Raw genomic sequence first — 71,281 nt, 5'->3', positions numbered from 1 at the left:
CATTTATTTTGAACATTATAATGTATAACATATTAAGGTAAACCTTGTGGAATTTTGGTACCAGGTCCTTCACGCGGATAAAATATTTACATCACGACCTGAAAATTTAGATTTTGACATCTGTTGAAATTTAAACAAATCTTGAATTGTTAAAGGCATAAGATTATAAGATAATTTTGTTCTGGGTGAAATCCGTCTGTGTGGCATCTTGAACAGTACACTGAAAGAAAAAAGGCTTCAAGTTTTCTTTAAAGGTGCTTTGTCTCAAAGAGTACACAAAATGGTCTTTAGATATATTTTCATTGTACTACTTGAAGTCAAAAGTAGGGCTTTGACAATAAAGGATGTTAGGGGAGCTTGGTGCTTACCCTGTAGTGCAAACCTATGGCAGTAAGTGTAAATCACCTGGCCTGTTCATTGTTGATTATTATTTTTGAATAATGGACCATAGAGATTACTCTCTCTTGATGTTGGTGAGCAGAGGGTCCGTGCTCTGTGAAGGCTGCCCAGACCGGCTCTTCCTGGTCTGGTGGGTCTTGACGTGTTTGGAAAGGTGATCACTCCTCATGAACCTCTTGCCGCACTGTTGGCACCCAAAGCGTTTCTCTCCGGTGTGCGTGCGGAGGTGCCTCTGTAGCTCGTCTGAACGGGTGAAGCTTTTACCGCAGAAGAGCCAGTTACAGATGAAGGGCCTCTCCCCGGCATGCCAGCGCAGATGGGCCTTGAGGTGAGAAGTCTTCTTGTACACTTTGCCACACTCTGGGATGTGGCAAATGTGCAGTCTCTTCTTTCCAAACTCTAACCCTCCGCCGTTAGCCTGGCAGTTGGGACACTTGCAGCGTCGGCAGCGGCGTGTGGAGCTCAGCAGGCCTTTGGAGGTCCCCTGGAGAAGAGCAGCTATCTGGGGCTGGTGGCCCAAAACCAGCTGTCTGCCCAGGGAGAAGGGATGGTTGGAGGGGGTGGCGTTGGTTTGGGGTAGGCTCCACCACTGCTGCCCTTCCTCCACGTGGCTTCCAGGCAGGTGATGCCTCGCTGAGGAGTTCTGGAGGAAGCTGGGGAAGTTTTGTCCCACACTGTTGTGTTGAGGATAATAGGTGCTGTTGGCCTGCGGCTGCGAGGACAGAACTTTGACAGGGGAGAGTTCGAAGGAGTAGGATGAGGGAGGTTCAGCTGGAGGGGTGAGAGGCAGCTCATGGTGGTGATGATGGGGGTGATGATGATGGTGCCCCAGGCCAGACTGCATGTGTCCAGGGAACTGCACCTTGGGCACTGTGAAGGTCATCTGGTGTGTGCTGAGAGCTGAGGTGGGTGCCATCTCGTTGCTCCACAGTTGAAACATTCCAGACGTGGAGCTGACGGTGCTCTCGTAGGGGAACTGGGTGCTTTCTGAGGCCGCTGAGCCTCCCACCTGCCAAGCCTGGCTACAGGTGGTGGCCAAGAAGGAGAGGGTATTAGGGGTTCCCTCAGGAGAGGAGCTGGGCGTCCGATCCTGTGTGAAAACACCAACACACATCAGATTACATGGGTAACCAATAGGACAAAAAAAGTTTAAAATCTTGGATAATATAAGCATTTTCTTTTAAACTATACTATCAAAAATGTTAACAAACTGAGTCATTATGTTATCCAAGGAGTTACAATTAATGATAAATTTCCCAAATAATTTATTATGTATTTATTTTTACATTTTTACACTTTTTCTTGATATTTTTCACGAATTAGGCCTTTTTTGTATTAAACCGGTGATTGAAATGTTTTTACAATTACAATTAGTTGAATTATTTACATAGAGATCAGACATTTCAGGCATGTTAATTCATTACGCACAGCTGTGGAGCGGTGCGCTTCCACCACCACAAAACATGTCATAAACCGGGGCATTGCGTCAAAAAGATGATCATACAACAAACCTGTAAAAAGGTGTGTAAAAAGTTGTCAGTCCTTTGTATCGTCAGCGCAGCCATCTGTCCGTGTGCTCCTTCCGCACCTGCAACACAAACTGCGCCGAGAGGCGACGACGCACAAAGTCTAAACTACAGCCCAGAAGAAAAAGATGCTCTCACATTCGGCAGTTGGATGACTCCGACACTTTGGTAGTGTAGACAGGGAAATCCCGCGTCATTCAAATGTCTCTCAGTCCACTAGGTAAATATTTAAGTGTGCTAGCAGTCCAGAACATTTAGTGTTGAAGTCGAAGATCTGAAGTTAGACGTTGAGAGGCGCGGAGTAAATCCTTGCGATCATCTCAAAAGCGCCTGAGCTGCATCTTCTCTTTATAGAGAGAAAAGATCCTCTCAACGGGGTCTCCAGTATGATGCAGTATAGCCAGTCAATAGAGAGGAGATGTGAGGGAGGGAGGAGGGGGGATTGTTAGGTGAAGGGGTGGGCTACTCATAATTTCACTCAATTTCAACCAAACGCTGACCCCAAGAACTGACTCCTCCTCCAATTGTTATGGGAAAAAAGACTTAAGGAATGATAAGAACCTTCCTGTAATATCTAGTTTTCAGGGTGTCATATCATTATTTTTTTTATTTTGTTTTCAAATAAACCTTGCACAGCTATCATCTTAAATGATTCAAAATAACATTTCAAAGAGTTTGTGTTTCAGCAATTTTCAGTTCTTCATTTAGGACCAAATTTTGCACAAGAACAAAATGCTTAGTCTGTTAAAAGATCTAAGATTAATATAGCCAGCTTAGTCAAGACATTTTTCACTCAGGGAGTGTTTGTATTCTGTTTCATCTTCACTGTGGGAATTCATGTAAAGATAGTAAATACATGGATTTTTTTTTTATGGCTACATTCATTGATGCAGGGTTAAATTAAAAGGTGGGAAAACTTTCCAGTCAACAAATATAAAGATAAATAACCATCAATGTAACCTGAGTCATATTTGCATGATTTCACAAAAGTGTGATTTTGAAAACTTACACAATTTAATGCAACAAAGTAGGATAAATACTATTTGATGTGAAAAACGTGAGTTAATAAAATATTTAGATAAATTAAGCATTTTTTCAATGGGAAGCTGAAGTTAATGTGCATAACTCTGCGACAGTGATGGTTGACATTACGTACTATAAATCTTTCACTCTTGAAAATGTTTCACCCTGTGAGGGATGAACATAAAACATCTCACTGACAAGAAGCTTACTAAACAGACAATAGTTTGGAGGTGTTTTTATTCACTCTTTGATTATTAGTTTTTTTCAGATGACAGACCGCAAACTTCTTATGTCTTAACGCTGCAGCTCCCTGGATTGACAGGCATGAGGCTCACACACTCTGAAGATTTCCCTCACAAAGCTAATTGATAAAACTCAATCAAAGCCTCAGAGTTCTCACCAGTAGGTGACATGTCAAATAGGCTGCCCTGTGTGACATTCTCACATTTCGGAGTTCAAGTAGAGGCCACTTCAGATCTGCTCCATTAAATGCAGATTGAGGCTTAATCTCATTCTGTAAGTCTGTTCACCATTACAATGTTAAGAGTTTAAATCCAGGCTGGGAACCCATTTCTCATGTAAATTCCTAGTTCTTCACTTATCTACTGCTCCCTGTTTCACAGACTGTGATCCTTAAATAAACATACCCCAAGGATGTAAGAAGCTGGAGTAAGAAATAATTACACTAAAAAATGTATTCTTTATCAATGTATTTGAACAGAAATGTAAAGCTTCTTTTATTCCACTTTTACTGTAATTGATAGAATTCATTGCTTTTTAAAATAAATGGAAGACAACGGAGATAATCACTAAACTGTACCATTTGTTTAAGGGGTTTGAAGTAATTGGTGTGAAAGTAGAGCAGACAGAGTTATGGCCTTGACAGACACCTCAGCTTGAAACAAAAGATTTCTCCTGACTCACAATGACGTGCAGACTTCACTTCTTCAGCTGCAGCCCGTTAATAAATCCCACAGATTGTGTTTATTTTAAGTGAGGATAAAATTGAGCAAATCTGAAAATCTGCATGTTTATATTTAAATGTATTTTCTCTGAAAAAAGGAAATGATGACACTATTCCTTTAAAGAAAAAACACTTACAGGATGATAGGACAGATGTAATATTTTAGCAAAAGCAACAAGGCTAAGAAAGCTGAAATTATATGAACGGTAATTGCTCAAATGTTTCCTGATGCCTCTTGCTTGAAATACAAGTTCAACAAAATAATTTCAGCACCTGCTGATCGATACTGCAGTTATGATACATAAACAAGACAAAATGCCTTGATTTTTGTTAAACAAATCCCCCAAGCAAATCTTAATAAATATGATGTAACTTCAACAGCATTCAGTAAAAAAGTCTAATGCCAAATTAAAGTGAACATTTAGGATGAAAGAAAACAGCAGTACACGAATAGAGCAAGGAGGACATCAAAATAGGAGTGTATCTCGGAGGCAGAGGTATACTACGTCTCTGGTTTATTACGGAGCAGAAGTTGTTAATTACCCTGATTCTTATTTCCTGTCCCCTCTCTCCCCCCCATGCCACCCCACCCCCACTGTACTGCCTCCCAGATGAGTGGCTTTGAAGTGCAAAGTACTCTCTCCTCACTTTGAACTGTGAAAACAATGCTCATGTGGTGGTGCTTACCTTCCCCATGTTACCTCATTTAAATAGACCTGGATACGGCTTCCACAGTTTTCAAGGGAAAACTCATTTCCAGAGAAAGAGGTCCCTGTGTTCATTAAACAGCTGGTGAGATTGCTGGTAATCAGGCCCGCGCCGTCATAGATTTCAGGCTGCGCTGACTGGGTGGCTACTAGCAACTTTAAAACTGACACAGACTAAATCCCAACAAGGCAAGCAGATGTTCTCCTGCACCTATTTCTAAACAAAAAAAGACAGAAATACATCCTAGAAAAAGGAAATAACAGATTTAACAACTCTCAAAGACTTTTTTTTAAATGATACATTAATGCTCTAAAATCTTCTGATTCTGGAAGAGTTTTCAGTCTTTTTGTTTCAGATATCTTACTCTTAAACTCAGGAGACAACGTAGAATATGCAAGTGGCTACTCAAGCTGTTTTTATCATGCCTGGGGGGCAGTTTAAAAGCCTCAGATCACTAAATTGTCCCAGCTGTCTTGACCATCTGCACCCAAAAAGGGCAGCCACGGAGGAGAGCAGCCTTTGTACTGGTGGCCATGTCAAAAAGCCAATTTTACAGCACTGTGCCGACTCAATGGCCCTCATGTGACAAATGTGGCCTAATGGATGAGACAGACAGCATGTAAAAGCCTGCTGCTAAGTATAGTGCTTCACTCTTAACCATTCAGCAGTTCAAGACGGGACAAGATGGGGCTTAATTAGCATGACACTCGTTTCATTGAGACGAGGAGCAACATCAACAGCTGGACTTTATAGTGCAACAATTTGATACCTCATTCAGGAGTCTCTTTCCTGTCTCCTATTGAGTTAGAAATGTGTGTGAGTGTCGGAGAGGGAGGCGCAGAGAGATATAGTGGATAGGGATTGATAAGGTTCACCTCTGTAGCCTCTAGTGCCTTGCTCCATGGCCAACTGGATCATTTGTAAATGACACGGATCATGACACTATGTTGCAGCTTTGTATGTCAGTGGTGGCAGGTTATTTTTATTCTCCCCTTGTCTCTGTAGATACATGTCTATCTCCATCAGTAGTGTGAAGGGAAAAGAAAACTGAAAAGGCTTCCTGCCCTGTTAGGATTTTGAACTGGTCTTCAAAACTGTTCTCTCACTTATTACCAAAGTTTCCTCTGCTCCTAATTACTCATGTTATTCTGCAGAGTGTCCATTGGTTTTTAAGAGAATGAGGATAAATGATTTTTTTTTTTGCTAATCACAAAGGTGTATTACAATGATGAATATATTTTGAAGGAATACAACAACCAAGTAGAATTTTTTTCTTTTTTGAGGGCTTAAATCTCCAAAAACACCTTAAACAGATTGATAATAACTAATTAATTAAATTTTGCTTAAAAATGAGGTAGCTTTCATTGCTGATACCGTTCAATGTTTCATCACTCGCTGGCATCTTAATTTAGCTGTTTTGTTTGCAAATGAAATAAAGTGAAATGGTAAATTCTAACATGCTGAATCAGAAGCAAACCAAAATTACGGCATAAATTACAGAATTGCGATATTTCTGCATTGCTATTCTTGTGTCTTGATATCACAGCAGGATTTTGTGGTGTTCCCACCCCTATTCTACATTGTTCAGTGTGTGAAGTGGAAAACTATAATAATTCCCTCATCTCATGTCCATTAGCATGTATGAAAACCCCAAAATCTCCAGTCTTGGGCAGACACAGGCAGACAGCACGCATCTCCACTTGTCAAAGAAAACTTTTATCAATACCAAGAGCACTTGAAGTTTGTTTGCATTTTGTTTTCCAGCACTCTTAACAACTTCAGAAGTCAGATCACAGGAGTATCTGATCAAAGCGCTTCGTGGTTAGTTCTGGAAACACAGGAGTGCTACGCACGCTTTGATACTCCACATCAATATTTCAATTCAACAATCACTTGACATGCACCCATACTCCCAGAGACGAAAGACGAAAGGGGATAGAGGAGAAGAGAGAGAGGGAGAGATCCAGGGAAGACGGAGGGGGTTTGGGAAGTACATATAAAAGAAATGGATTGAAGAAATCACTGCCTTCTTCACCTTTGTAGCAATATTAGATGAAATGAACTGAGATGCCCTTTACACTATGAATATAATCTACTAGAATCTTGTTTGTGGCAGTCCAAGTTACAGTAACATTTTATCACACATCAGATTCACAAGTCCTTCATGTCACAAAATCAAAATTGAACCACAAAAATGACATTCACTTTTTACCCCTTTTTTTGGGGGGGTAATATCAGTACTGAAGCTAAAACACTTGTCACAGACTGAAAGTCTGAGCAGAAGATATGTTTCATGTTATATCAAAGGAAAGTAGTACAGGAACTCTGCAGTGATAAAGATGAAGACAGTCCAACTGCCAAATGTCACTTTCATGGTGCTTCATAATCATTTCATCATCTCGACAGGATATGACATGCTTTGAAGGTTTGGGCCTATAAAATATGGTGTTTGATCTGAAAAAGAGACTTGTGGCTAAAGTTGCATGAGACATGTAGTCAATCAAGATATAATAAGCGACACTGCTACTAGTAAAGCCTGAAGTATAGTTTACTACATAGTGTAACAAAAAAAAAAAAGAGCCATTTAGAGTTTGTTAAATGAATAGTTTGACCTTTTGGAGAGACCTTTTTCTTATTCACTTTTATGTCAAGTGTGAGATAAGAAGATTGAACCTGCAGGTAGCAGCTGGTCAGCTAAGGGTAACAAAATTCACCTCCCAACTCTTCTAAAGCTCCATAATGCACAAGTCATATCTTGTTTGTTTAATCAAGGTGTAAAAAATACAAATTGTCGTTTTATGGGAAGTTATACGCCTGACTATTACTTAGCCAGGACTAACTTACTAAAGTCTCCGCTGGTTGCCTGGCAAGTGGCAACCTTAGGTGTAGACATTCAATTGTGATATAATGTGTTAATCAGTGACCTTTAGAGCTGCCGGTATACAGATTTTATTACTTTTAGACAGAGGACAGCTAGCTGTTTCTCCCTGCTTCCAGTCTTTATGCTAAGCTAAGCTGAGCAGTTGATAGCTGTAGCATCATATTTTCTGTAAAAATATTAGATTGGTAAGCAAGAACTCTCTCTATTTCCCAAAATGACAAACTATGTCTTTGACACTAAAAAAAGTTCTTCTGGCTTTATTGCTTAAATTTACACATACCTAAAAATATATAATTTCACTGCACACTACCAATCCGACCACAACCCCTGTTTATACATTACATACTTCTTTGTTTTGTAGTTGTTGTTTATGTATGTATATAAATATATATATGTTTTACTTTCATTTGTAGCATAATAATATGATATATGAAATGTTTGTCTGCTTATATTTGTTTAACGCTGTGGTTTTTGTTTAGATATGTCTTTATTTTGTAACTTGAGAGCTTTAAATTCCTTGTATGTGTCAAAATACTTGGCCATTAAAGTTGATTAAATTTTGATTAAGGTGCTGTAGATATGATAAACTGATGCTGCTTTTGACATTGTGTGACATCCTCTGTGAAATTCCTGGCGTGGCTCCTTGGTGCTTAAAGTAGTGAAATAGTTTCTGTGCATGCCACATAACTGCAAAGTCCCTGCTTTGATTCAAGGCAGGGACCTTTGTTGCATGTCATAGGCTATCCATCTCACTATCTGTCTTTTCACTGCCCTCTGTCCAATAAAGGCAAAAATGCCTTTCCACTTTCAAAACCTTTCTTAGCACGATACGCTTATGCTAATTCATTTCCCCAACACAACATTTAAAATTAATGATAACTAATTTACTGGGGAAAAAACACAAATTGTTTATTCATAGGGTTTGCTGTGTATATTCCCTAAAACAATGAATTCCCTACAATTGCCTGTCTGTACAATGCCACATAGAATGAATAATAAAAAAGCAAATGCAGAGACAAAAGGATAAAAAGAAACAATGAGATTATCAATCATGAAGCATCTCTGAATGCATTTAGACAAAGATGAACAAAGGTAAATAATTAGCTGTAACGCTTGACAATATCATTTACAGCCATCATGTTAATGTGGGTATTGTAGCATACAGGGACCCCTGCCAATTGATCTTATAGCTTTGTTCGACGGCTGTGGGAGATGTTAGCACCTGTCACAATGACATTGGCGTCTGATCTAATCTACTGTACTCAGATGGGACTAATTCAGGCAGGAAATAGGAATAAACCAGAGTAAAAAATAAAACAAAACTGGATTCTCGCTAATTTTTGATATCATGGCCAAGTTTAACCCTATTTAAGCTCAAAGGAGAAAACGACTGTGTAGAATATTTTTGTTGTGTCTGCAGGAGGCCTATTAGTAGCATTAAGATAAGAAACCAAACCTAAAATGTCATGGATCCTGTTTCATAAATATCACCCAGGAAGCCCCAACATGCCATCTGGGATGAGGGACTCAAGTTGGTATGGTAACCGGATCTTATGGCAAGGCTCCAGCTGAAATCAGAAATGCAAAGCAGGAGCACAGATACAAGGGTTACATGTGCAGAGGAGTGCCACACAGCCAGAGCAGTAGATTTATTTGTAAACGTACGCCTGTGATGCCACTATCTGTTAAGCCCCTCAGTCAGCTCAGCCTGCGTAATGTGAGGGGAAGTGTCACCCTGTCACCACCATGCCAGGGATCAGCCTGCTGTTTGTGTGTACTGTGAACCAAGTCAAGCTTTGAGGAGGAGGGGAGAAAATGACACAGAGGCTCTTTCATCTAATCCTTGGGGTGTAATTTGCACCTCAGTAAGTTTAATTGATGACTACTGATCAAATGCTTTCCTTTGAAAAAAAATCTTTGGGATTGTTATTTTCCTCTTCAACCTGCAAAAAGAATTCTTAATGCACCTGATAAGAGGTTTCTACCTGATGGATCAGTTTTTTTGAGAGTCTGAACTTTGGTATAGTATACTCAAAGACTGCAGCTCCTGCCAATAATGTGTGTATTTTATTTTATTTGCTGCATTAACTTTATATTTGAACTATATACAAACTTCATTAAGCAAACTTGGAGAGACTTTTCTTTTTTACAGCATGGTAGCAGCAGCAGCAGCAGCAGCAGCAGCAGCAGTAGCAGTAGCATATGCACCTGGATTCTGTGCGTTCCACTTCCTCCAGAGATCCGACCTGAGCATCAATGTCATTCAGACAAATGGATAGTGACAGGCCAAGCTTATCAGTGTCAACGTCAGGCTGCTCTCCGGGACTTTGATTCCGCACTTTTCCCACAGCTGAACAGAAGGCTGTGCTTTGCAAAACAAACCAACAAACAGGGAACCTGAAGAGTGTGATGAAAGAGTAAACAACACGGCCCGGTAACATGCCCCACAACCATGACACTTCCTAAGTAGGTTACCATGGAGGGTAACCCAATTTAACACGTGGGTCTGATTGAGCTCAGAACACGCAGAGAACTTCAGGAAGTTCACACCATCCCGGTGTTGTGAGGCTGATAAAGATTGATCCGTCTCTGGACCTTGGCCTTGAAAAATCAAATGGGCCTACCATTAATGCCCTTGCACGTGTACAAAGCAGTTCATTATCAAGAAAAATTATAGGGAGTCAATCTATTGATGTTGCTTAACTAATTGTAAAGCAGGGGATTCAAAAGCAGATGTTGCATTTCAAAGCAGTTGTGAGCAAGGAGACAGGTTATGATTTATGCTAAAATGTGTGGCTTCAAAGCTTCGAACGCGGCTTCTAAACAAATTGAACAAGTCAAGCGCTATTCACAGAGGACCAGGAGGGAGCCCAGCGCATGTAGATCAGAGGCGCACGGCTGCCACTTGTAATATCACTCAGCGGAGGAGGGGTCCCACTGGGGGGAAGCAGCACAGAGAGGCTAACACAGAGCACTGCGCGCACAGAAAGGAATTATGTACGAATGCAGCTGCAACACCTGTGCAGAAACCCCCCCCCCCCCCCTCTTCCCTCCCTCTGCTATCCTCCTGGAGCATCATACACACAGGGGGGAGTGGAGAGGGGTGGGCAGCACCGAGAGACTTGACATCCTTTCTGTGGATGGCACTATTATTTGGGAGGAGATCGAAGAGTTGGTAGAAGATACGAGGCCTATGTCAACATACTGATGCAATTTTAGTAAACACGGATAAAGCCGGGTAACTTGTTGGGAAGATTTGTGGATGGGGGGAGGCTTTAAAATGTGTTTATTACTGTTGTCTTCTAAACGAGGCAGGCTGTGTGAAATGTCTTTGGAAATGCAGATAATTTCTGACTGGACTTATCTCAGATCTTTCAATAACATCACAGGCCAAACTTGCACATTTGGAGAAATATTAAAGGGAATTCAAGAAGTGGGAATGATGGATTATATTCAGAATTTTATGTTTGATGAACAGTTTTTCTGTGTTCTTATATATTACAAACAAGATGGGATATATATCCTAATGATACACCCTGTATGAAGAACAGCAAGAGGTGGAAAGGATTGGTGTAACATCCTGAATTTTATATTAGAGAAGTGTTCCTCCTTGTTGACGTTGCCATACATGTAAGAAGACAGACTGCATGGACTTCTCTCACAAGTCATTTTTCCGTCTGTTTTCTTCTATTTGATGCAGCCTAAATTGGGACAGGAGAAACGAATTGCTAAATTTTTAATTAACTTCATAACATCTGCACTTGTGCTTTGAGAGAGCAGCGAGATTTCCTTTTAACCTATTCCAGCACATTTGCACACCAAGGTAAATCTTGATGCTGGCACTCTTACAGAAAAGAAGGGGGGAAAAAAATCAAAAATGGAAATGAACTCTCACTTGTGTGTGCAGATCAAAGAGGTAGAATTATTCAACTTTTTGCCATTGCTTGATCTTCAAAAAAAAAAAAAGGAGAAAAAAAAGAAGAGGAAAAAGTAGGGGAGATCTAGATGGATAAATCAGTTAGAGTTAGAGTGTTCTTTAGCTGTTTTATGAGCATTCGTTTTCTCATCTGGTATATTTACTTGTACATCGTGACTTTAATGTCTCAGTTCTGGGCTGCTTCATTGTGCAGGTAAGACAGGCATTATGCTTAAGTGTTGCCAGGACAATAATAGAAAGCTTGCTTTAAAATTGGATTCTCTTCTTTCTCTCAATTAATTTTGCAACTGTTTAAATTCTCCTGTTCTCTTGCTTTTGGTATTTCTCTAAAAAAGGATCATTAGGACAAAATGCATGAAAATAAAATAATGGTATTTCTTTTGATAACATATAGTACCATTATATCATAATATAAACACAAGAAATGCATTAAAATAGCTTGATGCGCCAATATTGTCCCCCTCCCAGTAGACCAAGTATTTAAGTACTGATGATGTGATGCATCAGCCACTTTGACTTAAGTTGCTCTAAGCAGCGGTTCACAGTTTTTCAAGGCTGTCCAAAAACAACAGTCAGGTGCCCAAATTAACATTAACACGTTTTTCTTGCTGTAATCATTCCTCCTGTGAAAAGGGGAGATAAAATCCAGTCTTTCTTCTATGCAAAAATGTATTCAAAGTGTATTTGAAGCTAATTTGAGGCTCCAGCTGTCCAAATTAGTTGAATGGAGTCAGTATCTTTTAATGTTTTATTAGTACCATATTCCCTTTTTTCCGATTCTTCCAATGCAGCTAAACAGGAAAACACATTTGAGGCACAAAGATGGTTGTTGTTTGTTTTTGTTTTTTTAAAACTAAAAACCACTGTAACTCTGGAAGATATGCACTTACTTTGACTAATTCAGACAGACGTAACCTATAATATTATCTACAGGTAAACTTTTAAACACATTTTTGCTCAAAAGAAGTACTGTGGATTTTGTCATTTACATTGTAAGTAGATTTGGAGGGGATCCTTATATGAACAGGAGGAATGATTTCAGAAAGAAAACCTATTTCACCGGCTGTTAAGACAAAAGCGTTCACATAAAAAAATGTGAAACTATCCTATAATACAGCAGCATATGAACTACATGCACCATTTTTTATTGTTAGATTCTGGACTCATATTGTGAGACTAAATTTCTCTACAGCAGTAATTCTATATCTACAAATGTTATGGTTCTGTTAATGCTGAAATAACTGTGTGTCTGCAGTAATAATGTATGACACTGTGTGAATGTGTTTGTCACATATTTGCTGAAGTTAAACAGAGTGCAATAACTCTGATTGATTTTTTAAATGTCCACATGTGTAATTTGGAAAGGGAGTTAAACTGTCTTGATCATTCTATTATTATTCACCTGAATTAGATACTTTATGTCTTATCCCACATGACGAGGTAGTGAACAGTTCATTACCACCCCACTAGAGAGAGCTGTTGAGGATGCAACAAAAGTCACTGGAAGATACTGAAGACTTTAAGGTAAAGGACCACACAGGATCACATCTGTATCACTATACAGAAGACAAATATTTACAATTTCATTTGATTTTTTAAGGACGGAGGGGAAGGATCTATGATTTTATTTAACCTGCCAGTTATGATACCTTCCTCAAGTCAGAGGCCTATGAAATTGGAGCAGACAGGCAGTCCAGCAACCCCCCCCACCCCCATCCCCCACACAGTCACAGGCACCTGCACGGGCAGTCCTGTCTGATGTGGGTGATATCACAGCACACCAAAGCTCCTTTAACAATCTCCCTTTGATACAGCGCACACAATGGTGTCTCTATGGGAAACCACCTTACCACTCTCTGTGTGCGGGGAAAAGCTGCTCAAACAGAGAAAGAAAATGGCAGACCACCCTCAAAAAAAGACAAGAAAAGGAAAGGAAAAAGAAAATAAAAAAAACTGCTAAGTGAGACAAGGCTGGTTTTAAGTAAAGACGAAAAATCTTTTCTTGGGTTTCATGGTGTATTTGCTTTACTGTATATGTCCACAAGAGGACACTGCTCCCATATTGTATCTACTTCATGCCTTCAGAAGATCAGATGACACATTGCAAAATATAGACACAAATTGGTCCTTCAGAAGAACAATGACACATGTTTTCTGGTCATAATGGGATGTTTAAATTAAGTTTCAAGTGCACACACTTCCTAATTCCACAATTGAAATAAATTACATGAATCACATCAGTCAATGACTGAGTCTGCATATGTTTTTTTCTTTTTGTACAGACTCTATAGATTTCCCCCCCAAAATAATAAACTATGAAGCTGTAAAGGATTACAACAGTTTGACAAAGGTGATGAAATTGAGAGAAATTAACATGAGGAGAGTAAAGTCGCCCCCCCCCCCCCCCCCCCCCCCCCCCGGAACAGGACTCTAATCACAATTAGGTTGTCAAAATACGTAAGTTTCATCTAGTTTAATCACAATGACTTTGATTGCAGAAACAACCAGATCCTGTGTGGATTTCAGCTCCTTTTGCTTGATGCAAATCCCAATATTTCAACCACTGTGAGGCCTGAGACAATTTGATGTTTAGTTGTGCAGGTTTTGGAAAAACAACAGAATTCGGAAATGTTTACAGAATTTAACTGTGACATTAAGTCACTGAATGAATTTAAAGTTGTTTGATAGATTTAGCAGATTGGAGGATAGTGTCCTTTAAGACAAGCTTCACTTATCTACGGGTTCACCCCCATGATGAGTTCCCTCTCATATATTATTTAAACAAAACATCTGTCAAATGTGAGAACAAAACGTCTGCCAATAATTTCAACACAAATTGCCTCAGGAGACATGATGACTTAAAATAGCAAGCACCCAACCTCAAACTTTAAGGTCTGGTGGAAAATGATGGGTGCAGTGCTCCAACTTCCTTTGTTTGCACAGAAATCAGGTCAATTTTGATCACTTCATTTAGGACAGTATCTTCATACTTAAACATTATATATAGTATATGACATCTAGCTGTTTTAGCTCCCTCTTCATTGAATGTGATCCATGTGTTTCTGTTTATCGCAGTGATCCTGTTAAATGCCTCTTTGTCTTGTGATTCATGTGTCTGATGTATCTGGCGCCATTTAAATTTCCCCTGTTTGACAGTGAATTTGACTTGACTACCACACATAAAAATACGTTTTTTCAAACTCTGAGGACTGAACTTGTTTCTTTCAGTCTAATTTGTTACTATTGTATTACTGCTACTATCAGTCACATATACTCAGTTGATCAATCTACAGACCTTGTCAAGATAATGTACTTAATTATACCTAGACCTGCATAGATCAGGTTCCCCTACATCTCTAATAACTATTCACAACAGGTCTGCATGGTTTAGTTGGCTTTAACTTTCCTGTAAATAACAAGAAAATGTGTAGTGCCTTTATGCATCTATCAGTGTTTGCAGCACCCCTTTCATGAGCTATTGACATGTTTAACAAAAAAAAGAAAAAAAAATCAAGAGAACTTCAACACAGCCAGTGAGGGGGGGGGGGGGGGGGGCAGGCTCTTGGCTTTGTCTGCCTGTTGAGTGGGGCCATCAGATAACAGCCAGGACAATGGTGCTCCATTCTGAGGGCTCTCTTAAATGAGCAGGAAGCAGTGGTGAGCGCCTAGCGGAGGCTTCTGGTGGACTCCCTGGGGTCCGCTCAGCCCTGACAGAGCACGCCACCGCTGAATGGCTGGAGAGCCTGAGAGGAAATGAGAAGCTAGTGGCCACCCAGCTGGAGCCACGACTGCCCTTTGATGCTGTGCTGGTGGGAGCAAGGGAAAGGTGATGGAGAGGTAAAAGAGGATAGAGAGGAGAGGACTCTAGGACTATAGGAAAATGAAGAATATGAAGGTGGATCTCAAAGGCCTACAAAAATGGGTGAAAGTTCATCTCACAATGAACATAAAAAACATGTAATGATTTCTGACGAGAATCACTGTTACATATACTAACCTGTCACCTGTTTCATTAATGGTGACATGACCTAGGCCATCTTTATTCATTGTAGCATGCATGTGACACTCTAATGCAGTATATTCAGATACTTTCACAGCCAGGGTTTTTGCAGCATACTATAAGGTAAGATGGGATACAATTCTTAGAGGATTAAAAACTATTACTATTTTGTAACTGCTTCTTATTTCTAGTACAAAACCACTCATTCTTGTTTCAACTTTATTGTCTGGCCTCAGATGTGAGTACATGAGTGATGGCATGGTGTGGCAGGAAGGTGGCCTAGCAGTGACTGCCAGTACAGTTCAGCACCCACGTCTCCTTGTCCTCCACCCAGCAGCTTTCAGTCGGCTACGTGCTGTAGGGGGTGATGCAGCAGCCCTCTGAACCACTCCCTTTGGTACTAGAATAGATCAATGAAGAATTACAAAACGATGAATATTTGACAGTATTTTCTATTCAGTCCTTAGAAGACTGTGAGGCCAGTGAGAAAAAAGGGAGAAACCAGATGTAACATTTTTAAATATAATTTTTCAAATGTATGAGCACCATAAATTGAATTTCCTTCTTCTCCATTGTATTTGAGATGAGGATAGAAATATTGAAGAGAAATACCCCAAGAACTGGATAAATTCAACCGAACCTACCTGTATGGCTACATACCACTAGAGGTAAATCAAATAACATGTTTTTTGTATTATGATTGGACCAACCCTCTAATATATAGTTACAGACCTTGGTGCGCACAAATTCTAACTACGGTGTCAAAAGTTGTTGAGTCAACATTTTGGGGCGATGAGCACAACCTACCTGCTCTGAACTCTGTGTAAGATGAGCCTGGCCGCACTGGTGATTCTCAAGGACCCACTCCATCAGAGTCTCACGCACAACACAAAATACTAGAGTCATTATAGTGGATCGACGCAAAATCTTTCTCTCTGCACCCTCCATCACTGGGACTGATTTTACAGTCTAAATATTGGGCTTTATGTGCATCTTTCAGAAAACTTGCAGAAGCTGCGGTTCAACTACTCAGACCTTTATTCATAAGTATCAACATACCATTTTCAAATGCAAAAAATATCTCTTCTACTGTCCTGCTCAGTATTTTATCTGTATTGCATCTGGGACTTATTGTTCTTCAGTAGTGTACATACACCCGTTATGAAGGAATTTACTTTAGAGTGGTGCCTGTATTCTTCAAATGACAACATAGGGAAATCTTGTTGTTCTTTCGTTGTGTTGAAGGCTACTTAAGCTCTGCAGCTGAAAGTGAATCTAGTTTTGCCGGCAGTGTTGAGGCAAAGCAGACAATGCAGCAGTGGCTCTTACAATGTGGTTCAAGGCTGTGTCGCCGTTGTGTACTTGAGCTGCACAATGCTTCAGCATTGGCTAGGAAGTGACACATCCCCAGTCCACCCAGCCCCTATGTGGATCAAAACAGCTCCCCTACATGGTGTAGTAAAATTAACTGTTATTCTGAAATGGAGGTGCAAAACTGCTGTACTGTAGGTTGTTAGATTGTATACATACATAAAACCTCATAGGCCTCTTTTCTAGAGGATGGAGAAAGTGGATAATGTGAGTCAGCAACAGGGTCAACTGTGACTGTCAGACAGAAATACCCTAGATGAGACTAAGCATTAGTGAGTGTTTTGTTTTTCACCTTTAGCACCATATCATCACAGGGGACAGACATGACAGTGACTATCTCTACATAAAGGAAGGTCAGATGAGGATCTAGGCTTCACCTTTTATTCTCTTCAGATGACAGACAGGTTGCTTAGGCATGGCGTTGACCTTTTTGTTGTTTGTTTGGTTTCCAACATGGAAGAGAAGAAGAGATCACCCTCATTTAAGTGTATTTCCTTTACAGGCAGCAGACCAAAACAGTTATGTAATCAACCCAGTGCTCAATCAAGTGGAGATGATCATGTGTTTAACACAGGCCAAAACACATTATGATTGAAGTCATCATCTTTGTTGCTACCTTAATGAGAACATAAAACTTAATTGTGTAGGATGCATCCCAAGCGCACACACTTGTTCCCTGGGGAGCTTGTGAATGTAGGCGGGTGCTGTCTTACCCGCCCAGGAGATGCACGATACAGATGTTTGATGAATTGACTTGACTAGCGTAGGTGTGGTGGAGGTCATCAAGAGTGAACAGGAAATCACCAACTCACTCCAAAACCGAATGGCCTCACGCATAGTTAAAAACTGTTTTCAAAGGAGAGATGGTATAAAAAAACATTGAAAATGGCCTCAGCTGTTTGAGAATAAGAAATGGGAACATGGGAGAGAAATTCTCCATAGATCTTTGACCAAATGTAATTAGATTTTAATGTGTTGCCCTTTGTCAATTACAGGTACAGTCAAGAACAGAAGAATAAGCAAAGGGGGAAAAAGTCTTTAGTTAAATAATGCAATACTTTGATTATTGTGTTGCCTAAATAATGGAAGACAACAAGCTACCATAAAATATACACTTTTCAATGCACATCAAAGGGCTGTTAGACAAATTCCTGGGCTGAGCTCGGCTCTTAACCTCTTCAGAAACTTTGTATGCTGTGAGTGACAAATTGCAACAAATTCATGAGCCGACAGGAAGAATTCTTAACAGAGACATGATTCATGAAGTCAAACAATGTAAATACATAGACAACATGAGGAGAAGCACTAATAGATGGACAAGAGCAATGAACGGAAAGGGATGGGAGAGGTAAGGAGACAGGGACACAAGGAGAGGTTTGGCTGCCAGCACTCAGCCTCATAGACAAGGTCATTTCCAAAGTAACATGCCATGGGGGGTCGGGACAGGCATCCCATAAAGTAGATAAAGAACAATAGCAGGAACTATAGGCCACAAAATGACTGGAGCCTCTCCTTGGTCGAGAATAATAGAAAGACCCTGTAAGATCAGGACACACACTCAGCATGAAGGAGACAGGGTGGATGAGACATTTTTGTAATGTGATTAATGCTAATGCAACAAGGAAAGTGGGATCATGAAGTATGCTGCCAAACATAACTACAGTTGCCATCAAAGTGTATATTTTTACAAACCTCACAACACTCCATGAGTGGTTTTTAGGAGTCAACATAATTGCTTTTTCCTCCAAGACAATGCTGCACTTCAGAAACACTGAAAATGGGAACAAAACATATTACAGAGTAACAGAATATTAATAATATTCATCTAATTTTACATAAACAATGTGACCTCACTTTTAAAATATGCATGTTTGTCAAGCAAAAAGGTCACATCACTTGACACTGTTTTGTTCATAGAAAAGTGTTGATACCCTGTTTGTTGTTGCTTTTAAGCCAATTGAATGTGCATTGGATTGCATGAATGGTACTACTGTATGCTGTAGTGTGCCACTCAGGTATTCCCATTTTCATTGTTTCAATTTATAAAGAGCTGTCTGTGTTATGATGGAACAGAAAGGTTTTGTCTAGTTGGGGGTTAACACTTCATATCCTTTTCCATTCAATGCATTGTTCCTTTTACTACTGATTAATATCTTGTTTAAACAGCCCACAGACACACTATGCCGTTGGTATGTTCATAAATCCTCTGGAACTGATCAACACAATGGCCCACATTCCTGGAATTTAAAGGAAGTTCCTTATATCACTGCATCTCCTCTCCAACAGAGACACAGAAATAGTAGGAATATGACACTGGAACAAAAACAACTCTCTACATGCATGTCTGTTTATTTCATTTAGTTTAAAATATTAGTGAGATTGGGACACATCACACTTTGGAGGGTGTCCATCCCGTGTTTTACCTCTGTAATGCATCACCTACACCCTGTTTGACTCCAGTTACATCTTTAGCAATGTTTTCTCTTTCATGGAATAACAACAGCATGGCCTAAACTTAGCTCAATATTAGCCGTTGTTTTCCTTTTTTTAATTTAGACTAAATCAACAATGATCATTAGAAAGAAGTAATCGGGGTTAAATCATTTGACCTGTCTCCAGCATTGTCGCAGTATGTGGGATTACTAAACACCCCCTACTAATTGTGGCTTCCTCTGGGTGGATGAAGTGACATGGCATATTAAAAGTGATTTCATTTTCATAACATTAAAGCTCTACTAATTAATATTTTTTGTATTAACAATGAATCAAATAACTACATGTAATGCAACAGAGGTCTCTTGCTGTGATTAACTCAAAGTTATCATCCAACTCTTCAACTCTACAGAGCTTGTTAGCTCCTTTTAACTTATTTTTGTTGCAAACTGACTGTATGCTTCAGCCATGGCACTCTCATCATCAGCCCCATTTCCAGCAGCAGCAGTAGGACTTGAACGGTGCCTGCCCAGCTCCAAACAGCAGAAAGACAAAGTCAGAGGGCAGCTACTTAAGAAAGTCTGACAACTTGCCAGTTAAAGCACCAGTTATTTTCCTCTGGAGATGGTGGAAAACAGAGCTGAAAGGAAAGCGAACATCAGACTTAAATTCATCAAGTGGCCAGAAACACAACTCTTAATGAATGTTAATGTGGCCCAGCTTTGTCTGCTGGATTTGTAAATAGGTACTTGTTTTCTAAAAAGGTGATCTGATAAATGCACCATGACTCTAACTACTTTACATGCACTTTTACCTATGTATTTATTGTGCCTTTACATGCACTTTTATCTATATACTCATTGCGCTTTTATACTGGGTTCTAGCAATGCTGAGGGTGGGAGGGTATGTTTTTATATATTCTTAGGTATTTTGTGTGATTTCTATGTTTGTTGTCTTTGTGCCATGTTTGTGCCATGTATTGCGGTATCTATCTATCTATATATCTATCTATCTATCTATCTATCTATCTATCTATCTATCTATCTATCTATCTATCTATCTATCTATCTATCTACCTATCTACCTATCTATCTATCTATCTATCTATCTATCTATCTATCTATCTATCTATCTATCTATCTATCTATTTAATGTCAGCTTTAACATAAAACATGAAAGTTTAACATAAATGTCTTCTACCTTTTATGCATTAGAGCTTTTTAAAGTATATTGTTATTGTATTTATCAGTACTCTTGATATTCAGAATCACGAAACATTGACACGCTGACAAAGCCATCAAAATGCACTGTATTCTTGCTTTCATGTTAACTGGCTGAATGTTTTTTTTTGTTGTTGTTTTTTTTTTTTACATAACTACACAAATGCACTACTATATACTTTGATACTTTGTCATCATTGCTGTTGGTTGAATGAGTGGTACAGTACATTTGAGATTAGCTGCAATAAACTTTCTGCCCGTCTAGCTAGTTCCATTCACGCCAAAATCTGTGGGTGTTGTCCTGTGCAACAATGGAATACGGTGGCATGGTACGGTTGCCTGCACTTCATCACGTAGCCTTATGACATGAAACGTCATTCATGAAATGGGAGAGGTTCATTCACAGGGCCAAAAACCAGGAGATAAATTTACCATTTCCTTTGTTTTATAATGGCTAGAGTCAGACTTAAACTTCTGTGTCATACTCACTCATGCAACTTTCAATAGGATCATTTCTACTTTGATTATATCCAATGGTTAGGTTTCCAAGCTCATTTGCAAAGAATATGTTATGAGCTGTAACATATAGAGATCCTATTTTATCACATCCCAACCCTCTTGTATTCACTCTTATCTCAATCATCATGCACCATCTCTGATCAGTCAAGGTGTGGTTTGATCCATGAACCAGGCCTCCATGTGTGATTGAGTTTCACAGAGGTCTCATGGGGTAGCAGACTCTTTCCTTGTGGCTACACAATTTAAACACCCACCCATTACAGACATCCATCCTTCTCGGAAATTAACTCCTCATGAGCAGACATGGTTTGAGGTTACACCTTAGCTCCACCAACAATATTACTTTGATCTCTTTAGGCGTTTCACAGTGCTTTACATTGTATGCACTTTAACTGTGCCTCCCCTGAGCTGGTACCTCCCGCGTTGCTCTCTGGAGGCAGGACATATGGGAGGATGGAGTGTGCAGTGCAAAGGATGTTGTATGTGTGTGTGTGTGTGTGTGTGTGTGTGTGTGTGTGTGTGTGTGTGTGTGTGTGTGTGTGTGTGTGTGTGTGTGTGTGTGTGTGTGTGTGTGTGTGCATGCATGCGTGTGTGTGTGTGTTTGGAGGGAGGGGTTGTGAGTGTGAGACAGACAGATTGTTGGCCTGACTTTCTACTTTCTGTTAAAAAAAAAAAAAAAAAGCAAACACTTTTAGCAGTAGGACCCAGAAGATTTTGTACAGCCCAAAATGAAAAAAAACGGGACCAGCTCACCTTTATGTGGTCTTAGGAAAGACAAAGATGTGAAAAAAGTTGTCCAACACTGTGACAAAAAAGGTTAAGCTTTGAGCCATGTCATTGGCTAAGAAGGGTCTGACAGGAAAATGCAAGGGCTCTTGAGGTCAGGGCAGAGTCTGCTATATATGTAATGCAATAGTCAACACCTTTGACACTCTAAGACAGCGCTTGCGTGGTGAACTATCATCTCCACACGGACAACATGAGCGCTTCTGTGGCCGTGTACAGGAATATCTACACAGAGGACCGCTTCAAACAGGCCTATGGCTCCGAGGATAACACAAGTGGAAGTCTGCGGCTCCGAGAGAAGCTCGCCGGGAGGTGCAGGTGTTCAAGACGAGCATGGCTTCACCTGTTGAGGGAGAGGATACCTATTTTCAGCTGGCTGCCAAGATACAGGCTAAAGAAATGGATTTTAGGAGATGCTATAGGGGGATTGACAGTTGGTATTCTTCACATTCCGCAAGGTGAGTAAACATTGGCCTATTATAAGGATGAAAGTACTGATAATTACTCACTGCCAGGCAGGAAAAGGGGAAAGAAAAGTTTTTTTTCACTGACTTGATTTGATTACCTTAATTATAGTTAATTAAAATGATAGTCATTCGTTAATATGTTAAGCTTGATTTTATAATTATGTCATCAAAATATGAACACGTATTTCAAGGTTAATTGCAACTGAATGACAACATCTAAAAGGAGAAACTGTCAACATGTACATTGTCACAGTGAAGGTGAATACTGTCTGTTGTTTTAAGTCACTTTTAAGTTATTTTATTTTTGTCTTCATTTAATTTTACATGCTCCAGCTTGTGTGTGACAAAAGTCAATATCTTATATTCAATGATACGGTTTGAAAAATAAACAGATATAAAACCATGTTGGTTTGTTTGGGGTTTTTTTTTTTTTAACAAGTTGTCTTTTTGAATACTCTTCCCTAAACAGGCATGGCCTTTGCTTTACTCACATCTGTAGCACCAATATTTGGCCTTTACACCTCCTTCTTCCCGGTGGTCCTGTATATGTTTTTTGGCACTGGTCGACATGTGTCCACAGGTAAGACTGTAATGTATTATATGTATACAGAAGCATGACAGCAAGGTTACATTAATTCATGCATCATGCATTCATGCAAGTCTCAAGTGTTATCCAGGTCTGTTATGTTTATCACTGTTACTGAGAGGATGGGTCTTCTCTCAGGTACCTTTGCTGTGGTGAGTCTGATGACTGGCTCCGTGGTGGAGCAGCTCGTCCCCACTCCTCTGGAGATGAACTCGAGTTCACCTGAAGCCGCTGACTTTGAAGCCCAGAGGATTGGTGTAGCCTCAGCTGTAGCACTCCTCTCAGGAATTATTATGGTAAGACAGAGGCACAAAGTCTATGGATTAATCAAAAAGTCACAAAAATAAATAATAAAATGCTGAGATAGCAGAGTCAAGAGTACCAAACATGAATCCACAAAACAAATAATAATGTTGTTGATCTCTTGTGCTCCAGCTCTGTATGTTTGGGCTCCAGCTGGGCTTCCTCTCAACCTACCTGTCAGAGCCAATTGTTAAGGCTTTCACCAGTGCTGCTGCCTTCCACGTTACCATCTCACAGCTGCAAAGCATGCTGGGACTGCGGCTCCCTCGCCACACTGGGACCTTCTCCCTCTTTAAGGTATGCAGTGCTTCATGATGAGTTCTTGATGGTAAATTCAACATGTTTGAACAAAATAGCATTTAAGGCAAATGCATGACAATTGGTGTTGATTTCCCTGCCGCTCACTGACTTGTATTTTCAGACTTTAGCGTCAGTGATGGAGAACCTACCTCACACCAATATGGCGGAGTTGCTCATCTCCTTGGTGTGTTTGGCTATCCTGGTGCCAGTTAAGGAGATCAACATGCGTTACCGGGAGCGCCTGCGTACACCTATCCCTGTGGAGATCCTCATCGTTAGTTGGCTGAATTTACAAATTTAGTGTACTACTATTTTTACAATGTAAAGAACAGGTTACAAGTCATGATTTTTCACTTCAATCCCTAGGTGATTATTGTCACAGGTGTGGCCTACGCTTCCTCCCTGGACTCCACTTTTGACATTGAGATTGTTGGCCACATCCCAGCTGGGTAATCTTTTAGATTTGGGAAAAAAAACTCAAAACACAAATGAGCTCATCAGCTTCTAGTTTGACTTTGTACCCTCCTATCCTCAGATTCCCGAAGCCACAGATGCCTGCCTTGCACACTTTCCCTGAGATTGCTGGAGACACAGTAGCCATAACATTTGTTGGTTACGCAGTGTCCGTCTCACTGGCAATGATCTACGCGGATAAGCATGGCTACTCCATACATCCAAACCAGGTAAATCTCTAGTGTCTCAACTGCTTGCTGAAATGTTACATTCTCACCAGTCTGTTAACTATTTGTATTGAATCTGTGTTTGATTTCAGGAGCTGCTGGCTCATGGGATCTCCAATACAGTGTCCTCCTTTTTCACCTGCTTCCCAAGTTCCGCCACTCTAGCCACCACTAACATACTTGAGAGTGCTGGTGGATACACACAGGTAGTTTACATGATATACAGCAGCTTCTGTGCATCTTCAGTTTTGTTACACTCACTAATCACTGGTAGGCTCTTTGCATTAAGGTCACAGTGATTCAAATGTAAACAAAATGGTCACATCGTCAAAAAATTGAAACACCTTATTAGGGCCCGAGCGGCGACTGCAAGTCGCCTGGCGAAAGCCCTATTGAAATTGTAATGTTTATTATTATTATTATTATTATTATTATTATTCCGACATTTCGTGCCCCAATTTCGCCCCTTTCCCAAATGCGAAAATGCTTATACTTTTGCAAGGACGTCCGGCCTCATCCGAAATTCGATATTTTTGGGTGGTCGCACATGGTCGACGCAGAATGGCGGAATAGCGCCCCCTACAAAGTCCAAAAATGCCCATAGGGAATTTTGCTAACTTTGTCCTATGCTCACAAAATTCTGTACACATATGTATTATACCCACATATGCAAAAAAGCCTCTTGACCTCATGACCTCAACCCAACAGGAAGTCGGCCATTTTGGTTTTGATTTTTCCCACCTAAAATTAACTCCTCCCACAGCGTTTGCCCGATCAAGTTCAAATTAGGTACGCAACATTTCCAGACCTAGCTGAGCTTAAGTTGTGCTCTGCGCATCCGTAGGTCAAAGGGCGTGTCTGCCAGGGCTCAACTAACTTTGGCGTGCTCGCCATGTACATACGAGTGGCTCTCACGCCCACATACTTCATCCAATCAGCTTCAAACTTGCTGGACATGATGATGGCTCCGCCCTGAACGTCCCGATATATTAACTTCCCACGTAACTCATAGCGCCCCCCCGGTGGTAACAGGAAGTTAACTAAGATTCATTAAAATTACATACTTTGCCCCATCAACTTCATTCAGAACCAGTTGGTGAAGCTACATTATGAAGACTGTGAAGCTACGAGTAATGGCGTCCGTGTGGCGACGCGGCGACCATCAATTCCTCGCCATGAAAATACGTTTGGCTTTTTGATGGCTTTATTGAACTCGTATCATCATGAAAATTGGTACACAGGTCCAGGGTGCCGACCTCAACGTCTCCATTCGCTCATAGGCGATCTCACTCGTGTCGCCCCCTAGTGGAAACAGGAAGTGCCATATTTTACATCATCATTGTGCGATTTCCACAAAACTTCACATGTGTAATCACTGTCCCACCCTGAACGCAACCGCTTGTGTTTTGTTACACTCTACTGCCCCCTGGTGGATGAACCATCAACCTCCCATAACTCCTTCATACTTTGTCCAATTCACTCCAAACTTCACATGACTGATGAGTGGCCGCCCTGAACACACCAGACCACACCAGACCATATGTGTAACTACCTGTGACTGCCCCCTACTGGATGAACGAAACATTGCATTTTTGGCCTCCTTCCAGGTTTTTTCTCACTTTCTGCTTCACGCCACAGCCCCGCCATGCCTCAGGCCCCGCGGTGGCATGGGTGAGCGAGGGCCCGCCATCGCCGCTTGCGGCTTTGATTGAATATTGGTATCCCTCCCAAACTGACTTACAGTTGTTTTAATTCAAATCAAAGACTAACATCAATATTTAAGTTATGTTTATTGATACTTTTAACAGAGCTGCAAAACAGATCTACAGTATGTTTAATTCTGATCAGCAGAGGAATAAAAATTCTGATTTTGCTTACATGACTCATTGTTTAGTTGTGTATATGAATGTACTTCAAATGTATGTGGCCTAAATGGCTGATGTATGTTGATATGTTATAAGTCATATGTACTAAACACTATAATCCAATCAAATGCTGGTGACATGACTTAAAATGTAAGAGTGCATTTATAGCTGTTTAATAACATAGGTTTAGCTTGCATTTTGAATATCCATATTTTTTAATGCAGAAGTTGCTACTAATAAGAAGCAAAGCTAATGGGTAACATTGGGATGTCCAGTAAGGGATGTGTGTCTTCTGTGTGTGTGTTTTCCTGCAGCTCTCCGGCTTGTTCACTAGTTTGGTTGTTCTGATTGTCCTGCTGCTGATTGGACCACTGTTCTACTTCCTGCCCAAGGTGTGTTTATACATGTGTATGTATGTAAGCATTGGAAGGGGCAGAGACAGACAGGGAGAGAAAAAGTCCACTTACCTCATCCTCTACCTCTCTCCCCAGGCAGTGCTGGCATGCATCAACGTCACCAGCCTCAGGCAGATGTTCCTGCAGTTCCAGGACTTACCTGAATTGTGGAGGATCAGCAAGATTGACTTTGTAAGACCACTGATTGACGAAGAAATATAAAGCATATGAATATATTCTTCTATGTGATCCCCATGCATAAGAAAAAAAACCCAAGAAAACAGAATGAAGATGGTTAATTAGCTCCCTAGTTACCATTAGGTCAACAACTGATCCCTGAAGCGCAGCTAATTATTATACTCCTCAGGCTGTGGTCAGCTCCAAAAACGGTGCTCTATTCACAGTAAAACATGATGTGCAACACTTTTCATTTCTAACTTGCCGTCAAATTGTCAGGTAGCCACAGGAAACTGGACTTCATTCTTGTGATTGTTTGTAAGACAACTGTTTGCTATTAATTTAGCTGAGAGTTGACAGTTTTTCATGCAGTCTGTATCAGCTACAGCGTGGTTGTTTGCTGACAGACTGATGATGCATCTATCTTTGAACAATAACTGCTCTGTCACAGTTGCAAGGTTATTTGAAAACACAGTTTCAGCCAATGAGAATCAGCTATTAATCAGGCAATGGGATCATGAGCCAGTAGACCACAGGTAGCACATCAGATAAATTACCTTCTTCCTCCACTTTTACACTGATTACTTGGCTGGAATCAACAATAATTTTCACTGACATGCTTCCATTGTTAATTGTTACATCCTGACAAGGAAATAAGTTATTGTGGCCATGTCTTTGTGTAGATGGTTTGGGTGGTAACCTGGCTATCTGTAGTGGTACTCAACGTGGACCTTGGCCTAGCCACTGGGGTGGTTTTTTCAATGATGACCGTCATTTGTCGCACACAAAGGTACATTTTCCATTCCATCTGCAGACATACTGTTGTGCAATCCAGCTAGTGTTCTTGCCAAATGCTCTATTGTAAGAAACACCATACTGTACAAAGTTTAAACTTTCGGTTAAATTTAGATCATCACACAAGCAAGCAAACACTATGTAAAAGTGTTGTTATAAGATTAATAAGGATGAGGATAAGAATAAACTTTATTGTCCCTTGCGGGAAATTTGTTGTTGACAGCAGTACTACAGGGGCTGCAAACACAGACACATAAAACACCAACAAAGAACGTGAACAGAAAATACAACAACAAATGAAAGTGTACTTAGTCACTCCTGATCTACACAGTATTGCAATTGTCCCATGTATTGCACTCGACTCAGCTAAAGGGCAGTTTATCATAATTTTCACCAAGAAGAAATAGAGTTCAACAGAAAAGTGCTTAAGTGCCAAATGCAAGAAAAAATATAAGTCGAACAAATAAATAATAAAAACAGTGCATATAAATTAACAATAAGTAATAAAAAAAGAATAAAACATAAACAACAAAATGAATCTTATAACTGACATGTACATCAAGAGTTTTATATCTGCATTAGAGCCCTGAGCTGAAATTATTCACCTGATACCTTTGAGGTAATGTAGATCATGTATCATCATGTATGTGTTACTTCAATTAAAATTAATGACCCATGGTTCAACAGGGCTGGTTGTTCAGTGCTTGGCCGGGCCAGCAATACAGAAATTTACAGATCCCTGGAGAACCACAGCAAGGTGAGAGGAAACCTAATTATTTTAAACTTGTATTTAAAAAAAATAAATATGTGTGCAAATAAGCGATCTTTTTCAGAACAAAGTATTTTACCTTAATGTTGAGAAACATAAAGTGAATTAATTAACTTAATTTCTAATCCCAAAAACAAGTGATAATCATAATCTTAAAGAAGATACAGCAGGAATATCCCAGAAAGACTTTGAGTCCTGTGTTTCTTCCAGTGTTATGAGGTGCCAGGAGTGAAGATCCTGACTTACAACGGGCCTATTTACTATGGCAACCGCAGCTTCTTCAGGGAGGAGATAGGAAGGGTGTTGGGCCTGACGCCAGAGAAGATCCGCAGCCGGGAGAAGGCCAGAAAAGCCCTGGAGAAACGGGAAAGAGAGGCCACCGTGAACACTGTGGTACGACTAATGCAGCCACTGAATGAGCTGAGCCTAAAAATAAACTGTTCTCACTGCAAATTCCTATTTCTTATGCCTTGTTTTGTTTTCTAACTCCATCGTTCTTCAGGAAAGAGGCATTGCAAACACATCGTTTTCTTCAGAAAATGAGTTCTTTAAATCTGGTAAGTAATGAGAACTTTCTGGCGGCTCTGAGTGGATTATATTGAATATGTATATATTTTCAAAAACGGCTAACAACAGTTATTTAGCCATCACAAATGACATTTGCAATGCTACATGTTAAAGTATTATATTCTATTATTTACGTTATATTATATTATAGTGAAATTCAAGGAATTTTCTTGTTTTTCTCTGCAGAAACATCTGAGAATGACGTCAAGGCAGTGTTAATTGACTGCAGCAGTGTGATATTTGTCGATGTTGCTGGAGCAAGACTATTTACACAGGTTAGTCTGCTAAACCAAGATATTATGCTTCAGATTTCACAGTATGGGGCTCTCTCTATGTCAAGATATATCATATTAATGTGACCGATTGCTTCTGGATTTTTGCAGATGTGTACTGAATGCCAAAAAGTTGGAGTTCATGTATATTTGGCAAACTGCAATGGTAAAGCCTGTTTTATTATGCAGTATTATTTTCTTCATAAAGGTTTTCTTTGATATATTCTTTGATTATACTACTTAATGGGAAATCAGTTTTAGAGTTTTTTTTATGTTTAAGATTATATTTTTCAAAATTAACTTCAATACAGTATACACTGATCAATGATTTCTGTCTCCTCAGAGAGTGTTTTAAAGATTCTCACATCAAGTGGTCTAATGAACTACATGAACCCTCAACATATTTTCGTAACTGTTCATGATGCCGTGATGTATATCCAGCAGCAAAGGGTAAGCTAAGAAGGAGATATGTTCACCAATATACAAAAGACTTTGATTTCTGATTACTTAGATTGTTGTAAACAAATAGTGATACTGCTGTCATGTGCCACAGGAAAAATGTCCAGAGAACACCACAACTGTTTGGGTATGAGGCAGATGGACAATGACGAGTCATGCTCCCTTCAACCAAGTGTTTGGGACTAAATGGCAGAGGGTATTAGGACCTCTACATTTATTTTATTAGTGGAGACTATATCTCTCTGCTGTATACAAGCACTCCAGTATTTGGTCCAGTTTATCTTCTGTATACCAGTGTTTCAGAGAAGCAGTAGCCTGTTGTAGCACTATGTCATAATACAATAATTATCACATTACAATGTTACCAGTTTTCCTGTAGATATACTGGAGTCACCCCTAGCACACTTTAATCTGATGTAATTAAATAGTTACAAATTCAGATGAGTTTAAATCATGCAGATGTACTGTAACAGGAAATGTTATCACGTATTTAGTGTAAATAAATCTAAAAAAACCAAACAAATATCTAACACGTTATGGCTATAAAACTGTGTATAGTTATGAATTATTTTTGTTTTGTTTTTTATTGTCATATATGCTGGAATATTAGCATAGTAATATTTATTTAGTTTCTGTTTGTTGTCTGCAATACAGAGAAATACACTGTAAAGTGCACTGAATAGTTTGTTGAAATATTTATATATTTGAAATGTGCTTAAATATGCAAATGTGTACAGTAAATGCCATTCCATAATGCCTTTAAATGTTCTGTCTTTTAACTCCAGAGGGACTGCACAAAATAGTTTATGAATGACTTTTGTATATGTCAGCAACTGTGCCATCCAGTGGCTTTTTTGACAATAAATATATCTCCATAAAGAGAACTTAGAGTCTCCCTTTTACTAAATTTACTAGATGCCAAACACATTTGAAAGATGTGGGTTTCTACACCAGTACTTGGGTGTTTTTAAGTGTGATTACAGTTTGGGGGGAAAACACAGTTTGGAATGTGAAGCATGCCCCTTGTCAGATTTTGAGGACAGAAGAAGAGCAGTCTTTGTATTTGGTGGGGTACTATAGGCCAGTGTGTGTGTGTGTCTGTCTGCTCAGATATGATGAAAAGTCTGACAAATGCAGGATTTAAATGACAAAGACAAAGGAAATTCTTGCAACAGCACCCACCAAAGAGTGAAATGGATGAAGTTCTTGGTCCAGTCCAGCAGAATGCTGTATTTTTCCAACCAAAATGCATCAAACAACATTAATAACATTCCTATATTGCTAAATTGGATGAAACCTTAGGTAACACTTTATTTTACATCCTTTAATTTGATTCAAATTTCCTGGAAATATTTTGAGTAATTTGCAGGTATTTAACAGTTAAATTTAGATTTTTACAAAAAGGGTAGTGTAATTTGGTACAAATGATAAGAAAAACTAACTTGGTTTAGTTAGTAACTATACACTCATATTTGGTTTCATATGTAGTTATTTTGTAACAAAATCTTACATTCTTTAGAATTCTCAAACCAACAGTTTTTAGTGTGAACGTTTGTTGGTCCAAAGTATACATTAGCATATTAGATTAAAAACTCTACAATAAGCACATTTTCTCTATACACTACCAATGAAGAATTAACAGCTACAAACAGCTACTTAGGCCTACATGAGAACCTAAATATAATTTGGTTACAAATTGGCACTCACTAACTTGACACGTTTTTATTTTTGTGTCCACTTTCAACAGAAAGAAAGAGTTTACGCATTGTAACACACCCCCCTTTCTGTTACAAGGTGTTTAAGATGTGTTTTACAAGAGCTTATAAATACCAGTAATTAACTAAGAGTGATGTCTTACCTTGCCACCATGCTGCCCTCTGCTGTACAACAGCTAAAGGTTTGTCCTCATCACAATCCTGTTACCTTGACCTGATAAAACTATATGCAGTGTGAGTTCAAAACCAGGACAGAAAAAAAACCTAATTATTTCCTTGCTTGATGTTGGATAGCCAAGTTATTAATTTTTTGCAGTGCATATTTCAAAGAGGCCTCTAGACACTGTACCCTTTGGGTTTTCCCTTTAAAGCTCAAGGAGTATTTCACTAATTGGCAGGAAGTAGTCCACTTCAATTAGAACATGGTACACAAGGCTCTGGCCAACTGTTTACTAAGCCAGATTCTACAGGCAAACCTACTAACATGCGCGCACGCACGCACGCACGCGCGCACACACACACACACACACACACACACACACACACACACACACACACACACACACACACACACACACACACACACACACACACAGGGCCTACATTCAAAAAAGTAACCCTGCAAACTAATCCAGGAAGGTCAGCGCTTTAAAGCTTTTGATTAACCTATGAAGTGCTAACAGGTAACATTGCAAAAGTAGGAAAGTGTGGCACGTCATGTTAGTTGAACTACATATAATGTTAAAAAACGAAAAAAGTAAAAAATTACATTTCAGGGTAATTGTCAATAACACAGGCTAAATGATTTCAGTGGAATATTACAAAAGGATAAAACATTGTGTAATTTGTATCAGTCAATGCAAATGTGTATATAGAAGCAGCAAAATGGACCTGCAAAATACATATTATTCCAATCCATTTGCTCATATTTAGTAAGACAGAAATAATAAAAACAATTTTTCAACAAATCTTAGACATTCGGATACATTTTACACACAATCATAATTTCAAGCTGTTCATGACTAGGCAGAGGACCGTTCAACTTGTGTGGCATTTTTGTGATTGTTTGTTTCCATCTTGTGGTGAAATATTGGAATGACAGTCTGTCAGCAGGTTCATTATTCTTGACAGTGGTTACAGAAGTAAAAGTATTAATACAGCAATATAAAAATACTGGATTATAAGTAAAAGTCTTAAATTAAGAATTCTACTTTAGTTAAAATATATAAGTATTATCAACTTACAGAATTACAGAATTTTGCAGTACAAGTACTGGTTTTGTCCATCTGATATATATTGTTAGAGGTCAAGAGCCAAGTTGTAAACCACTAGTTTCATCTTTAACAATTTGTTATATTTTAAATGTTTTTTGTTGTGGAGTTGAAAGTAAAGTATTTCCCTCTGAAATGTAGTGGAAGTACAAAGCAGCATCAAGGGTCATGACTTTCCAGTGAATGAGTCAGCAGTCTATCACAATAGTAACAAAAATGTCATTGTTGAAATCAACCACATGCACATCACACACATTTTAATATCCGTAACTGTATTTTTGTTCTCATTTTTAAATGCAATACAGAATGTAAATAGATGATAGACTCTTTAAGCCCCCATCAACTTCAAATAAGCTCACAGATACCAATGCCCTCTGCAAAATATGGCAACTGTCAGCAACTGCATTGGCACAGCAGTGCTGCAGACTTTTGTTTTGGGAATCCCTGTCATTCACAAACCCCTCGCCACCAATCTGTCAATATTACCCAGACAACAAAACAAAAACACAAGCAGTGTCATCAAGACTGAAAGGCAAAGTCAGCTAATGGCTATTTACTGTGCAACCTTAGTGAGAGTGATTCCTCAAAATAGCCAAACGCCTTTGTCAACTTTTCAGCTTAAGTACTTAACTTTCACCTCTTTGTAGAGGCAAACCCACACACAGATGTGCAAAAGCAGGTCATGAGACAGGTTGAAATATACTTGACTTAGCACTTAGCACTCACCTCACCCTTAGCCAGCTCTATGGGGCGAACAGCACTCCACCATTGACCCAAAGTAAAACTCTAACACCTTTTAAAATACCCAACCCATAACATAAAAACATACAAAACCACCAAGACAGTTCATGAAGACTGCAAACAACAGTCAAATGACAATAGCAACATTAGATGCCAGGCTGAGAGACAGCAAGACCAGCAGTGCACAAAACAGGAACCAAGAACCTGGAGCATTTAACCACTTCCTTTTTCAGGCCAGATGCACCTGATTGACGACAGATCAGGAGTAGAGGACCTGGGTGGAGCAAGAGCAAGGGAAGGGAAAAGGACAAACAGTACAGGGAACAAATACAGCTGTAACACAACAGTGATGGGTGGAGAACTGAAAATCTTTATTCAAGTAGAAGTACAATTACTCCCTTTAAAAAATGCTCAGGTAAAAGCAAAAAATACCAACTCACAAACCCGCTCAAGTAAAAGTATAAAAAATACTTGGTCAATAAACTACTCGAAGTAGCCAGCAAATTACTTTGTGTCTCATTACTGTTTAGAGTGTGCAGGTTAGACACGAGTTATTTTATTCAAGTCAAGCCTCAAGCCTCTTTTTGGAATAATAAGTGTTACATCTGCTGTGCACCAGGTCAAAAATGGCCACTGTGCAACAAGGTTATCTATGGAATGCACTTTACTCTGCATACTCTCTCTATTTTAGCTATTTCTACTTGATACAATTATTTTACTTTTATAAAATCTACATCATAATAAGATAAATACTTTCCAGCTGTCTACATTTGTTGCCCGTATCTGCTGTCATGTTGATATGAATCACTTGCTTTCAATGTCACTCCATTAGCAAAGGCAGCTGTCGTGAATATAGTTAAATAAACACTACCCAGGGTGACGAGAATGACATCAGGCTCACGTCTCTGTTCCTTTTTAGTTTTCTTTATTAACAAATCAAATACACTGTCTGAATACAGCGGGAGAATCTAAATGGTCAAATTAAGCTGTTGAGGTCCTTTCCCATATTATATCATTTCAATCTGGGTGTCGCCTGAATAGTTACTTTATACCCCTATGGAAATCCACGTCATTCAACAGCCACACGACACACGAACATCATATGACCATTCAATGTTTATAAACACAGAACCCCTTACAAGGTTCTGTTTATCTCTCATGTATCCCACTGCTATAGGTTTTACCTTAAAAGGCTAGCACGGCTCTTTAGCTCAGTGTACTGGAATGTATATGCATGGCTCACACTGTCCCCCACTGTCCTGCAGATTAAGAAATAAGAAATAATATACTACACAGCCAATATGATTATTTCTAAAGCATGTATGTACATAATTGTCTGCTTATTACCACTGATAATTATGGGTATGTGCAATTGAGGCCACTTGGCTAACTATTTATTTCCCCTCACACGTATTAATTTTTATATTCATTGACTAATGTTATTGTGTGCTTCTTCTGATTTTGTTGTATTAACATTCCTATTTTTTGATCCCAGACGTGAGTACCTTATTTAGTTGATGTAGTTTCATGTACCATCATGTTTTGGAATGAATTTGGAGTGAACTTCCTAGAACAGCGTGACTAGTCCTGTGTGTCACGCGTCACAAGACTGATTTATCCACCCATGTTTGCTCTCTCCCTGTTCGTCTCAATAATGATCGTTTCATGAAGAGATAACTGTTAGTAGCCTACTGAGTGGAAGACAAGATTAGTTTCGGCGGCGATATTCTGTTTAAAGAATTCTCCATCGGATATCACAGTAAACAGAAATTATAATTTCCATCATATGTCAAACTCAATCCAGTGAACCCGATTTAGGTGTTTGTACAGTGTATAATCTACATGTATTCTGTATAGACTGAATACGTATGTAATACGCCATTAATAGAAACCGAAACTATTTGTGCCAGCTTGTGAAACAGCGATGTAGGATGCTTTCCAAGACAACCACCATTGACACAGTGTGCTCTCACTCATAGTTACATTAGTAGCCTATAACAACTAGACCTGAAATGATTTGCCTGATTTTCTCTGTTTTTGCTGAGCTCAGTAATGTCTGGCACACAAGCACGTCTCTTTGTACCGTAAAGCCGGGCATACACTGTGCGATTTTTTCAGTCGGTTGGTTAATCTCAAACTCAAACTGTACGATTTCGCATGCGATGAAAAGCCAAAGCTCACGATTTCTGTGAGCACACTGTACGGTCCGATGCTCGGCTGCGACTTGACTGCTCACACTATACGAGTGAAATAAACACGTAGGATCCCCCGAACCTGGAACTGTGTGACTATTTCAAAGAAGAAGAAGAAGAGAAAAAGAAGTTATCAAAGTTAGTCATGCTGTCCAAGGAGGAACGCGCTTCCTTGGCCAAATGCACCGTTAAAAAAAGAAAGCATAGCATTAAACCCTGGTCATTTCAAGCAACACTATATAATGCAACAAGGAGACATTAGCCTATGCATGTATGGGTTCCCGATCTGACTTTTGTGTACTATTTTTTTTTAATCATTATTAAGGCAAAAGAACACAAATGTATGTCCATTAACATTATTAATACGCTTAGTTTGCATCCAACGTGCTGCTTGCGCTTTGTTACATCTGCTGCACCGCTACTACCACACTCACTCATAAAGGTATTGTTTGACAAATCTTCATTATATAAACTAACGATTCGTTAAAGTAAGTCATTTGGTGATTTCTAAGCCATTCAGTTAAACTAAGTCTATTCTACAGCTACTCCGCTTGCGAGGTTTTTTCTTTTGGTGTGCGCGCTCTGTGCCACTCTTATCAAAATCCAACAGTGTGTGCAGGAATATAACAGCAGCAGGAACACATGCTGTGCTTTGTGCAGTTTACAGAGTCAGTCAGTGAGTTTGATTAACCAAAATGAACGCGTTAGGGAAACAGGTGTTGTAGAATTTTCCGACTCCCCAGCAGAATCTGACGTCCCTCCACGTGAGCACGCACAGGCTACGCTATAAAAGCTACTCGCCTTCTCCTTCTCGGTTTGTTGCAGGAAAATTAATGATAAATGAATAATTAATCGGAAGAAAGGTTTTCATGGGGGTCGGTTTCACTCTGTGTGGTATCATTACTTTCACTAAGCGCAATTCAAGTATCATCTTAAACTATTGGAGATTTTGTTAGACGAGAAAATGAGACATAACAAAATATGACTCCCCTCTCATATTGGAAATGCAACACTTGACACACACATTCACTCTGCTGACGTATTTGGACTTCTACTACTTGTGTAAAGTTATTTGTTACCAATGGCAACTGGACAAGTATAATGGGGTCAGATTTTGTTAAGTCTCCTTTTTTCGTCTGACAAAATATTTGAAGAGAAGCGGAGAAGGTAGCCTTTACAAGCACCGTCTATATATCTGATGATGACATACCTACCTTTGACCACATTTAACTCACAATGTATAAATCGTTGTTAGTTTAAAATAGGCGCAATTTATGTATTGTATTGCTTTTGATGGACGGAACAGGCCAATACATTTTAAGACTATGTGGCAAATCACAAATAAACAATAACTGTATTTTCTTAAAATGAACAATTATTGTTACGTCTGTTTTGTTCAAAATTGACCGCATTCCTATGAAAAAAAAATACAAAGGACTTAACGCATGCGCTTTAATTCCAAAAACTTTTTTTGGGTCAATCATACAACAAGCGTCATTTCCGGCATGGTGCGTGTGCTTCTGTGCATGCTGTGGCAGGGGTGGGTGAGATGTGAGAAATTAAGCGCGAGAAAGTCCCAGCCTATATCGCTACGGCTGGAGAACTAGTGACGTGTCTATTTGTCCGTCAAAACGGACAAATTTCAGACTGAAGACAATTTAACTGGTAACGGCTTGTACAATTGAGAACTTTCCCATTTGAAGAAGAAAAATAAATAAATAAATACATGAATACATTTCCTGTGGTCTGTGGTAAAAGTGTGGGGGAAGTTAATATAGGTCAGGTGTGGGGGTGGGTGGTGCACATGACAAAAACCTTCAAAGAATAGCAAAATTCACAAGGTGAGGAGTTTCATTACAGACTATTATTTCCTCACTTGCATTACTTGAAGAGCAAAATTCAAACAAAATAACTCCATTGATTGTACAACAGTGCAATGTAAGGACACCCTTTACAAACTTTATACATTTTAACAAAGATAGGAAAAAATTTTATATACATCAATAATCCCTGAGAAACAAACTATAATAAAGATTTGGACCATGTTCCTCATATTGGAACCAAAGAGATTGAGCTTCATTGATGAGTATCAACCTTTCAGTGGCTAAAAATATGTCTAACACATGTATGGATGCTCCTTTTCTTGGAGGGTCCAATACAACATGATGTTATAATTTTAGAATGGGAAGATGTACATCATGTGAGATGTAATTTTAATTAGATGTATTGTCTAACCTACTAATTACTTATAATAATTGAAGTATTGCAACAAGGGATATAGATTTTTTTAAAACAATAAAACAAAAACAAACAAAAATAAACCCACGACCAAACACAAATTTTAAGCATAAATATAGACAATGACTGGTTGATGACCGGTCTTGTATGAATTTTCATTGGCCTCCACAGACACATGCCAGCCACTGATGTCTATGTAATGAATTAGAATTAGGCACTGCAGAGCTTTGAGCTAAACGCTAACGTCACCATGCAAACATGCCGAAGTTATGGAGGCATTGTATATACCATGGTTTGAAGTGGGTAGTGAAGTCTGCACAGAAGATCACCGACAGCACCCAACGTACTATTAATGACATGTACATCAGGAGGTGCAGGAATAAAGCTTCCTGCCTCATGATAGACTCCACCCCCTCTGCAAATGGACTGTTTGCCCCCCTCCCCTCAGGCAGCAGGTTGTGTAGCATCAATTCAACAGTTATTGAAACATTTCACAACCCCCCCCCCCCCCCCCCCCCCCCCCCCCCCCCAAAAAAAAAAAACCCAACAACAAACAAACAAAACAAAACAAAATACAAGGTCAACAATGATTGCGCTAAATAAAAAGTCACGGCATCATCAAAGTACCCCCTGGGCACCATGAACATCTCATTTAATGGGAAATCCATCCAATAGCTGCCAAGATATTTCATTGAGATTCAACAATGTCAACCTCATTGACTATTCTGAATGACGGCCCAATGAGTCAGTGGATCCGCAAAGTTGGTCGGATTCATTCTCGGCAGACTGCAAATCTTAGCACAATCTTTTCCAGCATGATCGCATGGCCAAAAACATCGCCTTTTTTAGCGTGTACCTTAGAGGGTAAATATTGCATAATGGAGGTTAATGTCTAACGAATAGGAAATGGATCCATTGATTTCTCCCAATATATCAGGGAGGGATATTCTGTTCACAGATCAAAATTTGTCCACACAACAGCAAGTCTTTAGGCAGTGAACCAACAGTAAACATCAGGTTGTGTTCTTAACTGTACCTGAAAACAATAATTTTCCATCCATCCTCACATTAAAGCAGCAAAGAAACAAGTGGAAGCACAGGTTTTAGTTACTTGTCATGCACTTGAACCTGTTCTTGAAATAAAATATTTCGTTGTAAAGGTCAGATTCAGAACTAGAGGAGGTGTAGCGAAATTTCTCATAGGCCTTCTGGGATTCTGTTTTCGTCCAGGGTAAATGAATCTTTGATGTGTGGTTTACGATGACATCATGACAAGAGCCAATATGGAGGTATCCCAGTGCATCGATGAAGAACTCTGCAGTATAAAAAGACATTTTTGTTTTAAGCATATTTCCAATCTGAGGCAACTCAATGTAATCACCACCATACTAAAAATAGAAAACAGCTAACATAAATTACTGTGTGAATGTGATAGCAGATAATTACAGACAGACTCACCCAGATGACCGCGCCGTGCCAGGCGGGGGTCAAAGCCCACCTGCTGCACCTTGTATGTCCTCCCCATGAAGAAGTTGATGACAGCGTCAGCCACCACACAATTGGGAAATCCCTCAATGACATGATGGTAGCCTTTTCTAAAATGTAAACAGTCACCCTCTTCTCCTCCCTCTTCCACTGATATGGTGTGACGGTATGTTGCAGTGTAACCTGTCGCCTCTCTCACTGCACCACCAACCTGTAGTCATTAAAAAAACTAATATTAACAAAATATTAAGACAAAAAAGATACTTATGGATGCAAGAAATAACAGTGTGTGGATAGACATAACACAAAGTCACAAACTGGATAACAGAAGCATGATATAATACAGAAATCAAAACAATCTGACACTGAGAATATGAAAGGGATGTTGTTATGAAGTGATGCTGCTTCCATCATCTCGTGCAGATTCCTTTTGAAAGTGCAGTGGCTTATAGGAAAGCTCTAACACTCTGCTGCGGCCGATCAATGCTGTAACTTGATCGCTCACTTACAAACAACCACAGTTATAGGGCTGGTCTGTTACCAGTCCAGCCAGAAAAATATGACAATGGGTGCACACATGGCAAAGGGCAACCTACCCTCCACAACAACAAAAAAAATGTTAAAAATGATAAATGCTTTTGTAAAAAACAGGATATCAGTCAATCCCCCACTGTGGTCCAGACAAACATACCTCAACAATTATCAACAGTATTAGCTGCACTGTGTTTGGGGCTAATTAGCCAATGTTAGCATGCTAACATGCCAAATTAATGATGTACATGGTAAGAAATTACCTACTAAACATAAGCGAGTTAGTGTGTCATTGTGACTGTTCTAGCAGTGGTTAGCATTCAGCTAAAAGCATTGCTATGGCCAAGTACAGCTTCCCAGAGCCACTCAAATACTCACAGCTGTTCCACTAATATTATAATAATGCAATTCTACTTTAAATGTACAGTCAGGCCAAATTGCAGTGGAAAAAAACAAAACAAAACACATGTATAAAGCAAACGTATAAATGCATAAAGCCATATCTCACTGGAGTTTGTCATGCTTAATATCTTAAGTCTTTTTTAAGAAATAGCCAAAGTGGTTTTCATCAATGTCTTTACAGTATGGATATCTAAATGGACTGAGATTATTATTATATTGTTTTGCGTGTCAAACCATTTAAATTGTTATATTTTAATGTGTTCTAAATGCATGGCTTTGAATTCAAAATTCAAAACCAAATATACTTCAATGGCCTAAAATGTCACCTTATTCCTCTTGAGAATAAGATGCATTTGCTGAATGTAATTGACTGAGACTGATGGGAAAAAAACTCTCACAAGAAAAACTGAAGTTGGCTGCAGCATACCTAAATCAACAACACTAGTGATATAAGCATGCAGTTAAAAAGCTATGAGGTATGATAAACATCAGGCAGTTAAAAAACTACTGTAAAACTACGAATAATTCCAACATAATAACTTACTATGGCAGCAAACAACATCCATGGAATGCCTGTCCGTAAAAAAAGGTTTATAAACAACATTATAAAAGTGAAAGTAAGACCATAGTTGTCTCAGCTCTTCAGTTTTGGCTGAGAGACAGGTGAATGTGGGAGCTTAATGATGGAAAGCTATGTCCATCATTAAGGAGATATGAGTTCTGCTACTTGAACTGTATACAGTATTAGCTTTGTTTCAGCATTCTGGAAATTATTTCCATTTTATCACAATTGAAGTGTGTGCACATCACACACATTGTACGGTATCTCAGCATGTATCTCACCAGATCCAAGGTGGTCTTCTCTAGGATGTCCACCATATTCTCCAACTTGGTGTTTGCAGTGAAGATAAAATCATCATCCACCCAGAGCACATACTTGGTGGTCACTTGAGACACTGCCAGGTTCCTTCCCGCAAACCAGCCCTGTACACATAAAGGGGTATCAAAACACATTATCCCAACTGTGTAACAATCACCATGTGTGACACTTCACTTCACAGAGTATGATACTTCATAGAGTCAAACTTCTTTACCTTGCCAAATGGCATGATGTAGTGTTCAATGTGAGGCCCGGTCACCTGCTGAGGGTGTTCATTATCATCTGCTATCACTATGGTGACTGTTGGATAATACTGCCGTATACTGTCAATGAGTTCTTTGAGCTTGTCATAGCGCAGAAAGGTCTTGGTGGCTATAGTAACAATAGCACTAATATTGTACTCTAAAGTGGAAACCAAACAAAAAAAACCCACAAAAACAGAAAAACAAAAATTATTCCATGAAGTCATCACTGGTGACATTGATACATTTAACTCAAATAATACACATGATAACGATGAAACTGCACACAAACCTCTTTGGTATCCAGAGTTGTAAAGTTTTGGGATGATTCTGTGTCCAACTTTGATGGTGAAAAATGACTGATGTCCTTCAGTTGCAAACTGAACTGCAGGATAAAACAACATCTTTGAGATGGAAAGGAAGTGAGGAGATGAAGCTATTCATATTTCTACAGTGTTAAGAGTTAAGTGTCATGCCATGTCCTACAGTAAATGCATATGCACTGCAGTCCCTATCACTGGCATCTTTATTGCTGGCTTTGAAAGGGACTTTGAGACACTTGTTTCTAACCACTCCTACAAAGTAATCCATTTACCATTCATTACTTTATGTTGCAAAAAATGTTGTGCATAACAGCTGAGCATCAAGATGAAACTCTATATATAGTATATGAAATTTAAAATTACCTGTTTCTGCTGTACTGGGATGGAACACAGTGTTTGTATAGGTGACGAACTGCAGCTGCTTGTTCAGAGCAGAGAGAAGAGGACTCGAGAGTATCATGTGCTTCTCTCCCTCTCCTTTAACAGAAACCATGCCTACTGTAGCAGCAACATCAAAAGTCCCCTGTGTTGCTGTCAAATATACCTGTGGGAAAAGAAACAAACAAAAAAGTTAAAACACTTAGAAAAAGGCAGAAACCAGAGTATGAGTCTGCAGCCACTGTATCAGCTTGGTGAGACTGTGCTTTGAGCTAAATGCTAAAATACTCACAATGATAATTCAGGTAAAAAGTTCACCATCTTACTTTATTGTGTTAGCATGCTAAAGTTTTCTAATTAGCAACAGTGGTTGAACGACTGACCAAGAACAATATTGCCATTTCAGGTAGATCCATGCTGCTAGCATGGCCAAAGATTAATATGTCAACCACAATGAAAATGATGAAATTACCGTGTGGTTAGGCCTTGTTTTTTCTTTTAGACCCAAACCTACAGAAAGCAAGAAATTGTTAGAGATCAACATGAGATGATGGTGAGGGATTTTAATTGAACTAAAACAGCAAATGCAGCACCAAAATAGATTAACAGTTGAAGCTTAATGTGTGTATATTTGATGTATTGTGTAACATTAGATGCTGTTACCAGGAATGATGATTGTTTTGAGGGGTCGCACCTCCACACCCTGAGTAGGATACTGAAGAGGACTGTTTGCCTCAGCTAAAATAGGCACATCTGCAGGATTGTAGGACCTTCATATACAGAACATATTAGACAGGGCAGTCCTGCATTTCTACATCAATATGCAATGAACACCACAGTAATTTAGCTACTCCAGTTGAATCTGTTACTGAAAGAGTCTAGGTGTACTACAGTGGAAAAGGAAAACACCACACGAGTGTAAGAGTAAATGGATTACTAAACTATTTCCTAACTTTTTTTTATTTTATTTATTTTTAGAATAAATGATTAATTTGAAAACACCAATAGTGAGATCCATTTTTTGACTCCACCAATACCACGAATCTTCGTAGACATGTAGTACGCTGATATGTACTCAAGCTAAGCAAAATCTTGAGGTTTATCAACTTAGCATATTCTACAAGCTACAGGACAGTAGTTTTCTCAAAATTGCTAGACAGTGCATTCAAATCAAGTCAAGTCAATATACAGTATATATGCTGTATATAAGAAGCTTTATTATAGACAAGAAGCTTTATATTTTCCATCTTGTGAATGCTGTTGTTTGCCCACTAACCATTCTACCTCACACAGTTAATGCTTACAACCCAACTCAAGTGATTTCCTGTCACACTATTTCACCACAGCATGCAATAAACTGGCAATGTCCAAGTAACGCCTCGTTGTAAATTAACCTGAAGTTCTGTCTATGATTACATCAAGGCGATAGTTGAAAAACAGCAGAATTGAAGGTGGAGGCTGGGGTGAAAGACAAAGCATGTGTAAGTGTAGGCTATTTTAGTATTTATGATATGTTTACTCACAACACCTGAAAATTAATATAAGAAAGATAATCATGATTACACAAGGGTGTGTTTGCTGATAGTCGTGTATGTCACAAGTTTTACTTCACCTCTTCTGAAAGCTGCTGTACTCCTGAGCTCTGTGCTGCTTAACACCTTCTGGGTCAGGATGTTTTTTTAAGAATGCAAGGTCGAGCTTGTGGGCCCAAACACGTGGGAAGAGCAGATTGGCGAAAGGCAGGCGAAAGGACTCCTTATCAGCCAGGCATACACATGTATTTCTCGCCAAGCGACTGTATTGGGAACATTTTTTATTTAATTTGATATGGATCAAAATGACAATTCAGAGCAGAATTTAGACAAAATAACAGTTAGCCTGACTAGGAACGCACCAAGCCACATCCTCCTTTATATTGTAGGTGATGTCAGGATAGTCACTGATGGCATTTAGAGCTTTCCTCTCAAGGAGTTCATGTATTTCACTCCTCTGTCTTGGCTGTATGTCAACTCCTGAGCTAGTCCCAGGGCTCCAAACATAAAACAGGGCTAGCACAAGTCCACTAAGTACAATCAGTCCAAGACTCTTCTTATGGCAGGCACGCATCTAGAATGAAGATCAAAAGGGTTAGGGTTAGGTAATTTAGAAAGTGTCCCCTTAACATAGTTTGTTTACCAGAGAGCACTGAAAGGGTTTTGTCACAATTCTTTAAAAGGGATCTGTATCATGCTTGCTTATGTTAAATGTTTATGTGTTCAAAAACATTTAGTATAAATCTCACCACAAGATGTAAAACATTCAGAACAATGTCCTCTATGGACAGATAAATAACAACAACCGACAATATGACCCACCCGATATCTAAGTCAAAGTGCGATGTCACTTCTGCTTTGCTTGCTGCTGCTACTGTGCTGTGGTTGCAGTAGGGGGGATAGCTGAGGCCCATTGTGCTACATGTATGAAGCCGGAGAAGCTGCAAGTCCAGACTCTCTCTCTTCTCTCCCCCAGTTATTTTTCCTTCCTTTCCTTCCCTACAACACCTATACAGCATGCACTCACTCATCTATCTCTTACATTACTAATAATACAGACTCACCTCACCAATTATTTTGTTTTGCTTTGTATTGCATGCATTGTGTTAAATAAAACTGTACATATTTAAATGTATATATTTTTCAAATTAGCATTGAAAATTGTTTCTGTACTTATTGAAGTCAAGTGCAGGAGATGAATTGCCACAATTTGGGGGCTCATATAGGATGCCAATCTCATTCCCTCCTTCATTTATTTCAAAACAGGCTGAATGTGCATGCAGGTGGTGAAGCAGGGCTCGAGATTAATGGTAGAAAATTAATGGATGGTAGAAAATGCGAACAAATACCTTCACCAGGGCGCCTGAGGGATACATAACATATAATAATAGGCGCATTGTTCTAGTTTATTTTAATTGTGTTCAAGGTGAAGCTTTTACTTCTATCCACTTTACATGATGCGGGAAAGTTTAATGAAAAATAGTGCAACATATTTTATTCGCTATACTTTGTGAGTAACCAGTATAATTAATCTGTCATCTAAATGTAGTGGTAAAATGTTTTCCTCCGAAGTAGAAGTATAAAGGTGCACATTTTTTAAGTGCTTTGGAGGATTTTTGTAAGTTTTTCAATGTATAATGAGTTAGAATAGTAACATAATTCAATATTTCTCATATCTAAAGGTCATAATAAATGTTTGGTTGCCCTTTTAGTTAGGGGTCCCAGACAGTTGTAAGTCCCGGGTCAGTTCGTTCGTTTTAAAGAGTCGTTTGTTCGAACTGATTCGTTCGCGAACGGGCCATCTCTAGTGCAGTCTGTGAAGTATCTCCACTCATGGTGCATAGATGTGTGAAGTTTTGTAAATCTTAATATCAAGTGTTGTGTTAAACTGATGCTGAACATGGACATGACATGGTTAATCACTGTTAGTACAGGCAGTAATGCAGATATGAAAGTTCAAGGTCAAAAAGTGCAAATAATGAGTAATCGAAAGTGTAAAAGGGCAGATCACCATTTTGATTGGAACAAGTACGGAGCTGCAGGTGTGAAGATATTGTTTAACGGGAAGCCCAAGCGTAGCAGTAAGCGCACCTACAGGAAGCTGCTCCAGATAGACAGCTGTTTTTTGAAAAGGTGATAGACAAAAAATAGAATGATAAGAATTCTAAACCTTTGCATAGAAAACCACCACAGCTTATGACAAGCCCATAGCTGATTGGCTGACCCCCAAAAAGGACCGTAGTAACAAGAACTAACCAATAAAATTGCAGAATCAAAACAACACCCAAACTACAGTTGAATATAAGGAGTTGTAAATATACATTCAGGGCTTTTTCTATGGAACTCTAGAGTGAAGTAGATCTAGTCCGCTGCAGTGTTCTTTGTCTTGTCAATTCTTTGTTTTGTCAAAGTTCTTTGCTTTGTCAATAAACCCGTTGATCTTTAAACATCGAGAGTATCGCTTTCCTCAAATTTGAACACGACAGATGACCAAACGTTTCAGGCACACATTTGAATTGAATTAAATTGCGATTAAAAGTCTCTTTTGCGGTTATATAATTGCACAGGCTGACATCGGGATTGCGATTAGATTAATAATGCAGCACTACTGTCCTTTTCATATTTTAGTCTAATGGCTGAAGGAACAAAAGACATGCTAAACCTGGTGGCTTTGGTTTTTCATTGCACAAATGTTCCTTTCCCTCAATAGCTTAGTTGAAACTTATTGTGTACAGAGTTGAGTCATCAAGGATGCCTAGCCTTACTTACTTACAATGATTCTATTTGCCATCTTGATTATGTGCTGAAACTTATCTTGTTCTTGGTTGTGTGTCACGATTCACAATTGTATCACGATTCTTTTTCGTGTTGGTTTACTATTTTGCAAGTTAACTGAACTGTACTCAAGATTAAAAAACACACTATTGTCTATCAAATGACAACAGACATTTGTCTTAGGTTAGGAGCTCACAAACATCATAAAAATATGTACCACTGACAGACTCAAATAAAATTACATTAAAACACAAACAATTCCATGAATAAAGAAGAGCAGGTGTGCAAAGCTGCATTCAAAAGTAGTGACAGCCTATTTGGACTTGTTTAAAATGGATATTGCAGTAAAACAGTAAAACCAAACTAATTTCACAGTTGATGTCGTGTATACACTCTGGTATAAAATGTATACAGTAGAGGAGACAGGACACAGCCTTGTGGAGGCCTTGTATTTATAGACTTGGAGGGAGGAATGGCTGTGAACTTCAGGAGAAAAAGCATTTATCCATAGAGTGAGCCTTTGGTTAACCTCAAGATCCATCAACTTACTTATAAGCAGGTGGGGCTGAATGGTATTAAACTCAACGCTAAAATCAACAAACACGAGTCTTGAAAGACAATGAGGTTATTCCAGGTGTTCACACATGCTGTTGATTAATGGCTCTGGATGGTATGCAAACTGAAAAGAATACAGCAGTGGTGAGACTTCACTAAGGAGATGCTCTAACATTATCCTCTAGAAAACACTTCATAGGCACTCAGGTCAGGGTAACTGGCTGCCAGTCATTCATCTCTTTGGGTTTGTGGAAAGAAAAAGCCACAGAATCAGCACGTGACTGCAGTAAATACCATCAGGTCCTGGAGATGTGCCCTTTTTGACATGTAAAAACTAGTTCTTCACCTCATATATAATCTTTGTATCATTAGCTGGTAAACTTCTGATTTTATCAACTGTTTCAGCCTGCTGTGCTGAATAATCAACAGAGTTAAATCTACAGTAGCCTAATAATAATTCCAGTCATTGGCAAAGACAGAATCATCAGTGACATTCATAGTGTCTGTTTTAGGTTTTGTAGCCTGTAATAATTTTTAGTCCCTGCCACACTTTCTTCACGGCATGGTTACAAAGTGACTGTATTTTATCTTTATAGGCAGCCTTGCACGCTGTTGTTTCTTTCTTGATTCTATGTGATACAGCTTACATTTCCTCTTTACTTCCCCCTTTTTGATTAAGCAGATCTTTTATATATCCTGATACAATAAATAAATATGCCTTGGTAAATATACCATACAGCAAGCAATGCATTATTAATATCTTGAAAAGAAGTCCATTATAACCTCCCAATCAGTGTGATCTAAACAGTCACTCTGGACCAGTCTGTCAACTGCTGCCTCACTTAACTTCAATTTCCAGAGGTTTTCCCTGAAATGACTCCCTTATTTTAGGGAGTAATGTGATTTGCATTTAATATACAGTTACAGTTGTATTGTGTATTAAACCTAGAGCAACATAACTTCCTGTTTTGTGATTTGCATTTAATATACAGTTACAGTTGTATTGTGTATTAAACCTAGAGCAACATAACTTCCTGCTTTGTTCTGTTTTTTTACTAGGTACTGTAATGTTTGACAGTGTTCACTGTGATCATTTGTACTGGGTAACTACACAGTTACACAGTGTAAACTTCATAATCCACCCCTCTGTTGTTACTCTGTGCTTACAGAGTAGGTACTCTGTAGGCTACTTCCAGCATAAAAAAGAGAAACATTTTTATAACTCTCTGCATACCTTATTATTGTACAATTAAAATCTGCATATGTTTATTGTTACATTACTATATTATTAGTTTTTCATTATCGTTTGACATTACAAACCCTATGGTTTGCTCTCTACTCCTGCTTGCCTGTTAAGAGCTGCTGCAGTGCTGGATGAACATGACTGCTAGAGGCTAATTTTCAAAAGTATTCAAATTTATACAATGAAGTAGAATACATAAGCATAATAAAGCCCTGGAGTGTGAGTAAGGGTTGGTGCTAGAGTGGATGGGCCAGAAGGACGGTTCTGACACACAAATCTTTTTATTTTTTATTTTTACTTGAGTATTTCCATTCCATTCCTCCACATTACAGAGGGAAATATTGTACTTTCTACTCCACTATATTTATTTGACAGCTATGGTAACTGTTTAGATGAAGATTTGTTAACAGCGCCACCAAATAGTGATTTTTCCATCTTCCATCATCATTAATTTCAAAAATGTTCAAATGATCCAATATTTCACAAAAAATCAAAGATTAGAGTCCAAAGACTATCAGGTGACCCTAGGTAAGGAACCACTGGACTAAACTAGCTGTCTGTAGATATGAAACTAGCTCCACCTCCAGCAGTTACAACAGCAACATGCTGCGTACACACTGATGCTTCAGTATTAATCTAATGATGTCATAATATATTAGTCAGAGGGACCAAACCACTACTTTGACTTTAATACTATAACTACATGCATTGGTACTTTTACATTAGTATAGGATCTGAATACTTCTTTCACCACTGCCTGGCGGTACACAGTGTAAGTAGGTCTTTGACTCTTCCTCCTTTAATAAAAGAGTCTATCAGAAACTCTATGCTGCTATGAGGCAACTGATGTAACAACCATTCACAGCAGAGCGTCCCCACCCCATCTCTCTGGCCCATTCTAGCACCAACCATGGATGAAGCTCACCTGCCAAAACTCATTTGCATAAAAGGAAGTTACACAGTAAGTTCTGAAAAATGACAGTAAATGTGTTGCAGCATCTTCCTCGGTACATTTAAGTACTAGTAGGAACAGGTAAGTATTTTATATGTATGTTTAGAATACGAGGAAAACATACCAGGAAATTTGTCCCTGCCTATAACTGACATAAGTCTTTTAAATGCTGACAGACTGCGACAGCAGCCAGTGAGGTGACCTGCTTCTTGGAGGATCACAGCCTAGCAGGTAGAAAGAGTGTGTTGGCCTATATATCTAGACAAACGGGATATTCCGGTTTAACTGCAGTAGCATACAGAGCTTATCAACTGGCAGAGAGTTTGAATAAGAATAAGATACGTTTCAGTACATGATCAATATAGCGAGTAGAATCATTGAGTGTGACCAGTTGTCAGCTGCTCAGCTGTGAAGATGTCATTCTAAGTAAGCTATTGAGGCAAAGGAAAGATTGTGCGATTGCCGCAAAGATAAACAGGTTTTATTAAAAAAAAGTATTTTAAGACAAAGAATTGTTGATCACACAAATGACTATCAGACTGTTTCTATTCCTCTTTCAGTAGACTTGTGTCAACTGTGCAGTATGTCTGTGAAGAAAAATAAGCGGTAGCAACGTGTGACAGGAAATAACCAAAAACGACCTTTAATTAAACTCTTATTGAACGCGTATTGAGTGTTATAATTTAAAGTAGTGGACAGCAGCCTTACAGAGGACAGAAGCCCATCACTTTCTTCCAAAATAATCAATTTAGCCTACAATAAAGAGTGCAAATAAAGTTTGTCTGAAAACTCATAAACTGACATTCTCTTTGGTAAATATTTATTATTTCGGTCCGTGACATGCAAATTCATTGTAACAGTATAAATTAATACAGGAAAGGTAGACACATGTCCTTACTGTTGCTGTTTCAGTTGTATGTTATCCTCCTGCACCATCAAAGTCAGTTTCTGTTTAACTTTGGCGTGACATCCGCGCTCGGTACTGTCGGGCGTGCCCATGCGTGTTCTGCGTTCTGATTCATGCATCATTTGCATTTCAGGCGGCTCGGAGGCGGAGCGTGCCTCTTCTTCGCTCGCTTCTTCTTCTTCTTCATCTTGTGTTTTTTCGGCAGGCTAGATGCCTTGCAATACCTTGATGCCTCCCGCAGGTCGGAATTAGATTGCAGTACGGGGTATGTGTATTTTCCATACAGTCTATGGTATTTTCAAAGGTGTAACCCTTTTGAAATGATGAATTCAAGCACTGTTTTTCACAGTCTTTGGTTCTCCGTGGGATGAAGAAGGCTCCTCATCGTGCCTGCCTTCCCATAGCCTACGGGATATAATGTGGTAAATAACTATTTTTTCTTTATAGGTTTCATTCCATAAATAAACTTAACAATTTGTTGTTTCTGCAGGCTCCACACAGTCCATCCTTATACTTGCCCATCTTCACTATAGATCCCATGCTAATCCAAATCTTTTAGAGGTAGTCTTGTCATGATGATAGTGTGCCCTCTCTTGTTGCCTAAATAGCAATGCTCTGTCAACACTCTTTTGTATCAAGAAGTAATGATACCCCTTCTTTTAATTTTCCCAGTGTTTCTGCCACGCGTCTTATGTTTTAGAGATTAGAACATCAGCGTTATTTTCATTTCCCTAAACTAAGGTAACACCCTTAGTGTCTTATTCCATTTCCTTATACCTTCCTTATTGATGACTGCTCCATTGTGAATTACCTTAAACCTTAAACCATTTTTACACACTTTTTTCCAAATCACTTTTAGCATCTAGTTTTCCACAATATATTCTCAGAGCCACTCCACTTGGGAGTACTATGCATTATCATTCTGCTCTGACATTTGCATATATATTTGTTTATGGGCTTTTTACATTTCCATGCAAAGCATAGGTTAATAGATTACCCTCTCTTACAAGTTGAAAGACTTGATATTTGAGTTGTAACACTAAAAGAAAAGTAAATTTAGAGTTGATCCCATTAAGACACAATGCTGACCACCAATTGCGGCTAGGGATTTGGATCTGGGCCCTGTTCTTTGTACATGGCTAACCATCCAGACTATCAATATTAATATATTGATGATTTGAAAAAAAATTCTATATCACATTTTGAACAGCCTTTTCTGTCTGTTTGTTTGTGTTTTAACACTCATGCATACACACTTCCCAGGCTTTATCAGCCCACAGGAGAAGTGATGGAGATGATGGAGAGAAATGGCTTTTTAAACTTTCCTCATACACTAAAGTATTAGTCATGCCAGGAAAGGGGATTTCAATGTAAGCAGCAAGCAAGGCTGCAAAAATAGCACAACACTGCACTTGTATAAACTATTTAGCAAGAAGTGAAACCAGAAGTTGAATTCTAATCATCAGTATGCATCCCAGCATAATCACGGGTTTCAGAAATGGTGACAAGATTAAAAATTAATGCATCACATCTGAGTTCCTCATTTTAATGACCACCTGATAATCTAACCTATAAATGTTGCTTATCCACATAATTACCCCCGTTATGGCATGACTTGAATTTAATTTAAGATTTTTAACATTTCCTATTTTGAATTGTTTTGTTTAAAGAACATTGCCTTGTGTTATGCAGTATGTTTTAATTTCCATATCTCCTGGCGTTAAACCTAACCCAGAGCAATCATGACCTCACTCGTCTTCAATTGGTCTGTACTGGTGACATCAATGAATGAGCACTTGGTGTGTATGGTGATAAGCCAAGAATAGCTTTAACCAAATAGCATTTGTAAGAGTAATAGTTATATTTGAGTTACAGATGCCATTTAACTACTGTAGTAATTATGACCCAGCGACGTGATGCAGTTCAGATGATGTCAATATAAGTTGACAGATTCAGGTGGCTGGTTTGGTGGATGGCAAGAATTATTTATGATTTGCAACCTCAGCTCATTCATGGTGTCACAGCACAGTACCCACAAGGATTCCGTCTGTAAAAGAACCTGACTGAACTTTCATGTTTTCTTTATTGAGCTCTCAGGTAACAGGTCTTAGAGGTTTTATTGTTTTTTTGTTTTTACATAAGCATCTCACAAATTAACCAAGTGAATGGTTAATGAGGGTAATTATGTGTATAATTATGTGGATAAGCAAGTCCGAAACCTTGGCGTGCTGATAGACTCAGATTTGACCTTCAGCAGTCATATCAAATCAATCACCAAAACAGCCTTCTATCAGCTTAAGAACATATCCAGAGTGAAGGGTTTTATGTCTCAAACAGACCAGGAGAAGTTGATTCATGCTTTCATCTCCAGTAGACTCGACTACTGTAACGGTCTTCTGACTGGACTCCCACAAAAAAGCATTAAACAACAACAGCTCATTCAGAACGCTGCAGCTCGAGTTTTGACCAGAACAAAGAGATCAGAGCACATCACTCCAGTTTTGAAGTCTTTACACTGGCTCCCAGTCAGCTATAGAATAGAAGTTCTGCTACTGGTCTACAAATCACTGAATGGTTTAGGTCCAGAATACATGAATGACATGTTAGTAGAATATAAACCAGGTAGGGCTCTGAGATCTACTGACTCAGGTCAGATAGTGGAGCCCAGAGTTCAGACTAAACATGGTGAAGCAGCTTTTAGCTGTTATGCTGCACACAACTGGAACAAACTACCAGCAGAACTGAAATCAGCCCCAACTGTGAATATTTTTAAATCCAGGTTAAAAACACTTCTCTTCTCCTGTGCTTATGATTGAGCTCTTTCAAAGCACTTTAAATTGTAATCTTTCATTTGCACTCTATGTCCTTTTAATGATTTTAAAGCAAATCATTATTTTATGCTCTATTATTTAGTATTTTATTTCTCTCTCTTTCTATGTTTCTGTACTTTGTTTTTATTATTGGTGTGTGTGTGTGTGTGTGTGTGGGGGGGGGGGGGGGTGTATGTGTTTACTATATTTGGGTTTTATTTGTTTTTTCAAATTCCATGTTTTTTTGTTTTTTTTTCAATTTTTTCTGTTAAATGTTTGTTTTATGTAAAGCACATTGAGTTGCCACTGTGTATGAAATGCGCTATATAAATAAAACTGCCTTGCCTTGCCTAATCTTTGCTCATATCATTTAAAAAAATTAATAAGTTACGAAAGAGCTGCATATGTTCTAGATAAAATAATCAGTTCCAATACACAGTTGTGTGAGGTTGAGTGTTTTCAAGAGTTGAATCTTAAGCAGGTTTGCACTTGTCCTTGTGGGTTGATGGTATGTGTTGCAAAATGTAACAAAGAAAAAAGTACACGTACATTTAGTATCAACCTTTTCTGTCTGTGTCTGATTTAGCAGCATTAATTTACTCTCCATACAATTGTTAAAATTCATGAGGTACAGTAATTCAACCTGATGCAGGTTTGTTTTACATACTTTCTGTCGGTAAATTGCTTGGCTGACAGCAAAAGGTACAAAAACAAATGTATTGTCTGTCTATCTATCAAGTTTGTTCACATTTTCATAAACCTAAATTCAAGACTATAAATCAATCTTAAGTGAGAATGTCCCCATTCGGATATTGAGCGAATGTTGAACTTAGTTGTACTTCAAATACTTCAGTTAGGGGCAAAAACTATTTTAATATTCTCAGATTTCATATTTCCATTCTGGAACAAGAAGGCAGTGGACCCCTGTTGGTTAGCATGTTCATTTAATTTACTTCACTGGAACTTAATGTAAACAAAACTGAGTATTGTACAAAGTAATGGCTCCCAACTGTTTAGGCTTGTGACTCTTCAAAATGAAATAACGTTCACTTTAAAGGGATCATGACGAAGATATTAACTAATTTTCAATGTCTCGCTTTCTAATATTTATAATGAAAAAAATGCTGGTATAATTATGGTTATAGGTAAGAACATGCTGGTTATTTAAAAATGATCATGAATTCGGAATCATGATGAATTATCATTTAATTTTATAATGAAGAGTTACCTGCACTGAAAAAATATTCAACAAAAAAGTTTGTGTAAAAGGGAATCAATCCAAGTTTATTTTGGGACAGTCTGAGCAAAAGACCTAAACTCAACTAAAAGATTCATACTATTGAAAGACCAGTGGAGCCAGGACATAGGGAATTCAATTTGTCATTTGTAACACATAACCTGTCAAGTGGTTAACTGCTGAATTAACTTGCTGAAACCTATAACCGCAAATATATCTGCTCTTTGGGAGGTTTTAATAAAGTAACATTTTCAGACCAGAGATATGACTATCACTTAAAAGTCGCTTGTATGTTCAATGAGGAGAACCATATTGTAATGAAGGTCCTCGTTACTTGTATTATGTAGTGCAATTTGTTACAGTAGAAGTAATAGGGTGCAAACTTGAGGAGTTGAATGTTTTTTTTTTTGTTCCATGTATTAATGATCTGTGTCTTGTATTGTAGCTGCCTCTCAGCTGGAGTTGATTTAATGCCGACCCTGTGGAGACAAACATATGTACTCAGTGTGGCTAGTTTGATTACCTCAACATAATGAGCTCACTGTGATATGGCTTTTGCTGAAATGATGGTGGATTGAATGCAGTTAACTGTTGCTTGATGGCGCAATAATATAATTTGTAATGTTTGTGTAGGTCACTCACCTCTGCTGTGTCTCCTCTCCAGGGTGTTTGGGCTAAAAGTTTTTTCATAATAAATGTAATAATGTGTTTGTAGTGTTTAGTTTAGTTTTGATGTTAGCAGAGGGACACATTTCCCTATACTGTGGTAAGGATTCAATGCCAGCGCCAGGCCATATAAGGCTGCCAGTTTCCATTCATATGTTTCATCATATGCTGCCTACTGTCCACAGTATTTTATGTGGAGAATTATGACATTATTATTATTATTCATTATGGGTGAAATAAACACCTGGTTGGTCTGCATCTCCTGTTTTAAAGTCCAGCTGCCACATGACCATCATAACACACATCAATCATGCACCCAATGACTTGCAGTGTGACCATATTCACTGGTAATATGTAATTATTTTACAGTGATGAACGTGTAGGGACAGTGGAAACATTATGGTGTGCAGGGTAGAGCCAAACAGCAGCAGTAACCATGAAGAAACACGTCATAAAAATGAGATTTATGTCCAAGAATTTATTGCCCCAGTCCATGCTGAAAGGGTTCCCAACACACCTACCTCAACTAACAGCACTCACATGATCAGCACTCAATCATAGGAATGCTGATAATGACCAACTCTCTGCTTTTTTATTCAAAATAACTTAATCCAGAACGAAGAAATCAGTCCTCAAACTACAGTCAAAGGACCAAATTAGCTGGATAACTATCCACTGGATTGTGTTAGTCTGATAACAGCATGTTAGCCTGAATTAGTCAAGCCACATTTAAAGAAGAGGGCCATGAAGTTGAAAGAGGGAAATGTTTTAATCCGAACATGGGGCATCTGCATTTGGATGCACAAGAGGTTCGGTAAACTGTATAAGTTAAGAGTTCACCTAACAATGTGTTTGTTTATTGTTGACTTTTTTTGAATTTTTCCTTACTTTGCTTCACTGTGCAGACTATGCTTATGCATGTGCAGAGGAGGCTGTTTTCCCAGTCACCAGCCAAAGTTTCTCTTTGCCAAACTTAAATCTGAGCTTAAAGAGATGCATTTTAAAACATATAAAATACTCTGCTTTTAATAATAATGTGTGTCTTATATGGTTTCACAAAAAAAGTTAAACCACCTTGTTTAAAATTCTTTCAATTGCATCTACTCCTTCTCTTTCACTGAAAAATCCAGAATCTATAAATATGCAAGTATTGTTCATTTCTAAGGTTTGACAGCGCTTTCAAGAAGGTATTCCATTTACTATAGGTTTGCTTTGAAAATCTCTTACATCATAATGCAGTCTATGACAAAAGCTTTGTGTTAACTATAAAATATCCTGCAGGAATTGCATACCACAACCCTGCCACTGCCCTCAAAAAGCCTCTGTGCATTTTGATCACAATTCTAATCTCTATATTGAAACGAAGACACAACACTCTTACAACAGTGGGAACTTCTCACAAAATGATAAATGAGTAAGTGATAATTTAATAAATGTGTTTTTTCTGTCATTAACTAATTGGCATATCTTGCATTTTGTTATTATTTGGGCCTTTTGGGATTCTGTACTTCAAGTTCATCTCCACTGCTTAACACTGAACTATTTCAGTGGACTATTCAGATCTTATAGGTAGTATTGAGATGATGCCATTTAAAGCATGTCTGTATTTTATTGTGTTGTTTCACTGTTTCTCTGCTTCTCAGTTCACTTCTGTTCACATGGAAGTATATATAAATCAGGTCTCTGTGAAACACTGTGCCATCCCTTGGCTGCATGTGTACAAAACTGCATTGTGTCTAGTGCCTGTTAGACATAAGATCTAAAACACACTCTAAGGCTGTAATCATATCGTCTACAGTTTATGGTTGGCTCCATAATGCATGAATACCTCTGAAGATGTGCAGGAATGCTTGACAGTGTCAATTCTGTAGGCTCTGTTAGGGTGACACCTAGTGGTCGTGATGGATAGAGGGACACCTTTGTCTAGTTTTCTGTCTCCCCCTTGTCTCTCGGTATCGCATAATTAGACATTAAAATTATTTTTTTTAACTATAATGAATCAAACTTAGTTAATTGCCATTAATATATAAAAATCCATGATTACAAGACGTCAGGCTGCCTCATCTACGTCACCGACAGCAAGCCAATCACAGACCGTATAATCAGAGTTTATCCCGTGATGCTAGAGAATGTAAATCTGTACAGCGGCTTTCCTCCTACTAATCATCTTATTGTTATAGCGACGCAAAATAGGCACCAACAATACATCGGATGAATGTGACCAACATGTGACGATATGACAATAGACTGTAGGCTCGTGCCGTTTTTCCAAACGGGAAATATTTCGCTGCATAAGGAGTTGCAAGCATATCGTGCTCACAAATGACTGACCCCCCCCCCCTCAGCAAAGGTAAATAACACACACAAACGGGTGCAGATCTACAATTAAACATATTCCTGCGGACTGGTAATACGCAGATGCGGCTGTGAGCCAAGACAGCATTTCAGCACATTTTAAAATGTGGAGCTTGTTTCCACATGGCCTTATTTCGCTGTCACAGCAGTCTCTGTCATGTGTTTTTGGTAGGATGAAATGCTGCGAACTGGGTTGTCGCCTTATTGTATTAATCGTCAGAGTAATGCTGGGGAGCAGTGATAGGAGAGTACAATTTTGCCAAAAACAGCTCTCGCTATGTTAATTATTAACATCTACCTCAGTTTTGGGTACTTTAACCTCATCTGTGAGGCAACAGATGGACTCAAATGCAAACATTTGTGGCTTTTGCAACATGTCGAGTGTCAATGTGCCCCAAGAACTAAAAGTCCACATCATTATGTTATCTTCCAAAGTTAATTCAAATGTGTTGAGCTTAATGAGTCTCTCTGAGCGCTTAACAAAAAAAAGGAGGCATCATGTCATCTAGAAAAATCATGGAGTTTTTCTACAGACAGTGATTGGTGGGTCACGGATTCACAGTAAGTCTTAAAATAATTTTGGTTTAAGTTAAAAAAAAAAAAAAAAAAAAACGTCCACAGAATTACACTCGTTGAGTATCTGTGGATTTACTCCTATACATTTCATGTTTAGATGATTGATGGCCAGTTTCCTGAGACAATTTGTGTTTGTTTTATTTTTTTATTTTTACTGTCAAATCATTTACAATAAAAAATATGACATTTGTTTTTAAAGCAAATTGTAGTGGCTCTGAGGCAATAGGCTCAAAGGGGCCATGCAAAGCATGTCGAATATGTTTTAAAGATAATAGGGTATACTAAAACCTCATAGCAGTCTTTTATTTATACACACATAAAAATTGTCTCATGCCACTGGAGTTTATGGCCTTACTTTACACAATATTTGTGAAATAACATTGAAAAGGTACTTGAAAAGTTCTAACAGCTCTCATCTTTAAAGCTAACTACTCGCCTTTTCATGATTATAGCATAATTAAATGGTCAGCTACATAAAATCAGCTAATGATCTCTATATATTACATGAATATTTCTGGTTTGACTGTACATTAAATGCAATGACTAGACAATTAATAGATTAGTTGAGCGACAGAAAATTAATAGTCAACCATTTAGATTATCGAATAATTAGTTTAATTTGTTGTCATTTTTAAGAAAAAGTGCCATTCATTGAGACAATAATCAACATCATCAGTCGATTTAAAAAAAAAAAAAAAGTATGTTGCTCTGCTTTAAATCAATGCTGGTGTCTTGTGTTTCCATGTAGACATGCTGTAACTGGGACATCACGGTGCTAGAGACTCTAATATAACCATGAAGGTCCCTAGCTCGAGATGGGCCTTCTCCCTGGGCTTCTTGGTGGGGGCCTGCAGCATCTATTTCTTCCTGCGCCAGGTGTGGTATGAAAGGAGCTACCCACTGCTGTCAGAGGCTCAGGAAAAAGCCACAGTGGCGGGGCAGAGACCAACCAGCTGGAGGAAGGACGGAGCTGCTCTCATCAACATGCTCCACCCTCACCATGCAGGTGCGTTACACTCGTACACACCTGTCGACAACCTTTGGTTGAACTCATTAGATTTGTTATCAAAGTTCTGAGTGACCGGTGGGTCCCATACATTTAACCTCTACTTACACTTTGAGAGTCACATGTAGGTTTTTAGTCCATTTAGTTATTTTAGAGTCTTAAGCACATGGGTCAAGGCGTGAATGGATGTTACACCACCTCTTGTTTTCCCTGTCCAGTATGTGTACATTGCTGTCCCTTGTCTTTCAGATGATCGTAGACTGCTGAGCTGAGGAGCTGGCCCACCTTGTGTAGGGACATGTGCTTGCTTAGCAGTTGCTTTGTCCCCCTGATGTATGTCTGTGGATTTCTTTGGGCTGCATATACTATAATTTTTATGTTTGGGTGTGTGGTTGTTAACGTGGACAGGCTTCTGTCTCTGTGTGTTGTTGTAGTTGAAAAACACAAGGATGCCGAGTTTGTTGAGGATTCACCTGAGTTTCTCAGATACTCCAGCAAGATATACAGACCCTTTCCAAAAAATTTGAATATCATGGAAAAGTTGTTTAATTTCCATAATTCCATTCAAAAAGTTAAACTTTCATAGATTATAGATTCCGGGCCCACAATTTAAACGATTTCAAGTATTTATTTATTTATTTTTACATAATTTGGGCTTCCAGCTCATAAAACCCACGAAAACAGGAATTCAAAAAATTAGAATACTGTGAAGAAATCAGCCCAAATTTTGCAGGGCATGAATGTTTTAAACTGAGTGTCACACACTAATCATCTACTAAGCTCAAAACACCTGCACAGGTTTCCCCAGGTGTCATTAAATTGCTTCAGTTTGGGTCAATTGTCTCAGTTCGGTACAATATTGGGAAGACTGCAGACATGACAACTGGCCAGAAGACCATCATTGATACCCTCCATAGGATGGGTAAGCCACAAAAGTTCATAGCTAAGGAGGCTGGCTGTTCACAGAGTGCTGTATCCAAGCATATCAATGGAAAGTCTAGTGGAAGGGCAAAATGTGGCAGGAGAAGATGCACCAGCAAAAGAGATGACCGTGGGCTTCAGCGGATTATCAAACAGAGAAGATTCAAGAATCTGGTAGAGATCCAGAAAGAGTGGAATGAGGCGGGAGTCACAGCTTCAAAAACCACCACATTCAGACGCATCCGGGAGATGGGCTACAACTGTCGGGTTCCTCGGGTCAAGCCACTTCTGAACCTGAGGCAATGTAGGAAGCGTCTCAACTGGGCCAAGTGATGAAAGTAAAGTGTGCCTTTCATTCGGGAATCAAGGTCCAAGGGTTTGGAGGAAGACGGGTGAGGAACAGAACCCAAGCTGCTTGAGGTGCAGTGTGAAATATCCACAGTCAGTCATGATTTGGGGTGCAATGTCCGGTGCAGGTGTTGGTAAAGCCAGAAGCACCAAAACCTGGTCTGATGCCCATACCATCACAGTGCTTGACTGGCCAGCCAACTCGCCGGACCTAAAACCCATTGAGAATCTATGGGGTATTCTCAAGAGGAAAATGAGGGGCACCAGACCCAACAACAAAGAAAAGCTGACAGCAAGCATCAAGGAAATCTGGGCTTCCATAACTGCAGGCAATGCCACAGGCTGATTGCCTCAATGCCACGTCGCATCGAGGCAGTGATTAAGGCAAAGGGATTCCCAACCAAGTATTGAAGATTGACATATCGTTTTGAAAGTACCATATTTTGATTGATTTGATGTGATCCTAATTTATTTCTTTTTTTTCCTGCAAAAACTGAGAAGTAAATAGTGATTTCTTCACAGTATTCTAATTTTTTGAATTCCTTTTTTCGTGGGTTTTATGAGCTGGAAGCCCAAATTATGTAAAAATAAACAAATAAATACTTGAAATCGTTTAAATTGTGGGCCCTGAATCTATAATCTATGAAAGTTTAACCTTTTGAATGGAATTGTGGAACTTAAACAACTTTTCCATGATATTCTAATTTTTTGGAAAGGGTATGTAGGATGACAGTGTTGTTGCATTTGTTCTTCTTTTCTTTACCACCTGTTGTTGTAGTGTTCTTACTGGAACTTTTGCTGTTGCAAACAGCTAGTCTGCCAGACATTTTTATAAATTCCCGGAGGTATTTGAGCCGCTTCAGTTTGTAGTTGGAGGCACATTAAGAGAGGGAATATTGATTGGTGTGTAGGTTTCCCAAAGCCTTCATTGTGAAGTTCTGTCCACTTCAATGTGTACTGCACAGTTCAAGAAAGCCAAAGGCAATTTTCACCCCGATCCATTACCAACTTGATGTTCTGTTCAAGTTTACCAAATGTTAAACTATTAAACACACTGTGACACAGTCAAAAACTTTTCTACATTTTGCTAGCACCAAGTTGTTCCTAAACTTCTTTACGCATATACAGTGAACATCATAACAAATCTCCCCTCAATGTAAAATATAAATATTTATTATATACACAGTGCTGCTTGTAAGTTTGAGAACCCTTTAGAATTTGCTCTTTTTCTGCATCCTATGCAAGTCCTAAAACTAGATAAAGATACATCAATTAAACAGATAAGACAAAAACCTTACATATGTTAATTTATTTGTTGACCATGTGGATAAGTCAGAAGGTAGGAAAATGTTCTGTGGATTGATGAGACCAAAATCAAACTTTTCGGCTTGAATAAAGTAAAGCGTTTTGTTTGCAGATGAGCAAACACTGCATTCGAACAAAATAACCTCATCCCATCTGTGAAACATGGTGGTGGCAGTATCATGGTTTGGGCCTGCTTTGTTGCCTCTTGACCAGGGTGGCTTGCAATCATTGATGGAGCTATGAATTCTGAGGTGTAACAGCAAATTCTACAGGAAAATGTCAAGGTATCCATCTATGAATTGAAGCTCAACGAGAAGTGTCCATAACACCCAAGTAGCTCTACAAAAGAATGATTAGAGTAGAAGAAAGTTGTTTTGGAATGGATGAATCAAAGTCCTGACCAAAATCCTATAACAATACTGTGGAAGGACTTGAAGCAGGCAGTTCATGCCAAGAACCCCACCAACATCCCTGAGTTGAGGCTGTTCTGTAAGGAGGAATGGGCTAAAATTCGGGGGTCGCTAAAAAAAGGGGGTCACACCAGTTATTGAAAGCAAAGGGTCACTTACCCTTGCCTCTTACAAATGTGTAAGATTGGATAATTTTCTTCAATAAATAAATGAATAAGTCTAATGTTTGTTTAATTGGGTTCCCTTGATCAAGTTTAAGGACAAAGGACAAAATGTAATCACGTTTAGGTCATATCTGGAATAGAGCAATTTCTAAAGGGTTCAAAAACATTGTGTATACCCGTATTCATATAACATATGATAACAATTTACCAAATAGAAATATCCTTAAATGGCTTTTACAGTACTGTTTTTCTGTGTTTCTAGATGAAGACAGCCGGGTGGCAGATGCATTGTATCAGAAGGTGCGCGTTCTCTGCTGGGTGATGACAGGGCCGTATAACCTGCAGAGCAGGGCCCGTCATGTCAGGGCCACCTGGAGTCGGCACTGCAATGTGGTGGTATTCATGAGCTCTGTGGAAGACCCAGATTTCCCCACTGTGGGCCTGGGCACTAAAGAGGGACGTGACCAGCTTTACTGGAAAACCATTCGAGCCTTCCATTATGTCTATGAGCATCACGCAAATGAAGCAGACTGGTTCTTAAAAGCAGACGATGACACTTATGTGGTGGTGGACAACCTGCGCTGGATTCTGTCTAACCACACCCCCGAAGAACCCATCTACTTTGGCAAACGCTTCAAGCCTTATACCAAACAAGGCTACATGAGTGGAGGAGCAGGCTACGTGCTTAGCAAAGAAGCCCTCAAGAGATTTGTGGAAGGTTTTCGGACAAAGGTGTGCACACACACCAGCCCTGTAGAAGATCTCGCATTGGGGCAGTGTTTGGAGAAGATGGGTGTTTTAGCTGGGGACTCCAGAGATACTTTGCAACGAGAAACTTTCCACCCATTTGTGCCAGAGCACCATCTAACTGCCAAGTTCCCCAAGAGCTTCTGGTACTGGAGCTACTGTTACTACCCAATTGTTGAGGCAAGTCCCCTTTGTTTTGTTTCTGAGCTAGTCACGGTTGGTAAACACACTAAAAGCACAAGGTGGTTAATGAACAGTCCCTTGATAAGAAAGACAAACTGTGAGTGGATTAGCCTCATTGGAAATGGGCAAGTCAGGTTAGTAGGAAATCCTTTAATATCATTAGTGTACAACTGCACTTTAAGTGTGAGAATTATTCTTTATTTTATAATGTATAGTAGGAACCTACTTTGTAGCTGAAATGAAAGTGAGTAGTGTGCAATATACTGTGTATTTTCTTTTGATGAATTCAACAAAATGTAGATAAAAATTACTCATCAGAGGGATAATAACAAAATACATAAATTTGTGATTGTCTGGCACATTCGGAATTCAGCACTTGACCCTCGCATAGAACTAGTGAATTGAAATAGAGATGAGTTCATTTTAAAGTAGATGTTTGCAGCAGAGACAATGTCCTGTCAACAAAGGGAAAATTGGTCAATTTGTTTCTGATGATGCAACTAATTTGTTGTACTTTGCAATTAAAATGAGACAGGTCCATTACTGATCCTGTCAGACAGTGACAGCCAGCTTTCCACTGTCTTTGAAAGGGAAAAATGAAAACAAATCTATTTTCAATATTAAAGTAATTGTGTTTTTATTAGACTGTACAAATGGAAATGTGTGCTTTCAGAATTGTCATCATATGACAATTTATAAAGACTTAATGAATAAGGCTGCTGATATTATATATTCTTCTCATTGTAAAGAAAAAGCAAAAAGACCATAACAACAATATCTTGTTACTAACACATATTTTCTGTGTAGCCAAAAACACATTAATTCCGCATTGTTGCCCTAAGTAGCATCTTTCATGATGATCAATGTAGGAACTGTAGTTTATTTTAAGTCAATCTCACATACTATGTCCTGCTGCTGAAAATACTCAATAGCTTGCCAAATGTGTATTAATCCACTGCCGAAAATAATCCCCAACAAATCTACTATTTACTCCTGTTTAAAAAATGTTTGCTATAAACTAAAGTCCAGCTGTTTTAGGAAATTAATTAGCCTTAAAAAAATAATACAATATATTTGTGAGTTGTAATGTATGTATTGGAAAATCCAAACATGTGAGATGTACTACATTACATGTAGCATTTTTTAAAATACCAAATCAGATCATATTCTGTTATTTTCCAGTGAATTGGTACCTTAACAATTTCAGCAGTTGTTAGGGTCCTCCAATAATTTGTGTTTCCTTCATAGAATGGAGACCATACAGTATTTCCATTGCATTAATTTCCTTCTCTTTATTTAACAAGGTGAAGTTGTTCAAAGTGAATTTTCCCTAGACTTTAAACTTGCCTCTCTTATGGCTAAAGGTTTTGTTTGTGTATACTGTGGTGCCAGTCAAAAGTTTGGACACTCTTTCTCATTCAAGGGAATGGGTGTATCCAAAGCTTGGACTAGTACTGTATGTCTAAAAATTATTAATGCTAAAATGCTACCAACTGTCAAGTGTTGTGATATTGTTGTTTTAAGATTGTATTCTAACATGTCATTTGCTTGTGTGTGCCCCCCCTTCCTTACTCAGGGTCCACAGTGCTGCTCTGACCTGGCTGTATCGTTCCATTATGTGGAAGCAGGCTTGATGTACACACTGGAGTATTACACTTATCACCTGAGGGCGCATGGTTACAGGCCACGCTACCAGCCCTCTGTACACCATGTTCTGAACCCTGGCTCACTCCCACATACAGCCATGATGGTTGGACTCAATGAAGTTCAAGGTGTGACAGACGGAAGGAGTCACACAACTGCAGCCTTCTCTGTTAGTACAAACCAAACCAAAGCAGAGAAAGAGGAAAAAGATCATCTAAACTCTAGCCTCACAGATAACAGGACTGCAGCCACACGCTGATTCTGTGATTCTGCTGTGCTTGAATGTTTTAACTGAGACGTGTTTAATTGTATCTACATTAACAGTTAGGGCCACTTTCACTCAGTAAATGGGTGATAGGAGCTGTAGTACGAAGTATATGCCAGATAAATGCCCTGTGCTTTATGGATAATTAGTGTTTTCTTCTGACAGGGCTTCCCTGATCCGATCATAGTAGATTCCAGTCAGTATGACACTAATTGCAAGCAGTGAGTGGTTAACATTGGAATATGATTCAGTGGCAGAACTAAGTGGTGTTGCTATATTTGGACAAGATAAGCACTTGTTTTAGCTTAAGTAAATTATGACATCAGTATATGAATTTATTACGTCACACAGTCACAGAAGTGAGCTTGGAGTGATAAAAAAAGCCTCTGATCTGAGCCAATAATACAGGAACAGTTGTATGTAGGTTTTATCACCTTGTATTAATAACCTTTCCTTGTAATGTAGAGCAGCATCAAACAGCAGTGTCTGTCACAGCATCTTAATATTTTGCCTTTTTTCTTCATGGCCACAATTTTATTATTTTATTTTCTTCTGGGCTTTTCTGAAACAACATGCAAAAATTACTGTATAAATGTTTTAGTCTTTGTTTCTCTTTCTACGTTTTGTCTTAATGTTTTTATTTCCTTTTTAAACCCTCTGCTGTGCAGCATTCATTGCAGACTCTACATCCACCGCCAGCAGTGATAGTGTTTGTTTTAGTAAGAAACTGTTTTGTGAAAAATGTTTCCTTTTTACCTTTTGAGTGATATGAGATGCTCTGATGTAACGATGCATACTTGAAACCCCTTGTGCTTCTGCTCGAGATCACTGTAGCTTCAGATTAACACAGTGTTATATTAAACTCAAATGAATCCCTCTTGCCAAGTAATTTTATATAAACCAACAGTAAACATTGTAGCAAGTGTGATTGAATATTACTGTCTGCACTAGAGCTGAGCTCTAGCAATCCCTCATAAACAGCTGCAGAAAAATGCACCAACATTTTAAATAAATAAACTGTATACAAAAAATCATGTTTATTTTGAACTTTGAAGAAAAAGAATAACATGATAAAGAAATAGAATGCTTCAACTGTCACTTCGAGTTATTTTTCTCTTCAGATAAAACCAATACAATCTATGTAGTTTATGGTGACCTTCATTAGCCAGCTGGCAGGTTTACAGTGTGATTCGAGTCTATTCAAACATTTCCATCAGACATGTAGTTCATTGATTGTGTTCTCTGTGATCATTTGTCATTGTAGCTGGATACGTCAGTATGAATGTCTACAGCCCCTGAAGAAACCTGCAACAAAACACATACACCACACATGTAATCAGTATTATTCCTACACTTGTGTATTTTAAATGTGTAAAATCAATGGTTTAGTATGTAATAAAAATAAGGTAAACTTATATTTACTTTTTCGAAATTACACTTTGTCAGTTTGCATACAGGGCAGCAGAAATATTTAAGAGCTCCTCTGTCCAATATGATTTTATCTTTAATTAGCCAGGTTGAGTGTTAACTATATTTTATTTCCAAGCAAATGAGACTTTGTGATGCTCCATCGGCTCAGTGAAAGAGAGGAGGTACTCACCTCAGCCTGCACTTGTTGAGAAAAATGCCTCTCCTCTCTGGGTACTCTCTCCTCCAGGGACCATTATCTGTGAGAGAAGAGAGTTCCTTAAAGGTACATTGTCTTTACCATGAACACCACAGAAAACCTGAAATCTGAATGCCCAGAAAGGATGCTGTGGATAATAGTTGAAACAGTCATGCACTGGCACACTCACTGGGCTCTGAGTTTCTCCTTCCCATGAGACCAACGAAAACATCATTCATTTCCCCTATAATGAGAAGAATCAGAACCATTAACTTGTGTTTTACAATGATTTCAAAGCATTTTAAAGAAGGCCAGCAATTAATCAGATCATTTTGAAATCATGAATGTCTTACTTTTTTGTGGTGAAGGTACAGCGTTTGTATCTGATCGAATTAAAATGAAATAAAATAGAGAAGGAAAAACAGGTTTATGAAACAATCCTGACCAATATTACCAAACCTGAAAAAGGGCCAAACATTTACAACACAAAGCATTTGCCATTTCTCCTTGCTTTCATGATTTTTTTTTTACCATTACTATAATATTCCTTTTATTATTGTTGTTATTAACGCATATTAATTTTTATCAGTGAGCTATATCGTCAGTCGTGAAGACTCACCAGAATTCCGTCTGCCCATCAGACCCACAAAGCTGTCATAATCCAAATCGCTATACCTCTTCAGAATGTTCCGCTTGAGGTTATCCAAACCTGGGGTCTGCTGCAATTATGAGGGAAAGGGGAAAAAGTAATCAGTGTCTGTTTAAATGTCTGATCTTAAAATCAGCTTGGTCATTACGTTCCAGGAAACCTACATCTGAAGTTCTGCGCGATCCGGGCTCCTCGCATCTGGACTGACAGTATTGGAGTTTCATGATGAGGAACAGACTCATCAGCAGGAAACCTCTCCTCATTTTCTCAGCACCACCTGTGCGAGAATAATACCACGATATTCGTCCCGTAAGCCTGTTATCTTAAAGGCAAATTAATTGCTGGATATCTGCTTTAACAAAGTATGATCAAATAATCAACGGTACCTTTTGCGCATAATTGGTGCGTAAAAGCGCGCGATATAAGGTTTACAAACTATAGTTGTTTTTTTTAGTTTTTTTTACAAACTACATATTTTATTGTAATCAATACATTGTTTTTGTTTTTTGTATCCAGCAAAGAAGAACAACATGACAACAATAATTTCACGCAGTCCCCTTGTTTGTTCTCTCCAAAAAGTCACGGTAAGCCTTAAATCAACTTCTTTATGAATGAAGAAGACAACTGTTGAAAATAGAATAAAGATATGAATATTTTCCTTCAAGGATTTAAAAGTGTATTATTTACCTGTTTTCTGTCGAGCAGATAATGAAAGAGTCAGCTGTGTGCGCTCTGGCGCGGAGAGGAGCTGGAGCAGATATATCATGCAGTGAGATCCGGTCAGGAAAAATGAGGAATCCACGCTTTGGGGTAATAAATAATAGCTGGACACCTGCGTAACGCCAATCAGCAGCTGTAGCGTAGGTGGAGTATCAAGTCTTATATCACGTTGTGCTGAAAGCGCCATAGCCTACTCATTGATGGTCATGATGCTGCCCCCCCCCCCCCCCCCCCCCCACAAAACACGCACGCAAACACACCTCCAAAATAACGTCTGTGCTAGCGTCACGAGGAAATAGGTATGTAGACTCAAGCCCATCTCTCATACATTTGGGATTTTTTTTCTTTAAGGGAAGGCTCCAACATCACATTTACCTTTGACTAAGAAGTGGACAAATAACTAACTCAAATTACAGTCTCATATCTAATTTATCCATCTTGTTGCAATTGTGCTCACATGCTCCTCTAGGTGCCTTTCCACTCCATTGACCAGTTCACATGGTCACTGTCAAGATACTAATCTTTTTAGGAAGTCATTATGAAGATAGCAGCTGCCTCTGCATGTCACAATAGAAGATGGTGATTTATGTGACTAGATGGGCTGGAGCTGTGTGTTTGTAACTGACTGTCCAATACTACTCATACACAGAATGTGAAATAAAACCAAACATGTGTTCACCTGTGCGCAGGTCAATGGAATAAAAATCTTATTTCCCATCATAGAAAATTATTTTACATTTACTATGTTTTTGTCACAGTGACAAACTTATTATATGTAGCGTTTTTATCACATAAAAAAATTAAACAGTTCACAAGTGAAGAAATAATTGTTGACATTCTCAGTTCAGCCAGTGCACAAGCAGTTGTCATGACTAAAATCCAGACACATGTTGTTTGAACAGACACATTTTCATACCAGTATTGTCACAATGAGTAACACATGAGAGTCCCATGAGAATGTTTTCATGGCTGCTAAATCCTCTCTTAAACAGCTTTGACAGGTGCTGAGATGAATTGTCTGTCTTGTAACGTGTACAAGCACAGAGTGTGACAATTTTACCTGCAAATATCACATGATTGAGGTACTCTGGCACTGTAGCTAAAATATAGTTTCCTATAAAACCAATCATAGGCTGGGGAATAACATTAAATATTAATGTAAAACCTGAAAAAATATTTATTTATCATAGAAAAAGTATTTTAACCCCATCAGCAGCAGTTCAAAACAGCTCAAATCTAGTGCTCACACCAAACTTATCATTTTTCTTCCAAATTACACAAGCAATTACACTTTGGTGTTTGTGCACTCATTCAGAATGCAAACAAGCATGAATATTTCAGTAAATCAAAGTTTGAGATCATAGCTGTAAACCAATCCAGAGGAACTACTGCAGATATCAATGGCTGTGGCCTCTGGAGACTGAGGCCTGATAGAAGAGGGTTTGACACCAACAACAAAGCATCAGGCAAGAATACAGATTGTGCATGTTACAAAAGGTTAAAACTGTTATGTTTTAGTAATGACTTCCCATTTCCATATTTGTCCTGTTCCTGTATGTAGTAGCATCAGGGTGAGATGAGGGGATTGCAGCAGTGCAGGGGTTCGGGATGGGAGATCTAACAGAAGTAGGGAAGTCATTAACTGCATTTTTACATTATTGATGAGTGTTTTTATCGCCCTTGGTATTCAAAGCGACCCTGTTTTTGGACTAAAAGAGAGCACAGGGAAAGACTGCCAGGGGCTGTTTATCCACAGCATGTCATGGCAGGGGAAACTTCTCATTCAACAGAAAGGTGAATGGATATTGGGTTGGATGTGCTGCAGGGCTAGATGGATGTCCTGTTATACATCACAGGTAGGCACATGCCCTGTGGACTGAATAATAACACATGGACCCTCTGCTGTATTACATTTGGGTGTCAGTTAACCCCTGCACCTGAGTTATGATGAAAACTGTCCAACTCTCTCTACGTATGAGCTCCCCTCAGAGTTGCAGACAGCTGTAAAGGTGATTGGACAATATCTCGGCCTGACAGGTCAGCTGGATGTTCATGCTTGGCTCAGTAACAGCAGGTGAGCCATGGTGGCTATAGGTGGACTAGTATGAGAGAGGACAAGACACAGCTCAGCCTCATGCTGTGCTCAATTAATATAAATGCGTATGAAGGAGCGTAACCCTTAAGCATGCCATTTTTGTTGCATGTTGAGGTCTGCTACTTTATCAGCATGATGATCAGTCAGTTGGCCACCTGAAAATATTTTAATCCTTTCTTTGCAATGGTTAAATGTTATAAAAAGGTAATTAAGGTTAGCTTCATAATTCTATTATTCTGGTCTTTCTTAAACTATTTATTTGCATTTGTGTAAAGAGCAAGTTGTCTGAATATCAGCATCTTAATTTTAATAACATTTAAATGAAAATGTACCTTTCATTTAAAAATCTTGCCAACTGATCTTGCCTATACCAACGCATTGAACTAATAGGCTAAATAGATTGAGAAAGCCTTGCCATGGAGCACATATATAGTAAAGAGCGAAACAGAAGGAAAATGTAAAAAAAAAAAAAAAAAAAAAAGGACTCACATTGAGACAGAAAAAAATATGTATGTGACTTTGTGGGCCCATCATCAGGTTTTTCAAAGGTCACACAGAGTTAACTATGTAACCCAGAAAAGACAATCTGGCAGTTCATATTGTTTAAAGGCCCATGTAACGACATGAAAATACAGATTCTCTCCACTGCGTATTTTTGCATCAAGTGGAGGAGAAGATTGGGCCTGGAGTACAGTCATGCTGTTATTCCTCTCCTGTCTCTCTAATGGAGCTGCCAATCATCCATTTGTGCAGGCTTTCATGGCCTGGGAGGGAGAAGATAAAGTAAGTTCCACCCTGGAGTTGAGAGGGGACAGTGACGCCACAGCCCTTATATGGGAGTGATGTTATGAAAGAAATGAGACAGAAAAGAAAAGTGTGCGAAGCTGAGAAGACAAGGTGAGATTGCAAAAGATGTGTGTGGAAATTGTAGCTTTAGTTACATTTGTGAATAGGATGCGCAGCTTGGAATATCTGACCAATAAGTCCAAAGGGGATTCTGCATGTGTGAACACAGTAACAGGAAAACAGTTGTTCACACACTTAGTGGCCATCCCTGCTGTTCGCTGTTGCTTGTGGCGACATGAGGACTAAAATAAGTAGATCTAGATGATTCCAGGCTCATCCATGGAAAATTACAAGACATACCTGTCAATAATTGAGTTAATGGGCTCTAATCTTATGAGAGGAATTTAACTTTATAACCCCTTTATTATTTTCCTCAGGGCATGCAAAATGACTTTGATGGATGCAGTTTTTTTATTCCACCCACTCCTCCCTGATCTCACTCATGAGGTCCTAAATGTCACTTCCATCTAAATGTTAATTTGAAGGCTGTTTCTTTTATACTGGCAAGCATACTGACATGCTTTGAAAGTCTGTTTGCATTAGATTGCTATGTGAAACTGTGAGCCATGGTGTTGCTGAACCAAAACAAATTCTTTTTTTTCAATGTTTTCCAAAGAGCTCCAAAGTGTTTGTCTGCTCTCCCCTCGTCAAAAGGTTTTTTTCCTCTTTAAATCTTCTCTCAGAGTTGCTATTGAGGCCTGTGGGAGAAAATGTGACCCTGATGCTGTTTGGGCTATTGAATCTCTCTCTCTCTCTCTCTTTTACATAAATGTTGCAATGAATACTGTTTTGGTCTGTAATAGTATTGCCTATTTTCTACTCAGCATGCACTAAGAATACTCTATGCTAGAGATAAGAAGATACATTAGCATCCTGTTCATCACCGGGGCAATCAGTGTCTCTTACTCTTTGTCCTGTCGTCATCCTTTTATTTGCACTGCAATTGATAAAGTGGCTGCAATCA

The 71,281-nt window shown here is 38.8% G+C and overlaps 5 protein-coding genes across 8 annotated transcripts; 2 read left to right on the top strand and 3 right to left on the bottom strand.

The window, feature by feature from the left end:
• Positions 1-454: 454 nt before the first annotated feature.
• Positions 455-1,964, bottom strand: sp5l (Sp5 transcription factor-like). The gene is made up of 2 exons (XM_062427752.1): positions 1,911-1,964; positions 455-1,489 (listed from the first exon to the last, which is right to left on the bottom strand). Exons 1-2 carry the CDS (start codon positions 1,962-1,964, stop codon positions 455-457), a joined length of 1,089 nt encoding a protein of 362 aa, XP_062283736.1.
• A 19,892-nt stretch (positions 1,965-21,856) lies between these two features.
• On the top strand, positions 21,857-30,286 carry slc26a10 (solute carrier family 26 member 10). The gene is made up of 18 exons (XM_062427640.1): positions 21,857-22,225; positions 22,704-22,814; positions 22,959-23,116; positions 23,256-23,420; positions 23,545-23,697; positions 23,790-23,872; positions 23,959-24,106; positions 24,196-24,309; positions 26,283-26,360; positions 26,460-26,555; positions 27,224-27,330; positions 28,023-28,092; positions 28,315-28,497; positions 28,607-28,661; positions 28,858-28,946; positions 29,055-29,109; positions 29,287-29,393; positions 29,497-30,286. The coding sequence occupies exons 1-18, from the start codon at positions 21,961-21,963 to the stop codon at positions 29,533-29,535; spliced, it is 2,076 nt and encodes a 691-aa protein (XP_062283624.1). The 5' UTR covers positions 21,857-21,960; the 3' UTR covers positions 29,536-30,286.
• Positions 30,287-38,106: 7,820 nt separating this feature from the next.
• Positions 38,107-49,861, bottom strand: b4galnt1a (beta-1,4-N-acetyl-galactosaminyl transferase 1a). Of its 3 annotated transcripts, none has more exons than XM_062426668.1 (11): positions 49,756-49,861; positions 43,695-43,906; positions 43,413-43,595; positions 42,464-42,570; positions 42,273-42,310; positions 41,786-41,966; positions 41,392-41,484; positions 41,072-41,259; positions 40,821-40,961; positions 39,018-39,255; positions 38,107-38,874 (listed from the first exon to the last, which is right to left on the bottom strand). In XM_062426668.1, exons 2-11 carry the CDS (start codon positions 43,904-43,906, stop codon positions 38,663-38,665), a joined length of 1,593 nt encoding a protein of 530 aa, XP_062282652.1. In that variant the 5' UTR covers positions 49,756-49,861; the 3' UTR covers positions 38,107-38,662. The 3 variants fall into 3 exon arrangements, with proteins under 3 accessions (XP_062282652.1, XP_062282654.1, XP_062282653.1); XM_062426669.1 differs by lacking the exon at positions 38,107-38,874 and adding an exon at positions 40,522-40,550 and having other exon boundaries at positions 39,139-39,255; XM_062426670.1 differs by lacking the exons at positions 43,695-43,906; positions 49,756-49,861 and having other exon boundaries at positions 42,495-42,570; positions 43,413-43,426.
• Positions 49,862-57,224: 7,363 nt separating this feature from the next.
• Positions 57,225-65,277, top strand: c1galt1la (core 1 synthase, glycoprotein-N-acetylgalactosamine 3-beta-galactosyltransferase 1, like a). Of its 2 annotated transcripts, none has more exons than XM_062426666.1 (4): positions 57,225-57,397; positions 58,157-58,414; positions 61,825-62,489; positions 64,069-65,277. In XM_062426666.1, the coding sequence occupies exons 2-4, from the start codon at positions 58,204-58,206 to the stop codon at positions 64,393-64,395; spliced, it is 1,203 nt and encodes a 400-aa protein (XP_062282650.1). In that variant the 5' UTR covers positions 57,225-57,397; positions 58,157-58,203; the 3' UTR covers positions 64,396-65,277. The 2 variants fall into 2 exon arrangements, with proteins under 2 accessions (XP_062282650.1, XP_062282649.1); XM_062426665.1 differs by having other exon boundaries at positions 57,226-57,393.
• Positions 65,278-65,584: 307 nt separating this feature from the next.
• tac3a (tachykinin precursor 3a) lies at positions 65,585-67,385 on the bottom strand. The gene is made up of 7 exons (XM_062426667.1): positions 67,344-67,385; positions 66,821-66,933; positions 66,627-66,726; positions 66,361-66,390; positions 66,198-66,251; positions 66,002-66,068; positions 65,585-65,706 (listed from the first exon to the last, which is right to left on the bottom strand). The coding sequence occupies exons 2-7, from the start codon at positions 66,917-66,919 to the stop codon at positions 65,688-65,690; spliced, it is 369 nt and encodes a 122-aa protein (XP_062282651.1). The 5' UTR covers positions 66,920-66,933; positions 67,344-67,385; the 3' UTR covers positions 65,585-65,687.
• Positions 67,386-71,281: the final 3,896 nt, after the last annotated feature.

The sequence above is a fragment of the Scomber scombrus genome, chromosome 10 (genome assembly GCF_963691925.1).
Source record: "Scomber scombrus chromosome 10, fScoSco1.1, whole genome shotgun sequence".
NCBI classification, from domain to species: domain Eukaryota; kingdom Metazoa; phylum Chordata; class Actinopteri; order Scombriformes; family Scombridae; genus Scomber; species Scomber scombrus.
The sequence above is the reverse complement of the archived record's forward strand: the minus strand, read 5'-3'. Positions and strand labels throughout refer to the sequence as shown.

Coding starts and splice junctions, on each gene's coding strand:
- tac3a (XM_062426667.1), bottom strand. CDS start 66,919: ATGAGGAGAGGTTTCCTGCTGATGAGTCTGTTCCTCATCATGAAACTC. Junction 66,252..66,360: donor TGTACCTTCACCACAAAAAA/GTAAGACATTCA, acceptor TTCTCATTATAG/GGGAAATGAATGATGTTTTC. Junction 66,069..66,197: donor AAGGAGAAACTCAGAGCCCA/GTGAGTGTGCCA, acceptor CTTCTCTCACAG/ATAATGGTCCCTGGAGGAGA.
- b4galnt1a (XM_062426668.1), bottom strand. CDS start 43,906: ATGCGTGCCTGCCATAAGAAGAGTCTTGGACTGATTGTACTTAGTGGA. Junction 42,571..43,412: donor TACAGCAGCTTTCAGAAGAG/GTGAAGTAAAAC, acceptor CTGTATATGAAG/GTCCTACAATCCTGCAGATG. Junction 41,260..41,391: donor CAACTCTGGATACCAAAGAG/GTTTGTGTGCAG, acceptor TTTCCACTTTAG/AGTACAATATTAGTGCTATT.
- c1galt1la (XM_062426666.1), top strand. CDS start 58,204: ATGAAGGTCCCTAGCTCGAGATGGGCCTTCTCCCTGGGCTTCTTGGTG. Junction 58,415..61,824: donor GCTCCACCCTCACCATGCAG/GTGCGTTACACT, acceptor CTGTGTTTCTAG/ATGAAGACAGCCGGGTGGCA. Junction 62,490..64,068: donor GTTACTACCCAATTGTTGAG/GCAAGTCCCCTT, acceptor TTCCTTACTCAG/GGTCCACAGTGCTGCTCTGA.
- sp5l (XM_062427752.1), bottom strand. CDS start 1,964: ATGGCTGCGCTGACGATACAAAGGACTGACAACTTTTTACACACCTTT. Junction 1,490..1,910: donor TTTTACACACCTTTTTACAG/GTTTGTTGTATG, acceptor GTTTTCACACAG/GATCGGACGCCCAGCTCCTC.
- slc26a10 (XM_062427640.1), top strand. CDS start 21,961: ATGAGCGCTTCTGTGGCCGTGTACAGGAATATCTACACAGAGGACCGC. Junction 23,698..23,789: donor TCCCTGTGGAGATCCTCATC/GTTAGTTGGCTG, acceptor TTCAATCCCTAG/GTGATTATTGTCACAGGTGT. Junction 23,873..23,958: donor GTTGGCCACATCCCAGCTGG/GTAATCTTTTAG, acceptor TCCTATCCTCAG/ATTCCCGAAGCCACAGATGC.